The sequence below is a fragment of the Adiantum capillus-veneris genome, chromosome 16 (genome assembly GCF_014529385.1).
Source record: "Adiantum capillus-veneris isolate H3 chromosome 16, ASM1452938v2, whole genome shotgun sequence".
NCBI classification, from domain to species: Eukaryota; Viridiplantae; Streptophyta; class Polypodiopsida; order Polypodiales; family Pteridaceae; genus Adiantum; species Adiantum capillus-veneris.
In genome coordinates this window covers 4570128-4642216 of record NC_140946.1, presented here as the reverse complement: position 1 = coordinate 4642216, position 72089 = coordinate 4570128, and positions in this window count along the sequence as shown.

The following is a 72089-nucleotide window of genomic DNA, read 5'->3' as shown; positions in this document are numbered from 1 at the left end:
AAGGCTCTCTAGAATCTGTCGACATAATGTAGTCCAATGAGAGAGTAAATCTATTAGGAGGCCTTGAAACTCTTGACCTTCTAATAGCTGCAACACCTTGTACTACATGAGGATTTTGTACTTATTGTCTGACATTAGACACTTCAGTCCTATTGTGGACAACTCCATCTTCTTGGAAGATAACTCTCCTAACCTCCTGTGTATGTAAAGGCTTCTTATGCATCTTTTCTTCATTGAAGTATACATCATTGTTGCAAACTATCTTTTTAGCTTCATGATCCCATAACCAAAATCCCATCTCGCCAAGATTGCCATAGCCAAGAAATATGCATTTCTTTGACTTAGGAGCCAACTTGCTTCAAAACTCCTTTGGAACATGGCAATACGCTTCACAGCCAAAGACTCTAAGATGCTTGTAAGAAGTTGGCTTCCCAGAACAAAGCTCTTCAGGTACCTTCTCATCTAAAGCCTTGTTAGGAGATCTATTAATAAGATGGACAGCAGTTGGCTGATGCTTCTGCCCGAAATCCATCAGGCAACTCTACATTAGACAGCATGCTACGTAACTTCTCTTGTATGGTTGGTTCATCCTCTCAGCAACACCATTTTGTGGAGGGTTATATGGAGTAGTCAACTCTCTTTTGATGCCTTTGGAATCACAAATTTTTTGAAAGGCTTGAGTGACATACTCACCACCATTGTCTGACCTTAAGCACTTGACTTTCTTGCCAGACCGATTCTCCACTAATGGCACAAAATTCTAAAATTTTGAATGAACTTCATCCTTCTTCTTGAGAGGATATACCCACACTTTCTGTGCGAAGTCATCTATGAATGTAACAAAGTATAATGAACCTCCCATGGATACGTTAGGCATAGATCCACACATATCACTATGCATTAACTCTAATGGCTCACTTTTCCAAGTGCTTCCCCTTTTGTGTGGTGAATGTGTTTGTTTACCATAAAGACAATGCTCACAAATTGAAAAGTCTGAGAAATTGAAGCCAGGAACATAACCAAAACGAGACAATATTTTCATTCCCTTTTAAGAAATATGTCCTAACCGTCAATGCCATAAAGAAACACTTGGCTTCTCGGTTACACAAATTACATGGTTTTTAACATTGGATACATGTAGCATTTACAAAGTCCCAGACTTTGAACCATGTGCTACCACTAAAGAACCTTTGGAGATCTTCCATGAACTATCACCAAATGTGCAATAATATCCTGCATCATCCATTTGTCATGTACTAATCAAGCTTTTGGTAAGCTTCAACACATGTCTCACATTCTTGAGCATGAATGAAGAACCATTTTGAAATTTCAGCTGCACATCACCGACACCAACTATGTCACAAGCAAAATCATTGCCAAGACGAACACGACCTTTACGTGCTGCATCATATGTACTGAACCACTCTCTGTGAGAGGAGTCACATGAAACGATGCACCTGAGTCAAGAACCCAATCCTGTAAAGCATAGTCATCAATGGAAATCAATAATGTTAAATCCATGGTAGATGTGAGATAAATGTCTCCATCAGAGTCTTCAACAAAAACATTGTTGATCTCTTCAATCTTTATGTTGCTTTCCTTAGTCTTGCCTTCTTCTTGTTTGCACTTTTGACTGTCTTTCTTCATGTGACCCTTTTTGTGACAATGATTGCAGTCAATGTCTTTTTGGCCACGTGATTTGCTACGAGATTTTCCTCTCTGATTCTGCTTGCCCTTTTCTTGTGATTGACCATGAACAACGCGAGCATTGCTCGTACCACGAGAAGCATCAAGATTCTTCCTACTAACCTCTTAAGTAAGCAAACTACCCTCAACATCAGTACATGTTAAACCATCAAGAGGTGCTGAGTTACTTATGGTTGTGCAAAAAGTATCCCAGCTTTCTGGCAACGTACCTAGCAAGAACATTGCTTTGACTGAATCGTTGAAATTGACTCCTTGTGCAAAACACTGATTGGAAATTGTGTTGAACTCATTGAGATGGTTGCACATGGGTGTGTCCTCATCCATCTTTAAATCAACTAACTTTTTCAGCCAATAAACCTGTGATGCTGCACTTTGCTTCATACAGGTCACATAACTTCTTTCACAACTCATAATAGCTAGTCTTTTCCATGTTCACATTGAAGCACACAGTCTTTGACAAAGTCACCATGATGGTGGACCTAGAAAGCTCATTCAACCCCTGCCAGTCATTCTCATCCATATCCTCAGGCTTTATCCCCTTCATCTTTATCGACCGTATCTGATACTTGTCATAATAATCAATATCTAATTCTCCTAAATGATTTTCTCATATTAAACTGATCATTTAATGTGGGGAAGTGCCAGGGGAGAAAAAGCTAGAATATTGGTTAAGCTAGCAGACCAGCCACAATAGGGATCTAAAGGGGGGGCCATTTGCAAAAGAGCCATGTGCAACAATGGGCTAAAAAGACCCTAAGGTTCAGCCCATTAAGACTTCCAAAATGATAAGGTTCCAAAATTCAAAGGTTGTGTCCAAACACACACACACACACAGACTCCCTTTACACAAAGGGAATTAGGGACACATGTCAGCTCCCTAGCCCAGATGCCCACAAGGTGTGCCCAATTCCTACTGGATGGCCTTGGAGGTGGACCAATGAGAATTAAGCTAGAGTAAATCTAGTTTAATTAATTTAAAAACATTTAATAAAAGAAACCAATGAGAATTAAGCCTCCTAGAAGACTATTGGGCAGTCTCACAAGGGGTCCAATGAGCATTCAGGAGCCCAATGGCTTGCCTGATTCCTATTGGCCAGGAGTAAAAGGGGTCCAATGAGAGTTTAGTTTAATTATTTAATACCCTAAAGCTCTCACAAAAGGGGAAAGGGGGACACATGTCAGAAGGCTATCACTTATGCTGCTTAATAATCATTGGCTTGACTTGGGGAGAGCCAATGAGGGCTCATCAAGAGCAAATAGCAAGAGGGCTCGCCCAAGAGAGAGAGGGGGCTGATTTTTTGAAGGCATTATCACACACACACTCACACAATCTCATGTGTGAAGAAAGAGAAGACTATCTCTTCCCAAGCTTTAATGGAGAACTCATCACCTAGTCCAAGCTTGTGAGATAGAAGCCTACATCAACACTCTCTTGGCATGTGGATGCAAATACAACCAAGAGCCAAGCTTCAATGTATGCTCATCTCCTCTACCAAGCTAATTACTAAGCTAAGCTATACTAATATGAGTGATTATGTGAGGAGATGTACATCTTTCTCGTAAGATACTCCTTCTTCCTCTCAATCTACTCTCATACCCTGCTAGCTCTCACCATCTTCGAAGGTGTGTGAGGTCTTGGGTCTGAGAACGGGGATAATTCAAGTTGTGTTTGCTAAGTGTTTGCTTAGTGCATGAAGCTTTCATCTTCATTGTACTAGCTAGTCTTGAAGGAACACAAAGAATTGTATTGTACAATGTCTGTCTTGATGGGAGAAACCATAATACAAAGCCTTTTGGAGGGGGGACCGGCTCCATGCAAATCCGGTCCTCAACTGTTGTCATTAGCTTAATTTCTTTCTCTTTTGAAAGTATTGTTGATGCTATCTAACTAGATGTTATGCTTTTTGTTGCTCTCTCCACCCAAGCACTCTTGTAATTCTCATTAGGAATCTATTCTAATGAAATGCCCACTATGTTCATGCTCATTTCCGCTACACACAAGTTATTAGGCCATTAAATGTTACATTGGTATCAGAGCTCAAGGTTTCTCTTTTCTTACTCAAGAAGGGAGGTCCTCAAGCTAGCTACAAATGGTTGGTATTATTAATTGCCTCTGAGTAAGTAGAATAGGGATTTTTCAGCCTTGCAGTGCGCCTGCCTTCGTGCAGTTAACGGGGCATCACCGTCGAGAGCTATGGTCTTAATAGTGGAGTCCTACGGGGCTTGCCTACGGCTTAACCACTATTGAGCTATTAGAAGCTTGTTGTTTTGGTGTTGAAAGACCCTCTCTTCTATTCCTTGCAATTAATGGTATTCGAGCCGCGGGTACAGTAGCTTGAGTGCTTTTTCTAAAGGGGTAAAGAGGAGTAGCAACTAGGGCTTGAAGTGCCAAAGTACACCTAAAAAGTTTACACCTAAAAGTTGTTAGAATGGATGACAATAGTAAAGAGAGTGAAATTAATGTTGATAACTTTGATTTTGCTCATGAGCAAGCTACTAATGATGCTTCAATGCTTGTTAACTATCTTGTTTCTAGGCTTCAACAAGCCATGGGCAATCCATCTCTCCAAACTGAAGTGCAACGGAAGCTCCGTGCTCACGGGATTCTCCAAGCTCATCACCATGACAAGAGAACACCTAGGAAGCCTCCTTGTGAGACTACCAAAAGAGGTCTCTCTCCGATTCGGGAAGAAGAATCTCGAGAATCCATACGAAGGGCTCAAGAATTTACTTCTTGATGATGCATCTCCTTCCCAAAGGAGAACTCAAGAGCCTCCACCGAAGGAACAAGAAAGAAGTGAGTCTCCTGCCACCTCGGCAGAGATGGCTCCACGAAGACGGCGGGCTAAACCCTCTCCATCACCACCAAAGCGGAGAAGACCATTGCACTCTTCTCCACGCCATAATTCAAAGAGGGATGATAAAAGGCAAGAGAAGAAAAAGGCGAGAAAGAGGACACCCTCTTCTCCATCTTCTTTATCCTCTTCCTCTTATGAAAGTGATGGTGAAGACAACAAAGATCAAGACAAGAAAAAGGCAAGAAAGAGGTCATCCTCTTCTCCACCTTCTTCAAATTATTCACCTTCTGAAGAAAGTGATGGTGCAACCTTTGAACCATCAAAAAGAAGAGGCCATAGGAAATCCTATGCCGCATGGAAGAGGTCATCCAAGCTGAAGAAATAAAGAGGGAGGGAAGAGCATCTCTTTCCTTACCTATGATGGTACCTTTGGTGCTACGGACAAAGTCTTGGCCTTTATCCAGCAATTTGATGCGGCGTTCGGAGATGAGGGCTTCACGGAGTCCTCTAAGCTACGCCATGTAGCTATGCACTTTCAAAAGTCCACCAGACAATGGTGGTCTAGCCTACGAGCCAACGGTGAAGCTCCACGAACATGGAAAGCTTTAAGAGCTTCCATTATGAAGCAATTTTTGGCCACCGATGCCAAAGACAAAGTACTCACCGAATGGAGAAGCTTAAAGCTCTCTCCCAATGAATCCATCCACAAATATGTAGACAAGTTTTGAGACCTACAGCTCAAAGCCACTTTCTTCAAAAAGTTGGATTTTGGAGAGCAAAAGCAACAATTTTGTGCAAGCTTAACCGAAGAAATGGCGGAGTATGTCAACTCCCAAAGGCCACGTACCATATCGGCGGTAATACACCATACTATGGTGGCCTCACAAATCAATTTCCAAACAGGGGCTAAAAGAAATAATAAGCCCCTAGAAAACAAGGGTTCCAATGAGCCTAAGGGGAAGGACGATGTCCAAAAATCTCCTAAGGGAAACTCCAACAAAGCTAAAGAGAAGGGAGTTTACAAAGGTAAGAATAAACTCTCTCCTGAAGAGCTTGAGCGTTATCGTAAGGATAACCAGTGTTTCAAGTGCGGCGAACAAGGGCATGCGTACCACGCTTGTCTCCAAAAGAACAACCGCCAAGATCCTCCTAGAGCTTCCTTGGTTGAAATCCAAGAGGAGGAGACTCACCAAACTCACCACAAAGGATCTCCTCTATGCCATGCTTGGGGAAAGGTAAGAGAACATGATGCTTTTATTCTCTTTGACCCTGGTTCTACTCACAATTTTATATCTATGGAGTTAGCCACCAAGCTAGGCATACAATCCTACAAGATGGGAGATGTCCTACCCGCAGACAGTGCCTTCAAGGGGCAAGAAGCTTCAGTCACTCCCTTAATTGGGAAATTGACGCTTCATGCCCAAGGCTATGTGGACAAAGAGGACTTCTTTATCTCTCTTCTCAAGCATGAGGATGTAATCCTAGGGGCACCATGGTTTGACCACCTGGCTGCCGATGTTAAATTTCCTGAAAGGAGAATCTCCTTTAAGTTCAGGGAAAAAGACATGTATATAGATGCTAAGGAAATGGGTAACACCATCCCCATTGTACATACACCAACTTTCAACAAGTCAATAAAGAGCTCTATTTCTGTGTACATGATTTTTGTTAAATATTCTCAAAATGAACCTAATGCTTTAACAAAAGAAAATAAAAGCAACCAAAAGGAATTAGAGTTATCCAATTTTCTCAAGGGGTCTCAAGATGTTTTTATTGATGACATCCCTTGTGAGCTACCTCCTAAACGAGGTAATGATGACCATGCAATTGAACTTCTTCCAGGAAGTTCACAGTCTAACAAACCTCCTTATAGAGTTTCTCAAGCTCAACAAGAGGAGATTATGTGGCAAGTGCATGAGTTAGTTGAGAAGGGTATGGTTAGGCCAAGCTCATATCCATTTTGCTCACCTGTGCTATTATTGCAAAAGAAAGACGGCACATATCGTATGTGTGTCGACTATAGAGCACTAAATAGGATCACTATCAAGAATAGATTTCCCGTTCCACGGGTAGAAGACCTATTTAATAAGCTACAAGGATCGACCTACTTCAATAGGATTGACCTAAAAAGTGGCTATCATCAAATAAGGATAGTTGATCAAGACATTGTAAAGACCGCATTTCGCACCATATTTGGTCTTTACGAATACATTGTCATGCCTTTTGGCTTGACCAATGCACCAGCTACATTCAACTGGTTGATGGAGAAGCTGTTCAGGCCTCATCGAACCTTCACTGGAGTGTTCTTTGATGATATTATCATCTACTCTAATTCATTAGATGAACACAAGCAACACCTCCAGGTAATATTTCAAGTTTTGAGAGAGAATAAACTTTATGTCAATCGAAAGAAAAGTGAAATTTTCTTGCAAGAGATTCAGTATTTAGGTCACATTATCTCTCAAGATGGCATCCAAATGGATCCATCAAAGTTAGAGGTAATAAAAGGATGGCCTAAACCAAGGAATCTTCATGAACTAGGAAGCTTTATAGGTATGTGTGCATACTATAGACGCTTCATAGAAAAGTTCTCACAAATTGCGGGACCATTACATGACCTAACAAAGAAAAACGTTAGGTATACATGGTTTGCTAAAGAGAACAATGCTTTCGAAAAGCTTAAAGAAAAGCTTATCTCTCAACCTGTGCTTACACTACCGGATCTCTCAAAACCATTTGAGGTCCAATGTGATGCTTGTGGAGATTGCCTTGGAGCTGTTTTACTCCAAGAAGGGCACGCCATAGGCTATGAGAGTCGAAGGCTCGACCCTATTGAGCAAGCTCTAGGCATATATGAAAAGGAACTCCTTGCAGTTCTACATGCCTTAGACTCATGGAAGCACTATTTATTGGGGACTCCTTTCATTCTGCTAACGGATCACCAAAGTCTTAAGTACTTCATGACGCACATCAAGCTCTCCAACAAACAAATGAGGTGGGCAAATTTCCTTTCGCAATTTCATTTTCATATTGCTCACATTGATGGCAAGCATAATCAAGTAGCTGATGCACTCTCAAGACGACCGAGAGTGAATGCGGTTTCCATAGCAACTCACAATGATCTATCTTCAATAATAGATGAGTACGCTATTGATCCCGATTTTAGAGATGTGATTTCAGCCCTTGCATTAGGGAAGAAAGAAGAACCATTTACCTTACAAGATGGTTATCTTCTCTATGGCAATAGACTGTGCATTACTAACTCACTATGTGAGAAAGTAATGTATGAATCTCATGCTCCACCTTATGCGGGGCATAGAGGGATTCAGTCTACCTTAAAGGGAATTGAAACACATTTCTATTGGCCTACCATGAAAGTGAACATACAAGAGTATGTTTCTAAATGTGTGGTATGCCAAAAGACAAAATTTGACAGAGGGAAGCAACTTGGATTGCTTGAACCCTTGCCAATCCCTAATTCACCATGGGAGAGCATGTCCATGGATTTTATCTTTGGATTGCCTAAGTCTATCCATGGGAATATGGGAATATGGACGATAGTAGACAGGTTCAGTAAACAAGCTCATTTTATACCAGTCAAAAATACTATCAAAGCCCATCAAATGGCAACCCTCTTCATTTCAAAAATTTTCAAGTACCATGGCTTGCCAATGTCCATAGTGTCGTATAGAGATCCTAGAATGACCAATAATTTCTGGAAGGGTCTCTTTGAGAATTTAGGGACAAGGCTAAACTTCTCTTCGGCCTATCATCCACAAACGGATGGCCAAAGTGAAATAGCTAACCTAACCATTCTCGATCTACTAAAAGCCTATGTAACGGAAGTAGATCAAAGATCCCAATGGGAGAACTACTTACCCTTAGTGGAGTATGCTTACAATAACACTGTACATACTTCCTCGGGAAAAGCACCTTTCGAGGTAATTGAGGGAAGATCAAAAAGTCCCTTGCTACTTAACGTACATGGGAAGATCTTCGCTGCAGATGAGTATAGCCGAGACCTACAAGAATCTTTTCAAAAGATTAACGATGCTATCTCTATCTCACAGCAAAGGCAAAAGGCTATTGCTGACAAACATAGAAGAGCCCAAGCCTTTAAAGAAAATGATTGGGTCTTGTTAAAGTTTCCCAAGGCTCGATTAAGGCACACGACGGGCAAGAATCCTACAGGCCACCAAAAGTACTATGCTAAACTAGCAAAAAGGTACTATGGTCCCTTCCAGATTCTTAGGCCAATCAATGAGATGGCCTATCAACTCAAGTTGCCCAATCATTGGCTCATACACAATGCTTTCCATGTGAGCCTATTAAAGCCTTACAAAGGAGAGCCACCTCAAGAACCAACTATTGAAGACCCACCGGAGATCGAGGACCAAGAGGAGGTGCTACAGCCCGAGTCCATTCTCCGACATGAAGACAAGGTATTAAGAGGCGGTAAGACTATCTGACGATATCTTATTAAGTTTAAGAATTATCCTTTTGAAGATGCTAGATAGATGCAAGGCATACAATTAAAGGATAACCTAAACCTTGTCAATGCTTACAATGCTTCCCAAGAGTAAGAAAATGTACAAAATGTTAAAAATGAACAAAGTTTTTGTCTTATAAGACTCTCTTTTTCTTTATTGTGCACAAAAATGAAGTAGTATGCATGCTTAGATCAAGTTTGCGGAGACGACGCTTCCCAAACACCAAGTAGAGCTTGTCACTCTATTATGGAAGATTGATAGGACTAATGTGCAGACATGCTTGCGACAGCCTAAGGCTCTCAAGCACCAAATGGACTAGTCATCCATTGTGGAATGATGTCATAGGGTAACATAGGGATCCTCTACCCGCTAAGAAAAGGACTCATGAATATGCTTTATCTTCTCTACACCATAGTCGAGGACGACTATGATTTCAAGACAGAATTAATGTCATAATAATCAATATCTAATTCTCGTAAATGATTTTCTCATATTAAACTGATCATTTAATGTGGGGAAGTGCCAGGGGAGAAAAAGCTAGAATATTGGTTAAGCTAGCAGACCGGCCACAGTAGGGATCCAAAGGAGGGAAAATAGGGATCCAAAGGGGGGGCCATCTGCAAAAGAGCCATGTGCAACAATGGGCTAAAAAGACGTTCTTGGAACGTCGCTCCCGTTCCTTCAACTCCTCCACATCCACATTCTCAACATTCTTTGTTTGAACCATAGCTTGCATGAGTGAGGAATTAGAAACCACATTGCTACCACATACATCAGACCAAGACTTGTTTGTGCATACATTTTTCATGTCGCATACATCCCGGCTCATAGTGTCAAATTTCTCCTCTTTCAATACATGGTCATGCTCTACTTTGCTCATCCGCTCCTTCAAAGCATTCAAGTCCACAAGAGAGCGTTTACATTCCTTCACTTCCTCTTCAAGTTGCATCAAACGTGTTGTTTGCATCTCAAGTGTCCTCTTGAGATTCTCATTCTCAACCACAAGTACCCTTAGTGTGCCATTCTCCATTGCAAGTGCTCGTAAGTCTTCGCCTTGTTTGTTTACGGTCTCTTGCAATGATACCAAGTACGCCATGATCATGGTTTCCGATGTCGTTGGTTGGGTGCTTGTGTTGCTATCTCCACACTTAGGAGATTTTGGATCATTTTCCACAATGGTTGTGGACCTTGTTGAAGAATAAGAACCCTTGCGAGTGCCGAAAGACATTGTATGCAAAATAGGAGATGAGAATCAATTTTTTTGAACCTGTTCACTTCGGAAATGCTGCTACAAAAATGCCTTCCATAACTCTGAAAATTTCTGTCTTTATATCAATGTGTAGAGGCCTTCGTGCTCTTCGATTGAGGCTATAGATCACCCAAATCAGAGTTCGGATGAAGAAGTTATGATCAAAAGAGTGGACTGTTGTCTACTAGGTCAAAAAATGGCTGCGTTTTTAGAGAGAGAGAGAGAGAGAGAGAGAGAGAGAGAGAGAGAGAGAGAGAGAGAGAGAGAGAGAGAGAGAGAGAGAGAGAAGAAGAAGAAGAAGAGAATTTTAACATCGTAGGAAATTATCCCAAGAGGAGAGTTGAACTCAAGACCTGTTATGAGAGAGAGAGAGAGAGAGAGAGAGAGAGAGAGAGAGAGAGAGAGAAGAAGAAGAAGAAGAGAATTTTAACATCGTAGGAAATTATCCCAAGAGGAGAGTTGAACTCAAGACCTGTTATGAGAGAGAGAGAGAGAGAGAGAGAGAGAGAGAGAGAGAGAGAGCTCAATTGAATGTCTCTTCAAGGGACAAAGAGGGTGGGAGAGAGGCGAGGCCTGCAATCGGCAACTCCACGCATGGGCAACAGAGAGAGAGGACGTGCGAAGAGAGAGAGAGATCGAGAGAGAGCCAGACATGCACTCACGTGTGCACACACACACACACACACACACACACAGAGAGAGAGAGAGAGAGAGAGAGAGAGAGAGAGAGAGAGATAGATAGATAGATAGTTCTATTATCGTCCTGGGAGGTCAAATATGACCTATGGGACCAAATGAACATGTCACGTGGTGTGAGTGGAGTTCATAAGTGACTCTCGATGCTCAAAAATGGCTGAAATGAGCGTCGCAATAGAGAGTCCACATCGTGGTTGGGAGAGGAAGGTATGTAGGGAGAGCTCATGGCTGAATATATGGGGAAAAGAGGACCTAATGTGGTCAAAAGCTGAGCACTCAAGTAGTGTGTGGTACTCACTCTCTCGCACTTGACGAGGGCATAAGGTGCAGAGAGAGAGAGAGAGAGAGAGAGAGAGAGAGAGAGAGAGAGAGAGAGAGAGAGAGAGAGAGAGAGAGAGAGAGAGAGAGAGAGCTCCAAGCATCTCGGAGAGATTCTTCTCCTCCCGAGTTTTCCAACATTGAGCACACATATAATAAACAAAATCCTTGGGATATTTCCCCCTTCTTTCCACGTGAGAGAGAGAAAGTGGTTTTCGACTTCCGACGTAGTGCAAAGAGAGATTGCCTGAACACATGCATAGGAGTGATGGCTGCTCTCGATGAAAAAGTGCTTTGATCCCACCACATCCCTACACCTAGCGATCGGGACTCTCACCGACGCCATCGTAACGTTACAATAGTAGCCCAAACGGTCACCTTCGGTGAGCGCCGTTTACTTGGAGGGAAGAAACCTTACTGGCTGCGACATGAGGATAGCACGACACGTAGGAGTTGACTTGCGTTTGCAAAACCATGGTACTGGTTGTCCTGAAGCATATGTGCATCTTGACAGTAGGTGGGTGACGTTCACCACTCAACTGTTGAGCCATCGGCACCATGCATGTGCGCACAATAAGAGAGAGAGAGAGAGAGAGAGAGAGAGAGAGAGAGAGAGAGAGAGAGAGAGAGAGAGAGAGAGAGAGAGAGAGCGATTGATCTTTTGCGCACGTGAAGAGCTGCCGTAGGTCTGCAGGCTTTGGTAGAGCTTACGAACGATTTCTTCATGGGCCTGAGGAATCGTTCGCTTGAAGCAAAAGACGACGCATTAAATGCCCCAAAAACGATGGGCCTTAGCACCTTTTACATTGGAAAATGAACAAACACACTCCATGTGCGCACTGGAAGAGAGAGAGAGAGAGAGAGAGAGAGAGAGAGAGAGAGAGAGAGAGAGAGAGAGAGAGAGAGAGAGAGAGAGCAAGCTGCGTGCACACCTCTGTGCTCTTGCACCTGCCTCCCCCCTCCACCTCCCGAGAGAGAGAGAGAGAGAGAGAGAGAGAGAGAGAGAGAGAGAGAGAGAGAGAGAGAGAGTATGTAGAGTGCTTCTACCTCATCCTCTACCTCCCTCCCACGTACACCTTTGCATGCCTAAAGCCAGAGAGAGAGAGAGAGAGAGAGAGAGAGAGAGAGTATGCAGAGTGCTTCTGCCTCATCCTCTGCCCCCCTCCCACGTACACCTTTGTGTGCCTAAAGCCCGAGAGAGAGAGAGAGAGAGAGAGAGAGAGAGAGAGAGAGAGAGAGAGAGAGAGAGAGAGAGAGAGAGAGAGAGAGAGAGAGAGAGAGAGAATCTGCATTACCTGGCCACATTCACAAAAAGAAAGAGAGAGAAGAGGTTTATCCTACAGGGACCAAAACTGCTTGCAGAGAGAGAGAGAGAGAGAGAGAGAGAGAGAGAGAGAGAGAGAGAGAGAGAGAGAGAGAGAGAGAGAGAGAGAGAGAGAGAGAGAGAGAGAAGCACGCTCGTTTCATCTGCATGCGTTGTTGCTCTGTAGAGAGAGAGGGAGAGAGAAGATAGAGGAAGGAGGTTATGAGGGGAGCAGCATGGCCCCCATATGGCCTCGACTACCCCACAGGGCCACATGGCCCCGCCCGGCCTTGCCACCTGTAGCACGTCCCCGCTACTCCCCCTCCTTTTCCTTCACCAAAACTGTGTCGTCAGATTTTGCCTTTCCACTATTTCCTAAAATGGACCAGACATATCACATACTACTTGGAGATGACAAAAAGGTTATTCTAATTTCTCATACTAGTGCCAAGCGGCATCATAGGTTGCTAACACCCCTCTCATCTTCAAGTCGCAGATTCTCAGAAACAATTGGATCGAGGTAACAATAGACCACACCTTGGTATTGGATGGATCACTACAAGAGGTCACTTGAATTTCAACGCCACATTACTGGCGTCACTGGCGGGCGTCGGTATATGTGTGTGTATTTATGGAGGGAGCTAAGGTTTTTAAAAAAATTTGATTTTCAAATTTCCGACGCCTCTTCCGGCATGTATTCCGACGGCAGTGCGAATGCACATACCGACGCCCCTTCCAATGACTGTACCGACGGCTGTACCGATAGCTATACTGACGGTACCTGCAAAAACCAAAACTGTGGGCTTTCTCTGCGCATTTCTCTTAGTTCTGCACGTTTTCTCAAGCTCTCCTCTTCACCAGCTCTCACTGATCTGTTGCGATACACGCCGTCAGAAGTGCTAATCTTGCTTGTGGGTTAGCGCATAACACTAAGGTAAGATTGTTTTCATGTTTACTTGTAGATTTAGGGTTTAGGGTTGAACTTTGTGTTTGTGTGTGCATTTTTGCAGGTTCCAAGAATTTTACAACAACTTTCATTGCTCAAATAGGACAACGTGAGTGCTCAAACCTTTAAATGCATATTAAGTTTATTTAAATTACTTTGTATATTAAGAAAAGAAAATTTCATGCTTTAAACTTTGAATGCTTTAAAAGAGATTAGGATTTGTTATGTGAAATGTCATTTTAAATTATGAAAAAAAATTGTTTAAGTTTATGAAAAAATCTTGTTCTGAAGAATTTTTTTATTGAATTATGTCGTTTTTCAAATTATGTAGGTGATGGGGTTTATGTTTTAGGTTAAGTTTAGGTTATAAGTTAAGTTAGTTTATGTTAAATTAAGCTACATTGTTATGTTAGGTTATACATTAGATTAGGTTAGGTTATCTTAAAGATAGAATGGTGAGAAAACTACCCTTGTAGCTTACATTCAAAGCTTAAGATCATCTCCATCTTTAAGTTTATCATGCTGGAGGGAATTAACCTCTTTATGGCTTTCAATGTTTAGGCTTCACACCTCATAACATTGGGTGGTGCTATTTTGTTGATGGCTTTGGTGCACCATCTATAGTTTTGTAGCATGTGATTGAGTCTCACAATGTAAGTAAGTTCTGTTATCTATGGAGAGTCATCAAATATTTTTCTTATAATTGATTCTTTGTATATTTGTCATTAGATTATTAGAATGATATCATTTTGTACTTTATAACTTTGTGCTCACATAATCTGTTGTTTACTTATAGATTCAACTTGTTTTGAGAGGACATGAGCAAGCAACCATGTGCAGAGATGGAAATCACCCTATTTTTGTTCCGTGAGGAACCTTTCACTACCGCGTTAAAAGATTTTGATAATAATAGTAGGATTTTTGTAGAATCTTGAACCAATAGGGACTCTCTAGGAGCTCTTACAAAAGCCATCCCTATAGTACTACTATCTTTCCTAGTGTCATAGACACACAAATACTCGTGTATATGAATCTCTAGATGAGAAAGACAAATACTCATAAGAGAAGCCTAATAGCAACAACATTGTCTCCATTTGTAATTATTTTTATGAGGCTGGATTCCTCTATAAATGCAATATAAATATTTCTTTTTGTTAAATGATGTCGCACTGAGTGAGAGTATTTAATTTAGATTACTGGAGTTTCATACAGATTTAAGAAATATTGTTGATTTTTATGGATATTCTGATTTGTTTGTAAGATGTTTGAAGTTTCAAGTCTTAATCATTCCACCATGAAGAAATTCATGCAATATTTTGATTTCACTTTAATCACTAATGGTTATTCTTATTAAGTGGATCATAACCTTTGTCAAGATGTCCTCATTTGGGGATGTTGAATATATATCAATAGCAACATTTCAAAAGTTGAGAAAGCTAAATTCTTGCTTTCCAAAATGTTATTGTTTCCATACTATGTCTATGCCAAGCTTGACTTAGAGAAATGACAACTTGAGATGGAGGTGTAGATATATAGGGGTGACTTATTATTGATTCTTGTTTCATCATATATATTATAAAGCCTTTGAGTTTCCACCTTTTTTAGTAGTGTTGAGAAGTTTTTGGTATCAAACCTTCTTAAATATCCCTATTCATTCGCTATTGGTAGTTATTTATTCGGTATTGCTAAAGATCATACCAATAGCTATCACCTTGTGAACTTAATTATTGAATTTCGGATTTGATTTTTACTATGTAGCTCATGGCTATGCATCAAAAAAAATCTTGTACTTGTCATTTTAGGGCCCCAAGGACTCTCAACATGAGGGGCCAATTTGCGCGCCCTTGTGGCCCCTCATGTTGAGGGTCTCTGGGGCCCTAAAATGACAAGTACAAGATTTTTTTTGATGCATGAACTTTTAGGCTGTTTTCAAGAGCTTCTAGTGTTCAATTGGCTCCGAAGCTGTCTGGGCTTGTCTCACATAAATTTGTTCATCTCGTTGCGCTCTTCGACCATCGTGTGATACAAAAAAATCATATCCTACTCGGATTTTCCAAAATCAACGTGCAATTTGGCAATTTCTTAAAAAATGATGTAAAACAGACATTTCTTACTTTTTCCTTAATCTACGGGCTCGAACGGGCATTAAAACCATGGAATTTGAAAATACTCAGAGAACCAATGTTTTTTATTGTGTTAAGGACTGCATTTCCTACATACAAAACTTTCTCAAAATCTCACTCTAACACCTTCAAAAGTGGCTTCCAAGGAGTGCCCTCGATCAAAAATTGAACTGAAGAAAAACAATCAGAATGAACTCCTAGACTGTGTACAAACTTTAAAATAACCAAAATTTCCTTTTTTAAAAAGTTATTGCTAAAAATTTGAAAATAGACCACCCTTGGACTTCCCACAATGATAGAAATCAAAGGGTTCAAGGAGAGGTCTGGTGTCACAAGTGCATGGTAAGAATCTAATCGAAGCTTATTCCGTCAAGATCTCTTATACTTTATTATGTCTTCTCATGTACAATCTTACCAAACAAAAACAAACTTACACTTTAAATTTTATTTAACTTATCAAACAATCTAAAATATGGTAGACCTAGAGTGCTCTTACACATCAACAAACAAAAAAGTCCAAATTTCTTCTCATTAACTTTGATAAACATACATCTGTGAACAACTTCCAAGGAGTAGTGCGGTCATAGTTCTTACATCCATTCCATGACATGGTATGCTCCTGGGGTGACCTATCGCATAAAAATATCTTTGGTAGGAGTGCCCTCATGTTAGGAAAGGGTGTGTTGCTACTGATGAAAAGTTTTTGCATTGTCCTACTAGGGATCTCTCCATGTTAGCATAATGATTTTTGGTGTAGTGGGAGCCACATTGCCGCTGAGGAGAGCTTTGTGCCACCGTAAAAGCTTCATGTTATGCCAGTTCCTTGAGCCATTCTTGCAAACAACGCCACTCAACTAGCATAGCAAGAGGTCACCTTGTAACAAAAACATGTATGAATTCAACATTTGCAAGCTATATAATGAAGACACTTGTTAAGTATATGTTGTACAAATTTGCAAGTATTTCTATCTAACTGGGAATAAACAATACAAAAATATACATTAGGATGAGATTACCACCCCTAATAAGCATGGATTTGAAGCACCTACCTGCAAGATGTAACAAAGAAGAATGTTTTAGAGGAAAAGTGGTGACACTTGGCCTCTCTAACCTGCAGCCAACCTGCAGCCTTTCACTATTTTGTGCATAAAAGCAACCTTTGTGCCAAGCACTACAAAACAAGTAAAGGCAACACCTTAGACTTCAAATATTATGATAAGAAGAACACAATCAAAAGTAAGAAGTATATTGTTACCTTGCATAAAGGGGTGTTTTATTCAAATATGTGATGGTATTAGCAAGATATTGAAGAATCGTCAACATTCATCTCACCGATGGTACGACGTTCTTGGGATGACCTCTGCTCACCCTCACGTGTGGCCTTTGGTGCAAACGTTGCGAACAAGCAAATATGTATGCATACGATTTGTGATGTCCTTGAGCACCATGGTAGCTGTTGCATGAGGAAGCAAAGGATGAAAAGAGAGAGGGGGTAGGGAGAGAGAGGAACATGGGAGAAGACAAGGGGGTAGTGGGGGAGAGAGAGAGAGAGAGAGAGAGAGAGAGAGAGAGAGAGAGTGGAGAAGGAGGAGAGAAGGGGGCAGGGAGGGAGATGGAGGAACATGGGAGGAGAGAAGGGGACAGTGGGGGAGAGGGAGAGAGGGGAGGAGGAGGAGAGAAGGGGGCACGGAGGGAGAGGAGAGGAAGAAAGGAGGGAGGAGGAAGAGAGAAGAAAGGTTTTTTTTTTTGGGGGGGAGTTTTTTTTTTGAAAAATTGGACTTTTAGTGCTTGTAAGTTTAAAAAAAGGTCAAAAAATACTTTTTTGATATGGATATATATTGGGGGGGAGTTTTAAGTCAAAAATAAGTAAAACTAACTTTTTTTTTTAAAAGTCAAATTTTGGCTCTTAGTGATTCACGTTTTTGATGATGTGGCCACACCTCTTTACTCCCTTCACTTTCAAAAGGCTAGAGAGGGAAGGTGACCTCCTAGGTCCACATCCTACATGTGTCTAAAAAAAAAAGGCTACAAAAGCCTACTCAAAACTAGCTTCTTGAATGCCCTTGTCCCCTTAACCCTACACACCATTAGCCTTAATCCCTAAAAATTAGGATTCCTTACAAGGCCCATGCAAGGTTCATATTTCTCCTAATGGTTAAGTTAGATTAAGTTAAGCTACGTTAGGTTAAGTTATATTAGGTTAGGTTAGGTTAAGCTACGTTAAGTTAAGTTAGGTTATCTTATATGTTAGGTTAGGTTAAATTAATCTACGTTAGGTTTAGTTACGTTAGGTTATGTTAGGTTTGGTTAGGTAAAGCTACATTAGGTTAAGTTACGTTAAGCTATGTTCGACAATACAGCAAGCCATAGAGCTTACCCACAGCGCATATTAAAAACAACACAATGGCAATCCGTTTGTCAATACGGCAATCCATAAAGCTTACTCACAACACATATGCATTGTGGGCAAGCTCTATGGCTTTCCGTATTGCCAACGGCTCACCATTGTGTTGTTTATATGTCCGCGAGCAGTTTTCAAGTCCTAAAATAGCACCAGGGAGAGCCGTTTGGAAATACAGCAAGCCATAGATCTTGCTTACAATGCATATGCATTGTGGGCAAGCTTTATGGCTTGCCGTATTGACAAAAGGCTCGCCATGGTGTTGTCTATATGTTTGCGAGCGATTTTCAAGCGCTAAAATTACCTCGTGCCCTAAAAACAACACAATGGCGATCCGTTTGGCAATATGGCAAGCCATAAAGCTTGCCCACAAGGCTTATGCATTGTGGGCAAGCTCTATGGCTTGCCATATTACCAACGGCTCACCATTGTGTTGTCTATATATCTGCAAGCGGTTTTCAGGCCATAAAATCACTTCGCAACTCTAAAAACAACACAATGGTGAGCCGTTTGCCAAATTGGCAAGTCATAGAGCTTGCCCACATTGCATATGCATTGTGGGCAAGCTGTATGGCTTGTCGTTTTTCTAAACGCTTCATCATTGTGTTGTTTTTATGTTAGGTTAGGTTAGGTTAGGTTTAGGTTATATGTTAGGTTAGAGCTATCGACGGCATAATAGTTGAAAAAATACAAACGGACTTTGAATATAACTCGTGTACTTTAAAAAACGTAAACGGACTTCGGTTAGGTTAGGTTATAGGTTAGGCATAACGATTATAGGTTAGGTTAGAGGTAGCGTCAAATAGTAGTAGAAAAAATGCAATCAAACTTCGAAGATGACTCGTGTACTTCTAAAAACACAAACGAACTTCGGTTAGGTTAGGTAATAAGTTAGGTAGATGCTATAAGTTAGGTTAGATTATAGGTTAGGCATAACGATTATAGGTTAGGTTAGAGCTAGCGTCAAATTAATAGTAGAAAAAATGCAATCGGACTTCAAAGATGACTCGTGTACTTCTAAAAATGCAAACAGACTTCGGTTAGGTTAGGTAGATGTTATAAGTTAAATTAGGTATAGGTTTTACATTAGGTTAGATTATAGGTTACGCATAACGATTATAGGTTAGGTTAGAGCTAGCATCAAATTAATAGTAGTAAAAACGCAATCGGACTTCGAAGTTGACTCGTGTACTTCTAAAAACGCAAACGGACTTCGATTAGGTTAGGTTATAGGTTAGGTTATAGGTTAGGTAGATGCTATAAGTTAGGTTACATTAAGTTAAGTTAGGTATAGGTTTTACATTAAGTTAGATTATAGGTTAGGCATAACGATTATAGGTTAGGTTAGAGCTATCGCAAATTAATAGTAGAAAAAATACAATCGGATTTCGAAGATGACTAATGTACTTCTAAAAACCCAAACGGACTTCGGTTAGGTTAGGTTATAAGTTAGGTTACATTAAGTTAGGTTAGGGTTATGTTTTAGGTTAGGTTAAATTATAGGTTAGGTTAGAGCTAGCATCAAATTAATAGTAGAAAAAACTCAATCGGACTTCAAAAGTACACAGACTTCAAGAAACTTAATATATAGTCATTGACCAATAAAGACGAGATTATTACTCTGTGGTCCTAATCTCCGTGCGCCTCTAGACCGAGGTGTGCGGGGATCGGACCTGGCTAGAGAATGTGAGGTTGTTAGAGCTAGCAGAAAATAGTTGAAAAAATGCAATTGGACTTGAAAAGTTCACACAGACTTCAAGAACTTTAATATATAGTCATTGACCAATAAAGACGAGATTATTACCCTGTGGTCCTAATCTCCGTGCACATCTAGACCAAGGTGTGCGGGGATCGGGCCTAGCTAGAGAATGTGAGGTTGTTAAAGCTTATCATGTACTTAGTAGTGTGTAGTTATAACAACTAGAGTGTTTTAATTATTTGTTGCATCATTGGTAGACATAGTATGGACGATAGGATGGTGTATCCTTATGCGCATTTCAAGCATCAGATCTTTCGAAAACGAAAAATCTACGACCAACACATATGCAATCACGGTCTCTTTTTGATAGAGCAAGTACAAGACCTGCGTTATTGATCTCATGGTCTAGAGATTGAAGGTCAAAGTCCGCAAGTAGATAGTGCTCCAACTTCATCCCAGAGAAGACGATTTTCAAACAATCAGCCATCGATTGAGTCCTCCCAACTAATACCTGAAGCAGCATTTCAAGAAGTAGAGATGGAGCAGATGTTGGACGCATTCTTTGACATGGATTCCAACATAGAAGGTGACAACATTGAACGCAGTACTGTGGACCAGCCTCAGCCATCCCGTTCATATCGACGGCACGATAGCAACGATGAGGAGGGCGAGATGATGCAAAGTCTTGCACGCATGCCGCTCTACACTGGTGCAAAAATCTCAGTTCTTTGTACCGCATTGGCAATGCTTAATTTGCAATCTGTCTATGGTTGGTTTGACGCCTCAGTCATAGAGCTTTTCAAGTAAACATATTTATCCTAAGCATGGTAAAGTGCAAATTAAAGTTCATATAAAGTTATCAAAGGATTGACTTGTTCATGTAACGTCAGGGTGTTGAATGAGCAAATCTTGCCAGAACGGAATCACATGCCCCCTACCCGTCCAGCTGCTAAAAGGCTTCTTACTAATTTGGGCTTGGATTATCAGAAGATACATGCATGTCCTAATGATTGTATACTTTTTCTCAATGAGTATGCAAACCTGGAACAGTGTCCCAATTGTGGATCAAACAGGTACAGGGAGGACACACAAGGAAATTTTTTCCCTGCAAAGGTCCTTCGACACTTTCCTATCATTCCAAGAATAAAGAGCATGTTCGATGACATGACACTCAAATACTAGATTGATAGATGATGTTATGTGGGTACTCGCTGACTCTCGTGCATGGAAGCACATAGAGGAAAGTTGGCCTACATTTAAGAACGAGCCTTGATGTATCCGCTTTGGTCTGGCAATGGATGAAGTAAGCCCATTCGCATTACGGAGTTCGTCATGGAGCACGTGGCCTATTTGTCTGGTTAATTATAATCTTCCACCATGGCTTGCTATCAAGAAGGGCCATCTGTGGTTGTCATTGATCGTCCCAAGAAAGTACAAATCAAAGAACATGATCGTGGTTAATTATAATCTTCCACCATGGCTTGCTATCAAGAAGGGCCATCTGTGGTTGTCATTGATCGTCCCAAGAAAGTACAAATCAAAGAACATGGACGTCTATCTGGCACCACTTATAGAAGAGCTCCAAATCTTGTGGACAGGAATTGATGTGGTTAATATGTCCCAACCAATCGAACGACGGAATGTACATGTGCAAGGCATTTGCATGTGGACCATGCACGATTGGCCAGGCTTCGGTGAGTGCTTAGGTAAGTGCCTTTAAAACCCTCACACGCATGTGATTCATGGCTTTGTCAACGCTTTTAAATATTAATATGTGATGTTTCAAGCTTGAGTTACTTGGGAAATCATGCATGTCCAAAATGTGGTCCTCGACTTGGCTTCCACCGCTGTGAGCATTTGAGCAAGACAGTTTACGAGGAGCATGGTAAATTTTTGCATGAAGCACATGAGCTACGTGGACCAAACATATGCAAAAATGACATGCATCCACTGAAAGCGAGCGATTGGAAAAACATGTGGCTGGAGAGGGGAGATTGGATGCCACCTGGAATGAAAAGACTTTCTATTTTCCATGATCTCTCGTACTGGAGTGACCTACTGATTAATCATTTGTTCAACCCAATGCACATCTTCAAGAATGTGGGGGAGATCATCTGGAAGATCATCACCGGAAAAAGGGAGAGCAAGGCCCAAAGAGATGACCTACAAGCTGTGGGTCAAATGCCAGAGATGTGACCTCGACTTAAACCCAATGGAAAGTGGTCTATACCAAAAGTTCTATGGGTTCTGAGTTGCGCAGAAGAGCAACAAGTGAAGAAGACTATATCTTCATTCAAGACTCCCACAAGGTGCATGCGATGTTTAAAAATGGCTTTCACGAGAGATGACAATCTCAGTGGTCTTAAGTCCCACGATTGGTACAAATTTTTACAGTTCATCTTACCAATTGCCATAAAGGGTTGTTTGACAGATGACATTAGAAGAAATATCTACAAAATTAGTGAGTTGGTACGCTAGATCAGTTCAAAAGAGATAAGAGAAGACACCATCGATGCAGCACACTTAAATTCTATTGAAGCAGTGTGCTTGGGGGAGAAGTACTTTCCAACAAACATTCTTACCATCCAAATGTATGTATTTGTGCATGTGGTCAATGAAGTTGCAGTTGTTGGGGTGGTCCATAGCAGGTGGATGTTCTTCTTGGAGAGATTTATGAAGACTTTAAAGGGGTTTGTTTGTCAAAGGGCTCGCCCCGAGGGTAGCATGGCCGAAGGATGGCTTGTACAAGAGTCTCTTGTCCTCATCAGTGAATTTTTTGTCTCAATTGATCCAAAGATGCCCCAAATGTGGACTACTGAGGTCAACATCAAGGTGACAGGGGACGAGCTGCAGGGACAAGGCATCATTAGGAAGATGGACATCACAATGCGAGAAAAGGTTATGAGATTTTGCCTTCTCAACTCATACATCGTGCAAAAGTGGCTAGAGAGGTACGAAGGGGAAAAGCAACAACGTTTGACAAATCGCCTTCAATTCAGAAGCAACCGTGCAACTAGAAACCTTCCTTTTCTAGACCATCTTCAAAAATTGCCTAACTTTCCAACTGGGTGGTGGTTAGATACGACACTCTCAGAGGCAAAGAGGAGTGGAGTGTTGATTACTGAAGAGGAAGAGGAGATGTCAAGGGGTTGCGATTGGCATGTACATTTCACAAATTCCTTTTCGAGCTCCACATGAAAATTAGTTTGCTTTAATAACTTTTAGTCTGTTTCAATTTTGTGGCTGCAGTATCACAAATATGGAGCTTTGTGGTCGCATGGGAAGCACTTCAGAGTGCAATGGATCGACGAACAAAGGGTCACTTTCGCCAGTGGTGTTAGGGCAAGCTTTGTCCAAGAAAGTAGGAGTAGTGCCAAGGATGAGAATACAGAGATTGGCAAGCTTGAATACTTTGGCTACATACAAGACATCTTGAAAATTAGCTTTAGAAAGTTTGATATGTTTATCTTTGATGTCAAGTGGTTCAAAGTTATTACCAGCGGCCCTAATGCAACTGTGCGCAAAGACAAGAGTGGATTGATTCAAGTGAACTCTAGACAGGTGTGGACAGATGCATTCGTACTTCCGCAGCATTGTGAATAAGTTGTGTTCATACACGATCCACTATGGACAAAAAATGATGAGAATGATTTGTCCAAACCCTGCTGGCTCTATGTCGTTCAAGTTGCTCCATGTAGCAAGCAAGTGTGTGAAGGATTGGATGTTGAGCTCGAAGAGGTGATTCATGAACAAAGTGCAGGACCAACTCCAACTTTAAGTTTAGATTTTGAGGTGGATGTCAGTATTGAGCAATTGTCTGAACCTAGAGATGATGTGTCAAATAGTGAAGCTGATGCAGAGAGTGACGAAGAAGTAGAGTTCGATGACGAAGATGCAGAAGTACAGATTGAGATAGACATCTTTGTTGCATCAGATCTCATAGAGGATGAGAGATTAACTAATGACTTTTGCTAGGAAACCTTTTGTAAAGATCTTTTTATTAGTCTACAATAAACTTTAGATTTTGGTCAATTATGTAGCAGTTTTGTTATTTGTATTCATTAAGCATTTCTTACATAAACTAACATATTTTGTGGGTGTTGTTTGTGTATGATTAGCCGTGGCCGATGACGACGAGCCATACTCTCCTAGTTTTAGTTTTCCAGTCACTTCGGCCAGCATGTAACCCGAGCAGATGGGCTCATTTTTGTCTCAGTTCACACCAGAGCAGATCCCGATGGCACAACACCTTTGGGGTGCAGGTACCTCTAGACCTACTACGGTCGACCCTGTGTTCGGGACTAGTGTGATCCTTACACCGAGCGGCCCCACACCTTAGTCTAGTGTGCCCCCTACGCCTAGGACTCGTGTGCCCTCTACATCGACGGGTGGTTCATCCTCGAGACGACATAGCCTTCGTTCTGGAGGTGGTGGTTGTTGTGGTAGCGGTTCTATCGATGTGTCCATACCACCAAGAGAGCGTCCACCACTCTCTTCAATAGATAGTTCACCGATGGGCACACCATGTACACCTAGGGGATCACACGAGCATGATTTTAGCAAGGTGTACAGGAGCAGGGATGGGGCTGTTGTGCTAGATAGGGTCGGAAAGGAAATGCGATAGAGGATTCGACAGCTATGTACGATTCAGTTTGGTCACTCTGTGATGGAGATTTGGGAAAACCTCGATCTTGAGAGAAAGACTTACATCATCGACGCCATTCAGAGAGAGTACAGGCCGATAGAGGGGTACGATCAGGTCTCCAACGCGTGGATTTTGAGCATGGCAAGGTCCACAATGTCACACCGTCGGTAAGAGGCCAGAGACAGGTACAATGACGGCAGTACCAAGCCGGCATGGTTGGACGCAGAGGAGTGGACATGGACGGGGATTGCACGAGAGACACAAGACAATCCCAATAGATTTCAGTAGCAGAGAGATGCAGCCAGAGCATGTTTGGAGCCTGCTGGAGCATCACATCTTGGGAGTGTAGGCTACGATATGCTTCGACATGAGTTTGTAAGTATTATACGTATGCTTTAAATTATTGATAATATATACATTATTTGAAGATTTATCTAATGATTAAACCATAATTTTGCAGGAAGTTGCCGTGAAGCGCCTTCTGACACGCCAAGAGGAGAAGTATGGGTACACGCATGAACTTGTGGCCCTTTTCACCCAGCTGCAGGAGGAGGGAGAGGACGTTGATTGGGAGGCATTACCATGAGGGTCTTCTCACTCAGTGATTGTTTGCATATGTACAGTTTTGTAGTGCTTATGTTTATGGTTTACGGTTATGTTTATGGTATGGCACAGATGTTATGGTTAAGGTTTGACAGTCAACTTAAGATTATGGTTTTGGTATGATGGTATGACAATCATCTGATGGTTATGGTTATGGTTTTGGTTTTGGTTTTGGTTCACGTGATGGTTATGGTTTTGCTATGATGGTATAGCAATCGTGTGATGGTTATGGTTATGGTTATGGTTATGGTTATGGTATGACAAGCAAGTTATGGTAATGGTTATGGTATGGCAAATAGGTTATGTTTATGGTTTTACAGTTTTCGACTCATGTTTTAATTATGTTAACAACTTATGTTATTCTTACAATTTTGCTAATTGCCATACACTTGCTCTTTAGCGTCAGCTTGTAAGTGGAGTGCGGTTGCTTGTGCACTCTTCCTTTGGGCAAAGAGGGCTGTTTTCTTTTGCTGCAGTAGCACCGTCGGTAGGGCCAACGGAATGAGCCTCGGAATTTAATATATTAATATCAGTGCTTATTACGTTGAGTATTCCGACGCCTATTCTAAGGCCTATTTTGATGCCCGCTATACAGATGGTCATACCAATGCTACAATATCGGTGTCTCTTACGAGGCTTATTTCAGCGCTTTTTAGTTTAAAAATTAGTGCTATTTCGTCGGTACCCACGCCGACTTTTGCGCAACGTGTTGTGGTGGATCTTAATGCTTGGACTTGGGTCGAGCATTCAACTGCGTTGAGGATAGCCCAAATCAAACACCACCACCACATACACATAGTCACCAAACAAGCAGCCCCCGTAGAGGATAGCTGGCACAAGGTGGACTAAATCTGCTCAATCAACTACCAATGATAATCAAATCATGCACAAAGAGAATCAGAATGCATATATGAGCCCCCTCTCTATAATAGTAGATAGTAGAGCTTTTAATCTGCAAGGGAACGCCTGAACTTCACTTCTTTCAGGAACTGATATATCTTCTTGTTCCAAGCTCGAGATGCCTTTTAAGACCATACCAAAAGGTGATGGAACACCAGGGACTGGGGATGTTGCACGAGGGAGAGAATCCGCACAGGTTGGGGATGTTGGTTGAGGAGGAGGAGGAGGTATACGTTGCAAAATCAATAGGGAAGGGCCATTCATATATCAACAAAGGTATCAAGAACAAGATGTATATGAGTAGAGGCCCCCTTTGAAGTGGTACAGGGGTGCCCTCTAAACTAGAGGACTCATAAAAAATAACACCAAGACTCTACTTAAGCTTACAAGTCAGTGGATCATACAACCTTAAGAAGTGCATGTAGAATGATACAACTTGCAAGACTTTGCATCGAACTTGGACCGATCCTTCTTCATCAAAATGTGAGCATACGCATCACATCCAAAGATGCGTAGTGAGATATATTGGGTTTCTTGTCATAGCAGGCCTCAAATGGAGTCCGATGGGAGACAAAAGTAGGGATATGGACTGCATGAGCCACATCCTCTACCTAGAGAAATTGGGGCATGCTAGTATAGTGCTTTTGCACCATGTGCGCTATTTCCACAACCATCCATTTCTTTCCCTCAATACCCCATTCTTTGAAGGAGTCCCACATTGGCTAACTCCCAGCGAAAATCACATGTTGCAGAGTAACAAATTCAATCATCTGAGGTATACTTTGAGCCGTGATTAGAGGGAAAAACTCTGAGCTTATCACTTGATTCTTTCTCCATATGTGCTCTACAGCACACAAATATAGAGAGTGCCTCATACTTGTGGGCAAGAAAATAAACCCACATAAACTTGTAATCATCCACAAATAGCATTAGAGCCATCAAGAGAATCATCATTCAATATTGGACTGCACAGATCAGTACAAACCAACTCTACCTGATGAGTGGCTTGTCTAAAAGCCTTTTTGGGGAAGGCCTCCCTAAGTTGCTTCCCTCTGATACAAGGAGTACACTTTCCTCGTGGGGCTTGACATCAGACAAACCAACAACCATCTCCTATGTGAAGACTTGCCGAAAGGTATCAACATGCAAGAGTCCATAGCGATAAATCAATAGAGAACTCACATCACCTGCAAAAGGAGCAAGAGCATGGAGCTTATACAATCCACTGGAGGAATAGAGCCTCTCACTTCTTCATCTGTCTCCTTATCATGTAGTGCTCATCAAGTACTACACGGTTTCAAGGCTTGCATGTTTCAGAAACAAGAGGAGATGAAAATAAATCCTAGGGCAATACAATACTTGGGAGGAGTGCACACCTCCATTATCATCCGGGGTAAGGCTCATGATCCCTCACCGTGTATAGGTATCTTTCACTTGTCTCCAATGCACATGACCTTGTTGAGGAGACATGTAGCCGATGTCATCCAAGGAAGGTCTCATGTGTTGGCCAAAGCCATTATCAATTATTTACTACTGTTGTGAGGAAATGAGTCACCCATTGTATCTACGGTACCTCTCCAACAAAACTAGAGAGTATGTCGGTGGGTTTGTTGTAGCAGCAACAATCGATGACGAAGCTTTGGAAGTGCGTCGTAGAAGAGGGCACTTCCTCAAGTAGTGACCTTGCACAATTGTTACAATGTCTCCGGGCACACAAAGAATCCAATACACGAGGTCACTTAAATTCCGGCGCCAAATTAACGGCGACAATGGCGGGCGTCGGTATATCTGTAGATAAGTATGGAGAGAAATGAAAATTTTGAAAAATTTCATTTCATTTTTAAATTTCCTACGCTTGTACTGATGTATTTTTCAATGCCTATATAGATATATATTCCAACGTCTCTTCTGATGTTTTTTTTAATGCTTGCATCAGCACCTGTACCAACAGACTCTGCAAAAACCGAACCCACAAGTCTTTCCCTGCGCATTTCTCTTGTTTGAACACCTCTTCTCTTGCTCTCCTCCTCCTCATCTATTGCAGATCTGGTGCTCAACAACTTGCTCGAGGTGAGAATCTTGCTTGTGGACTACTCCTTAGCATCAAGGTGAGATTCTTTTCATGTTTTCTTGTAGGTTTAGCGTTTAGGATTTAACATAATGTGTGTGTTTGCGTTTTTGTAGGTTTGAAGACGTTTACAAGATCCTTTCTTGCCCAAATAGACAGCATGTGAGTGCTCAAAAGTTTTATGCATATTACATTAATTTAAAATTATATTGTATATTGACACGATATAATTTCATTCATTAGGATTTCAATGCTTTAAATTTTTATGCAATTTTGTTTAGAAATTATGCTTTGGAAAAAATTTGTTTTGAAATTATAGTTTGGGATAATTTTGATTTGAAAGTATGCTACGGAGAAAATATGCTTTGAAGAAAATTTGTTTTGAAATTATGCTATGGAAAAATTATGTTTTGAAATTACGCTACCATCTCATTATCATCATGCAATTGATGAAGTTTAGGTTATAGGTTAGGTTAAGGTATATATTATATGCTAAGTTATAGGTTATGTTAGATTAGGTTTAGGTTATAGGTTAGGTTAGGTTATAGGTTAATTACGTTAGGTTAGCTTATAGATTAGGTTAGATTAGCTTATACGTTAGGTTTAGGTTATAGGTTATATAGACTAGGTTAGGTTATAGGTCAGATTTAAGCAACATGTTAGGTTATATGTTAGGTTAATTAGGTTAGGTTATAGGTTGTACATAAAAGGTTAGATTAGGCTATAAGTTAAGCTAACTAGTATTTAAGTTATAGGTTTGGTTTGAAAAAAATCTGATGCTCGTAACTGAAACATTGGTGGCCCATAACCATGGTGTCAGTAGTTTACAAAATTATTGCCAAGCCAATTGTCCTAATACTCTATCCCACTCTGGATAAGGGTATCACTCCTCGCCAACAAGGTTTCATCAAAGGAAGATCTATTTAACATAACACTTTGACAGCAATGGTTGGATTAGAATACACACCATTCACCATGCAAGATTGTGTCGATTATAGGTTAGGTTATAATTAGCGACAAATAGTAGGAAAAACGCAAATGAAGTTCGAAAATGACTCTTGTACTTCAAAAACGCAAAGGGACTTTGATTATGTTAAGTTATAAGTTATAGGTTAGGTTATGTTAGATTAAGCTTAAGTTATAAGTTAGGTTAGATTATAGGTTTGTACTTCAAAAAACACAAACGAACTTCGATTAGGTTAGGTTATAGGTTATGATTAAATTATAGGTTAGGTTAAGTTATAGGTTATGTTAAATTGGGTTTATGTTATAGGTTAGGTTATATTATAGGTTAAGTTAGAGCTAGCGATAAATTAATAGTAGAAAAAACGCAAATAGACTTCAAAGATGACTCGTGTACTTCAAAAATGCAAACGGTAGGTTAAGTTATAGGTTATGTTAGGTTAGGTTAGGTTTAGGTTATAGGTTAGGTTAGAGCTAGCGGCAAATTAGTAAAAAAATGCAAACGGACTTCGAGGATGACTCATGTACTTCAAAAAACACAAACGGAGTTCGGCTAGGTTAGGTTATAGGTTATGTTAGGTTAGGTTAGGTTTAGATTATAGGTTTGATTAGAGCTAATGGCAAATAGTAAAAAAAACGCAAACAGATTTCAAAAATGACCCGTGTACTTCAAAAAATGCAAACTTCGGTTAAGTTATGTTATAGGTTAGGTTTAATTTGGTTAACACTAGAATGATAACAGGACACTTTTATGTCCTTGGACACTTTTGTGTCCTGTTAAGTGACCATTTTGCTTGAATTATTTGAAGAGTATGAAACTGAATTTTTAGGTGCTATATATCCACAAAGTTGCCTTATGAGCTGAAAAAAAACTTAGCATTTTTTTTTGAGTATCGATCTCACCATTAACCTTACTCTTGCACAACATTTTTGAACCTAAACTGTGTGAAAAAACGGGTCCTGTTTTTGGCTTTTTTTCAATTTTTGGCAACTATACCACTCTAAACTTCATGTTTGTGAGGTTTAGATGGCTAGAGGTTAGGCCTTCATAGTTCTGAACATGTTTTGATGCTTGTAGGGAGAGCTAAGTGTTAAAATTGAAAGTTATGACCAATTTACAAGAATTGCATAATCCTCTTTTTTGGCCAAAATTAGCACTTTTATGATTTTTTTGGTGGCTTTCTTGATATCCAAATTCAATTTTGATTGTGTAAGTGTAATGTATAACATAAAGATAATCTTCCTTGAGTTTTGGGGGACCTAATATGCTATATAGCATAGTATATGATGATGGTTGAGTTTTTTGATCGCTGAAGAATACAATACATTTTAGAGTAGCAAGTATAACTTTCTCAATATTGCTAGTTTCTTAGGCCAATTGTGTGTATTTTGTAGGTAGTAACCATATCTAATCATAGACTACAAACTTGGCTAGATATTGAGTAGTTTCTATGGGTTTCTAGAGGTCATAATGCTAAACCCAGTTTTTTCGTGTTTGCTGTATTTAGCACTTTATCATTGCCCCCAAGGTTCCAATTGTAAGAGACCCATTATCATTTTGACATGCTCCATGGCTCCTTTTGAATCGAGAGGCCCAAAGGAAACTAAGAAAACATGTATATACAATTTGTATTGAGCGTGACTATAGAAACTTTGATGATAGGTCAGCAGAATGGCAAAAATGCAACTTTTTTGTACCTTTTGTTTTTGCCCAAAAAAAAAATTAGTGAGGTAAAAGCAACCATATGTTTTGGTCACCAACCCATTGAAGTTAACGGGGCATTTTATCTCATGTCCTACAAAAATCTCCACTCTTATTTATATGCAATCAACCGTAAGAAATTGCTGGTTTGGGCAAAATGCACTGGTCCATCAACATTGGAGGCTTGTAGTGACCAAGGGATGAGAAAAATTACAAGTTTCTCATTTTTTCCATATGTAGTAGTTATTGAACTATAAGCTCATGAAAGGATTTTTCAAAATGAGTGGATCCACTATGGTTTTAATATTTTTTCCCAAAACCTTGAAAGGACACTTTTATGTCCTGTTAGGTTACCATTCTAGTGTTAAAGGTTAGGTTATATTAAGTTATAGGTTATAGGTTAAGTTAAGTTAGGTTATAGGTTATAGGTTAGGTTTAGGTTATAGGTTTCAAAAGCGCAATTGAACTTCAAAAACGCACACAAACTTCAAAAACACTAATATATAGTCATTGATAATGTGGTCCTAATCTTCGTGCACCTCTAGACTGAGGTGTGCGAGAATTGGGCATGGCTAGAGAATGTGAGGTTGTTAGAGCTAGTGGAAAATAGTTGAAAAAACACAAACGGACTTTAGAAATGTCTTGTGTACTTCAAAACACAAACATAAATTCATAAACGACGTAAAATAACACAATCCGACTTCAAAAGCGCACACAGACTTAAAAAACCTCAATATATAGTCATTGACCATAAAAGACGAGATTATTACCGTGTGGTTCTAATCTCCGTGCACCTCTAGACCGAGGTGTACGAGGATCGGGCCTGGCTAGAGAACGTGAGGTTGTCATGTATAGTAGTTGTGTGTAGTTATAACAACTAGAGTGTTTTAATTATTTGTTTGCATCATTGATAAATAAAGTATGGATGCTAGGATGGCGTGTCCTTGTGCGCATTGCAAGCATCAGGTCTTTCGAAAATGAAAAATTTATTACCAGCATATACGTAATCACGGTGATCTCTTTTCGATAGAGCAACTATAAGACCTGCGTTATCAATCTCATGGTCCGAAGACAATAGATCAAACTCCGCAAGTAGATGTTGCTCCAACTTCATCCCATAGAAGAAACTTTTTAAACAAATAGCCATCGAGTGAGTCCTCTCAACCAATACCTGATGTGGCATTTTAAGAAGTAGAGATGGAGCAGACGTTAGACGCGTTCTTTGACATGGATCCCATCATTGAAAACATAGAAAACAACATCATTTAAGGCAATACTACCAACCAATCTCAGCCATCCCGTCCATATCGACGGCATGATAGCAACGGTAGAGGAGGAGATGATGCAAACTCTTGCACACATGCCGCTTTACAATGGTGCAAAAATCTCAGTTCTCCATACCGCTTTGGCAATGCTTAATTTGCAGTCTGTCTACTGGTGGTCTGACACCTCTGTCATAGAGCTTTTCAGGCAAATACATTGTATCCTAAGCATGATCAACTGCAAGCTACAGTTCAATAATTTGATCAAGGGACTGACGTGTTCATGTAACAACAGGTTGCTCAACGAGAAAATCTTACCAGAAGGGAATCACATGCTCCCTACCTGTCCAGCCGCTAAAAAGCTTCTTACTAATTTGGGCTTGGATTATCACAAAATACATGCATGTCCTAATGATTGTATACTTTTTTGCAATGAGTATGCAAATTTGGAACAGTGTCCCAATTGTGGATCAAACAGGTATACAGAGGACACACAAGGAAAATTTATCCCTGCAAAGGTCCTTTAACACTTTTCTATCATTCCAAGAATAAAGAGCATGTTCAGGTGCAAGTCTATAGCCACTTTGATGACATGGCACTCAAATACTAAATCGACAGATGATGTGATGCGGGTACCTAGTGACTCTCGTGCATGGAAGCACATAGAGAAAAGTTGGCCTACATTTAAGAATGAGCCTCGATGTATCCGCTTTGATATGTCCCAACCAATCTGACGACGGAATGTACATGTGTCAGGCATTCTCATTGGACCATGCACAATTGGCCAGGCTTCGGTGAATGTTCAGGTAAGTGCCTTTGAAACCCTTACACACGTCATGTTATTCCTAGCTATGCCAACGGTTTTATATTTTAAATTTGTGCTTTTTTAGGCTTGAATTACTCGAGCAATCATGCATGTCCAAAATGTGGTCCTCGACTTGGCTTCCGCTGCTCTGAGCATTTGAGCAAGACTGTTTACGAGAAGCATGGTAGATTTTTGTCTGAAGGACATGAGCTACGTGGACCAAACATATGCAAACATGACATGCATTCACTGAAAGCAAGCAATTGGAAAAACTGTGGCTAGAGAGGGGAGATTTCATGCCACTTGGAATGAAAAGACTCTTTTGCTAGGAACTCTTTTGAAAACTCTTTTTATTAGTCTACAATACACTTTAGATTCATTCATTTCTGTTGGCGATTCGTTTATTTGTTATTTGTATTGATTAAGTGTTTCTTCAGTAAACTAACATATTTTGTGGGTGTTATTTGTGTATCTGTAGCCATGGCCTATGACGATGAGCCATACTCTCCTAGTTTTAGTTTTCCTGTTACTCCGGCCGGCATGTCATCCGAGCAGATGGGTCTCTTTTTGACACAGTTCACACAAGAGCAGTTCGCAATGGCACAAAACCTTTGGGCAACAGGTTCCTCTAGACCTACTACGACCGACCCTACGCCTAAGACTAGTGTGGTCCCTACATCGATCGACCCCACACCTCAGTCAAGTGTACCCCCTATGCCTAGGACTAGTGTGCCCCCTACACCGATGGATGGTTCATCCTCGAGACGAGGTAGGCATCGTTCTGGAGGCGGTGGTTGTTGTGGTAGCGGTTCTACCGATGCGTCCACACCACCAAGAGAGCGTCCCCCACTCTCTTTAGTAAATAGTTCATCGATTGGCACACCACGTACACCTTGGGGATCACACGAGCATGATCCTAGTGGCGGATAGGGTTGAAAAGGCCATGCGATAGAGGATTAAACAACTCTATATAGTTCAGTTTGGTCACTCTGTGATGGAGGTTTGGGATAATCTTGACGATGAAAGAAAGAGTTACATCGTTGAGGCCATTCATAGAGAGTACAGGCCGGTAGAGGGGTACGATCGAGTCTTGAATGGCTAGATTTTGGGCGTGGTGAAGGTCACAATGTCACACCGTCAGTCAAAGATGAGGGTCAGGTACAATGACGGCACTCCAAAGCCGGCATGGTTGGACGCAGAGGAGTGGACGGGGATTGCACGAAAGACACAAGACAATCTATACATATTTCAGCAACAGCAGAGAGATGCAACCAGAGCACGTTTGGAGTCTGTTGGAGCATCATATCTTGGGAGTGGAGGCTACGACACACTTTAACATGATTTTGTAAGTATTATACTATGCTTTGCTTTGTTATCTCATGATTAAACCATAATTTTGTAGGAAGTTTCCATGAAGCACCCTTTCGATACGCCGAGAGGAGAAGTATGGGTACAAGCATGGACTTGTGGCCCTTTTAACCCAGCTGCAGGAGGAGGGAGAGGATGTTCATTGGGAGGCATTACCATGACGGTATTCTTAGTACGTCTTACTCAGTCATCTTCATACAGTCTTTTTTGTAGCTGGTGTCTTCTTGATACAGTCTTACTCAGTGATTGTTTGCATGTACGGTTTTGTAGTGTTTATGTTTATGATTTTGCATTCCGTTTGTGATTATGATTTGTTTTACAATTATGGTATGGCACATAGGTTATGGTTATGGTACGGCACAGAGGTTTTGGTCATGGTTTGGCAATCAAGTTATGGTTATGGTTTTACAATGATGGTATGGCAATCATGGTATGGTTAGGATTTGACAATCAAGTTATGGTTATGGTTTTCAGTGATGGTATGGAAATCTTCTGATGGTTATGGTTTGGCAATCAGATTATGGTTATGGTTGTGGTTATGGTTGTGGTTATGGTTTTGCAATGATGGTTGTTATGGATATGGTATGACAAACAAGTTATGGTAATGGTTATGGTATGGAAAGTGGGTTATGTTTATGGTTTTGTAGTTTTCGAATCATGTTTTAATTATGGCTATAAAATCTTTATGATGTTGTGCCTATGGTTTGGGAGTCGACGTTATGGTTATACTTTTGAGAACTTGTCATGATTAACCTTTTGATTTTGTGGTTTTGTTCTTTTTACAGTTTTGCTAATCTGTATATACCCGCTCTTTAGCGTCAACTTGTAGGTGGAGTGCGGTTGCTTGCGCACTCTTCCTTTGGGTAGAGGGGGTTGTTTTCTATTGCTGCAGTACATGCAGCATCAGTTCGTAGCCCTCTCCATCGAAAAAAAAATTATAGGTCTAGTCGTCATAATAGAATTCGGTATAAGCATCGGTATAGTGCTCGGAAGAAGCGTCGGTATGACAGAAAATTTTTGACGCGTAAAATGGCCTATATACAGGCATAGATAACTGCATGTATTCCGACGGTAATAGCTGCGTGTATTTCGACAATCGCTATCGGTACATAGATTGACGCTACGATACTGGCATTTATTACGATGCTTATTCCAACGTATTTTACTTTTAAAAGAAATGTTGTCTCGTCGTATCTGCGTCGATTTTTGCACGACGTGTTATAGTGATCAAGCTTTCCGTGAGAATGTAGCCTGCTAATGATGTGGTCCTACTGCTATTGGAGTGGTGTGGCTCATGGGGCTCGAGGGTCATGTGTCGTAGGAGTAGGGGGTTCAAGGACTGTGAGGTCCACCATCTCGAGGGCGATTCCTATTTGGTGTGAGAGGCACCACTAGGACATCGGTCGTCAGGTTGATCCTCTTGATCAAGCACTTGGGGAACAATTGATGATGGTCAACCTCCTTGAAGTGATAAGAGAAGTATATAATGAGGAGAAATTGGTGGGAAGCTTAGAAAGAATGGTGATGGTGATGTCTTCTTTGAAAAATTTGCAATTTGCCTCTAGCTTGGTTGATTCGATCTCGGAGTACCCTGCATGTTGGATGACTTGGAAGGGTCCAAAGTTGCACCTCCCAGGACACCCTACTCATGTACGTAACATGATCATGGTTTATTGCTAACTTGTCTTGCACATGCATTCTTAATGGACAACACACCAGAAAGAACAACAATGAAAGACCTTACTTTTCTCTTGGCGCATGACCATATATGATGCTAATCACAATCCCATAGTTATGACTTCATCATTATGTTATTCCTAATAGCATTAAAGGTAATCTAATTCATTCAAACAACTTCAAATGATGCTAGTCTTATGGGAACTCATCATGCAACAATTGAAAAGGTATATTCCATAGAGAGAGAGATACAAGAGAGTTATTGAATCTCTCAACAAGAAGAAAAATGATGTGCTAGGTCTAGCAGGACACTGAGAGCACGTAGATTTGCAACATATTGCAAGGAAATGAGATAAACGGATGAAAGAGAACAGATCATTGAGAATGAGAGAGAGAGAGAGAGAGAGAGAGAGAGAGAGAGAGAGAGAGAGAGAGAGAGAGAGAGAGAGAGAGAGAGAGAGAGAGAGAGAGAGCGAGCAAGGACACTTTAAAGAGAAGAAAACACTAAAGGGAAATAAAAGAGAAGAGAAACACCTCTTTATATGGACACAAAAGGTCTTTTGACTCTCCACCTCCACATGTCTTTTGACTTTCCACCTTCATCTTTCTTTTCATTTCCTAAACTCCACTTAATATGTTTTGAGAGAATTTGTATTTCTCTGAGATTGGAAAGACCTAATGGGACTTCATCAAAAACAAACTTTTGCAAATCATTAGACCCTAGAATTGTCACCATGCACTTTGGTAAGCTCGCAGTCATGGGGAATGGCCACAAGATTAGGTTTCTTCTCATTCCTCTCACTCCATGGACCAAGGGGTGACGGTCTTCTATGGGAGGTGAAGGGAGCATGTGGATTTTGGGGGTCTTCAACTTTGATCTCTTGATCTTCAGTTGCTCAAGGATCTTGGCAGGAACATGGATCGATCGACGCGTGATGAAGATAAGTATGCCTGAAAATGCTCTTCAAAGGTCCAGGCACCATGTTGAAAGGTTGATCTCATGTTGCGCGAATGCACCAAATGCTTCCGATTTACGAACCCAACCAAGGTTGTCCTTCACCGAATTTCTAATACCATGTTAGATGTGGCAGCAAAAAATGGAAAAAATGGCAATAAAGCGGACTAATCTGAGATTTCATACTTGCCAAGTGTAGACAGACACACATGCAAGAGAATACCAACTAAAACCCTCAAGACGGAGAACAATGGATGGGCAATGCACTGGGAGCAAACCCAGGTAAATTAGACAGAGAGAGCTGGAGAGGGCAATGGCACAGTGAGAGAACATAAGCACTATGCTACAAACAGAGCCCAGCTGGTCATATATGGCCAAAGCTCATAAAGAGCACTTGAATAATCAAATATACATAAATTGTAATATCCTTTTTCATAATCCATTAGCTACTAACTCTTTTTCCACCAGTCAGCTGCAATAAATAGATGATTATCAATTACCATTACATACCACTCCATTGGAAAGAAACTGTACTCAGTTGCAAATATAAGAATTTGCAAACCATACTTGTCAAAAACAGTGATTAAAATTCTGCGTCAAAAATAGCACATAATATTAAAAGAAAAAATGAATGAAACTAAACAACATTGCTTATGCCTGTCGTCATCCATATACTACAGATTCTAGTATCCCATACCACTAGAATAAGCAGTTTATGCCATATCCTAATGAATCGGGATATCATTGGTCACACTCATCATTCCTTAATTAATTCTCATCAATTTCAAGTTCAATACCATAAATACTGTCTTGACAAAAAATCATCATACACCCATTCCAAATCCAAAATATAAATCCAAATCCAAATAGCTGCCAACATATCTACCCGGGTAACAAAATCATACTTAGGACAGTGGTGGGTAGCCACTGCAGCATGATTTTATAATCGGTGTTGCCTAAATCGGCGAATCTACACCCGACGTGCTGCCTAAATTGACAAATCAACACTTGTGCTGCTGAAATCGATGGATCTGCACTTAATATTGTTGGAAATAGTAAATGTCTTATTTAGCAGTGTGCTACCTAAACCGGCGAATCTGCATTGACAAGTGGTGTTGCCTATATCGGCAAATCTACACCAGGATGAGAATTGACACAATACCTAAATCAGCGAATCTGTGTGCATGTGACCAATGGACTAGACAAAACATAAAGAGAAAAATGTTAATTATCTTTGACACCATTTTGGAGTATAGCAAAGTACTTACAAATTGTTGTGCATAAATCCAAAATACTATAGCTAATATGAGTAGCTAGATTGCTTAGTGTCAAAGGATTTTGAGAACAACTTCATTTAGTGCAAAGCTCAAGCCACAATATGAGATATAGATGCGTTCATAACTCATAAAATAACATGAAAAAAAAACAGAGAGGTATTGGATGTACGTACCTGGATGATATATTGCATCTAAAAAGATATGCCATCAGTGTGTCCATGGAGAGAGATACAAGAAGGAGAGGGCTGCCACTATCAAACTTGCATGAAAGTATAGTTAACAATTGTAAAATGTGTTAATTTTGTGTTAATAATTGACCATGAAATAAAACAAGGTGCCATATTGGTCAAGATAAATTAATCTATGTTAATTAAAATACTTAAAAGGAATAGCAATGTGACTCAACGCCTAGTGTGGTACAACTGTATATAGAAAAAACTCGAAGCTATCACTCATGGGAGACTTTTATGACTGTTATATCAAAATTAGAAAGTTAAAATATCATAGACACCTGCAAACATATTTTATTTTTTAAAGTAGGGATGACTTTCAAATCACTTGAATAAAAATATGAATCTTGTATAATACAAAAGGAAGCTGATAATGAGAGGTTTCAAAGTTAGGTAAATGTTCATAATCCAATATAGAGAATAAATTTCCTTAGTATGAGAAATTTATATAGAGTTGTTGGCATATGTTGCTAAAAATTTTGCATCTAAATGCACAAGAAAATTGATGATCAGCCTGCCAAGCTCTACATTTAGACAACTTTGGCAAGCATCCAACAAAGTTGAAAGTTAACCATAATAGAAGATAGTCTTTATGGGTAGCTCTCTCAATCACATTCAATACACTACCGAAGAGCCTTGAATGACTGAAAATGTCAATCAAGCAAGCAAGGTGTTCTATAGAGGACCTTATGGAGTAGAGAGCTCATGGTATCAATGTGGATCTAATCCTCTTCAACCAAAATTTAATGATTACATGTTGTAAGCAAGATTATGAAGACAAGAAGGTATGGCTTAATATTTTTTTTATTTTTTTTAAAACAACCCTGCTAGCTTTGCCAACTCGAGCATACAACAAGATTATGAACACAAGACGGTATGGCTTAATATCTTATCTTATTTGGAAAAAACAACCGTGCTAGCTTTGCCAACTCGAGCATATCCACCCATATGTACAATCCATGTGGCTACACTTTGAATTAAAATACCTTTTGTGCTTTTGGAGCTTCCCAAACTTTGCAAACATAGACTCCAAGCAGTGACCAACAAATTGTCTTTCTCTAACAGACTACATTGGTCAACCTTCATGTGCAGCTCTTCTCCCCTAATGATTATGCCTATGCTTCCACAACTAAATAAAGGTTATCGAATGGGTAAGATATTTATAGGTTTCATATGCATGCAGCAAGTTAGGGCTTTATCCCCAAGCTCATGTTGGATGACATAACCGTGGATAAGTGCATTCCATACAAGAACCTCCCGAAGTGGAAACTTGTCAAGTACCTCTTGTACTTTTAGAAGCATTCATGTGCGCCACAAGATTGCCAAGCCAAATTATCTTCTTCCAACAAGCCCTGTTTGGTAGTCCCCGTATGTATCTTTGACTTTTTCTGTTGTTGTTCTGCGGCAAGGGAAACTCACGATACAATTGAGTGGTGCATTCAAAAAGGAGCCCTCCTCTTTCATTCATTTCAAGAGATATAGAGCTTCAATATTGAGCCCCTGTTGAGCATGCCCTAACGGTGGCTATATTTTTGATGGCAATAATAGCGACGCCATCAACATGGGATATGTCATTGTGGTCACTGATCGCTCCCTTCGTGGATCGCTCGAGCTTGTCATGTTGGTTTTTGCTATCCTCAACTTGAACATGTATCACCTTTTTGCTCATGGTGTGGTCACTTCAACTGTTCAGCAGCCTACTCTGCGTTGGTGTGTATGGAAGCCAGGTTACCTTAGCCCTCCCTCAGCCTGCGTGCGTGATGTGAGGCAGGAAACAGGGTGCTGTAGTTTGGAGTGTGGGAGGAATCAGTTGCGGAGCAACGAGGAGGGACTCCCCAGTAGGTTATGAACTTCGTGTGCGTGGTCACCAGCTGTGTGAGTCCAAGAAAGTGCATGCACCACAGGCAACGCCACCCCTTGTTTTCTTTTATTAAAGCTGCCAAAAATAACAAAGTAGATTGTGGGCGGCAGGCGCTACCGATGTCAGTACTACTCTCGAGTGTGTGACGTGTGACGTGAGACAAGCAGCATGGGCTGCGCATGGTTAGGGTTGTGAGTGCATGTGGCTTGTAGGCCATAAGTTGGTTGGCGAGCGAGAGTGAAAGGGGTGGTGGGGATGAGGTGGCCACTCCAAAGTAGAGGGGGGGAAGGGGATAAAGTAGATTTCGTGCCTATGTCCATGCAACACTACTATCGAGGTGTGTATGTCGACAATGGTTGGCCTCTGGTTGTCATGCATGGCCATGTTGGATATCATGTGATTTATCCCAATCCCAGCCCTCATGTGGCATGCGAGGATGCGACCTGAGAGAGGTAGTGGGTGATTGAGGAGAGAGAAAGAGAGTGTTCAACTCTAGTTGAGGTAGTTCGGTTGTTGCAGGTGATCAGGGAGAGAGAGAAAGAGAGAAAGTGCCGCCACTTCTGCATGAGGGTGGTTGTTGAGGAAGGCACCTAACAGTTGGATGACTGACCAAATGAGAAAGAGGGAGACAAAGGCAGTTTAACAAGCAGTTGGCAAAAGAGGGAAAGAGGGAGATAAAGAGAGCCTCTTGCCATATGCGTTTGTGTGCATGTGTTTTGGAGGTGTTGATAGACATCAAGTTTGTTGGGCCGCATGACCTTAGAGGTTATTGTGAAGCAAATAGGAACTGATGCTAATAACAACTAATCTAACAAAGTAAATAATGAGAGAGAGAGAGAGACACTGCAGTGTAGCAAGGAAGTAAAGCTAACTTGTATTGATAGAATGAAATAAGAACTTGCACGCTCTTCAACATAACAAAGGTGCCTTTATATACATTAGGCAAGGGGAGCCTTATTGGGTAAGTGCTAGGATGAAGGGACGTTGCCTACATTAGGGGGAGATGATTTAGGGGGTGGGTGAGATGATTGAGGCACTCAGTGAGCACCGTTAATAGTGGTAAGATATTTCACATCCCCCTGTAACGGTGAACACCTCATTACATGGGAGAATCCCCCCCTTAAGGAGGTGTGCAAGCAGAGGCACAAGTGACAAATTTCGACATGCTGTAGTTTGGGTCGTAGCAGGTACTGATTTGGTGTGGAAATCTGCCCAATTGTGAGCAGTGGGCACATATTGCAACTTTAAAAAACCATTGGCGACCAATTCCTTGATGAAGTGATAACTGATTTTGATGTGCTTTAGTTTGTTGGAGAAACTTGGGGAAGCAATCCGAGCAATTGCAGATTGGTTGTCGCAGTAGAGGGTTATGGCTTCTTCCGAGATAGGATATGGAAGTTGAAATTCGTGAATGAGCTCAGAAATCCAAAGAGCTTCCCTGGAAGCAAGAGCAGCAGCTACATATTCGGCTTCAGTCAATGAAGAGGCAATTGAAGATTGTCGTTTCGTTTGCCAGGATATTGGTGCACCTGAAAGAGAGAATATATAGCCACCTGGGTGAGTTTGATCCACTTGCCATAGGGGTTGCGAAGCACTTGAATGTCGAGAAAATACGTCATTGGTCCCTTGTCACTGACAGGGAATTCTTGTTGTAGACAGTCGATGGCGCGCAATACCATGATTTCGGTGGTGCCGATGAGTGGGATATCATCCACAAATAATCCCAGAATGGCGAGGCCATCATTTGTACGCCAGATGAAGATATTGAAGTCGACACTAAGTCGCTCCCAACCACATGCAATGAGATAATTGTGTATGCGTGTATACCATTCACGTGCAGACTGTTTGAGGCCGTATATAGGCTTATTTAGCTTGCAAACATAGTCAGGATAATACGGATTTGCAAAGTGAGGGGGTTGGGTCATGTAAACAAGCTCGTAGAGCAAGCCGTGCAAAAAGGCTATTTTAATGTCAAGGTGATGTAGGGGCAAATTATACTTTGCAGCTATAGTGACTAAAAGTCTAAATGAAGTTAGGCCTAGAACAGGGGAATATGTATCAAAATAGTCTACACCATACCTCTGTGTATAGCCGCGAGCGACAAGTTTGGCTTTGTAACGCTCAATTCTGCCATCCGGGAAGTACTTTTTCTTCAATAGCCATTTGCATGTGACTATATTGTGATGCTCTGGCGGTGGAACAAGATCCCAAGTATGGGCTTCTTCGAGTGCCTGAAGCTCAACTTGAATTGCTTCGTGCCATAAATCTCCCTCACTGGATGAGAGGGCATCGACGACCAAGATTGGCAGAATATCTTCGACGGGAGCGGATGGGGTGGTCGATTGAAGTTCTTCTTGGAGAACAACCGAGAAGCTTGTAGCAGCGTAAATATCTGCTAATGATCTTGTGCGGACACGACTGCTAGAAGCTGCTTGATCAAGGTTTTGTGCTGATGGTGATGAATCCGACGAGGTGCAGGTGGTGGGAGATGTCGCTGAGGTTGATGCAAGTGGCTCGACCTCGTCGATCCCCGATGGAATAGGTTGATTTGAGGGTGTGGCACGAGAATCCTCCACTGGCGAGGGAACCGATGTCGAGGTGGTAGGTGTGTGATAGGATGACGCAGAGCGAGATGGCTCTCGGGTAGGGGCTGCCAGCAAAGAGGGAGTAGGTAGAGGCATTGAACTCTTGCGGGCGGTTTGGTAGGTCCGAACCATAATGGGCGAGAATGGGTTTGCAAGGCGGGTGGCCGATGGTGGGAAACACTGCCAAGAGGGAAATTATTTACTATGTTGCGAGCTGGAAAATGAATGGAGGATGGTGCAACAGGGATAGTATGCCGTGTGAAGCTGGGAGGGGATAAGGGAGGGTTATAGGCGCCCAAGGGACGAGAATGGTGGAGGAGACCAAGCTGTGGCGAGCTGCTACGGATTGGGGTGGCAAGGAGGCCTTGCGAGGCTGTAGCAGGATGGGGCGCAGGTGGGGAAAGTTGCGCAGGTGGAGAACCAAATTGAGGTTGGGTGTTATGTGGGGTGGTGGTTGGAGGGTGTGCAGCGGCAATGGGAGGACACCTAGAGGATGGGCAATGGCGTGAAGGGCTGAGTTGCGCAGGGTGTTGTGTGTGGGGAAAGCGAGCAGGGAGAGGTGTAGTTGAAGAAGGCTCGGGATGCATGGGGTATGCAGTGCGCATGGGAGAGATATGGGCTAATATGGGCGCCTCAGAATCCACATGGCGGCATGCAGCCGTGTTGCTAATTGGAGAGGGTGGTGAGGTGGTAGGAGTGGTTTCATGCGGGGTTTTACTCGGTGAAGGGAAGCGAGCCAAGAAATGAGCGGGATAGCGAGCCGGTTGGTGGATTTCATGCGGAGGAGAGTAAGTATTGGAGGGAGAAGGGCCTTGGAGGATGAAATCCTCATCAAAAATGATGGTTCTGGCATGAATGAATTTGTGGACCTCGGGTTGATGGAGGCGATAAGCTTTGACTCCAAGGTGATCTCCGTAGCCGACGAAGATGGTGCGGGTGGCTCTTGGTGATAACTTGGAGACGGGATTGGTTTCGAGAGGATATGCTATGCTACCAAAAATGCGAAGATGGCCAAGGCTCGGCGGGTTTCCATACCATAGAGCGTATGGAGTGGTATTTGGATTTTGAGATGACGGGATTCGATTCTGTACATAGCATGCGGTGGCCGTAGCTTCTTCCCAATAATTGTCTGCTAGACTGGCTTGAATGAGCATGGCTCGAGTAGCATCAAAAATGGTGCGATTCTTGCGCTCGGCCCGACCGTTTTGCTGAGGGTGAGCAGGGATGGTATATTCATGATGAATACCCGCCGTGTGGCAGATATCCTGAAACTGATGGGATGTGTATTCCCCGCCATTGTCGGTGCGGAGTACCTTGATTTTCCGATCATGCTGGTTTTCAGCCAGTGCTTTGAAGCGGCTAAAATATGTGATTGTTGAAGCTTTATCAGGCATGTAATAGACAACTGTGAACTTGGAGTAGTCATCAATAAAAGTGAGCATATAAAGGTTGCTAGTGAGTGATTTGACAGGCAAGGGGCCACAGACATTAGAATGAATGAGATCAAGCGGTGCGGAAGCGCGTGATGATGATGTAGGAAAAGGTGCATGATGTGATTTGGAAAAAATGCATCCTTCACAGAGGGTGATGGGAGTGAGATGCTTGGGTAAACCGAGGGCAAGCTGGCGGTGTGTGAGCTAATGTAAAACATGTTGAGAAATGTGACCTAGTCTATAGTGCCATTTGAGGGTGGTGTCGTGTGGGGAAGATTGTGCAGAAGATGCAAGAGCATGTGCAGGAGATGAATCACCTAGAGGGTAGAGTCGCCCAACCTGGGGTACCTGAAGATTGATATGCCGGCCATTGACATCTCGGGCTTGTACGTTGCAACCATTTTTTGTGAATTTAATGGTAATACCTGAAGAGGTTAGCTCGCTAACAGAAATAAGATTTTTCTTTAAGCCAGGTACATAATAAACTTTAGATATAGTAGTGCGTAGGCCATTGGGAAGATTGATGGTGGCATCGCCATAGGTTGTAGCAAGTTGGAGGCTATTATCTCCGAGACAGAATTCTAGGGGAGTGTGGAGATAGGTTAAATTTGAAAGCCAATGAAATTGATAGGTCATATGGTGGGTGGCACCAGTGTCAAGTAGCTAGAGATCAGGGGATGAACTATGGAGAGTAGCGGCATATAATTGCATAGGATAAGAAGGGTTATTCTCATATGTAGATATATCAGCATAATGAGCTTGGCCATGAGAAGAGGGTGAAGACAGAAGGGGTCTGGCCCCCCCTTGAGGGTATGACGAATAAAATTGAGAATATGCAACAGGAGGCCGAAAATTACCTTGATTACGGGGTTGCCAACAATCCTTTGCAATATGACCAAACCGATGGCAATTGGTGCATTGCTTCGGGCTTGAATGATGTTTCTTTCCATGGTTGTGGTGCTGACGAGGAGGGCCAAAGTGGTTGAACGTATTCTTGCCAGGGTGAGGTTTGTGAGGTTTAGTCATAGTGATTAATGCCGTTGACTTTTGCGAGCCGTTGGTGTGGTCGCGAAGGGTTTCTTCTTGTTGAATCTTTGCTACTAGATTTTGTAGCTGTAGATTTTCCATCGTGGCTTGGGTGGTGATGAAGGCCCTCCATGATGCGGGAAGGGAGGCCAACAAGAGCATGGACTGCAGCTCTTCAGGGATTGCTAGCCCTGATATGAGTACTTCGTCTAGAAGTATCTGCCAAGTTTCTAAGAACTTGGATGAAGACTGACCTTCATGCATAGTGGTGTTTACCAGTTTCTTGATCAGGGAAACTTGGTAAACGAGGTCGGTATGCTCGTAGTTCTTCTCAAAGAACTTCCAAATAGCATTGGCGGTGGTGAGCTTCTTCACCATTTGGACTTGCCGGTCTTGGCAGTGGAGAATAAGCTCCATCTTGGCACTATTATTTTTACTTTGCCAAGCATTGTAGACATCGGAGATGCCAATAGGATCCTTATCTTTGGGTTTGTCGGGTTGAGCTTCAACGCCCGACGTAATTTCCCAGAGTTGAAGCTGTGTAAGGTAAAGCTCCATTCGTATCTTCCATACTTGGTAATTCGTGCCGTTGAGTTTGTCGATGACGTAGCGAGGCTTGTATGCGGCAAAGGACATAGAGGATGATTCCGCCATCGTGCAAGGCTCCGGATTCCTTGACGTGAACGAGCAAACCTTTGAGTGCTTGGAAGATAATAGAGAGGGGCTCTATGTGCTAGCTATGACAGAGATGCAAGGGGCTAAGGCGAGTTCCTAAGCTCTACGAAGCTCTGATACCATGTGAAGCAAATAGGAACTGATGCTAATAACAACTAATCTAACAAAGTAAATAATTAGAGAGAGAGAGAGAGACACTGCAGTGTAGCAAGGAAGTAAAGCTAACTTGTATTGATATAATGAAATAAGAACTTGCACGCTCTTCAACATAACAAAGGTTCCTTTATATACATTAGGCAAGGGGAGCCTTATTGGGTAAGTGCTAGGATGAAGGGACGTTGCCTACATTAGGGGGAGATGATTTAGGGGGTGGGTGAGATGATTGAGGCACTCAGTGAGCACCGTTAATAGTGGTAAGATATTTCACAGTTATGGGTGGCAGAGAATCTACACGGTGGGTGAGAAAAGGAGTGTGGTTGTAAGACTGTGGTGTATACAAGAAGGTCGGCACGCCATGGATTTTTGCTTTCACATATAATTACTGATAATTAGAGGTGGTTATCCTTCTGTGAGTTAGTGCATGGCCCCTAACAATGTAGATAAAGGTCACCATTGGCCAGCTGACGATGACGGTACAAGTGGTGTTGAAATTGCTTGTGCCTTTATGCCATTGTGTGTGCTAGCAACGCACGTGCCTTCACGCAATTGCATGTGCTAATGGTGGCCAAGCACGGCGATTTCCCACCCTCTTATTCAACTCCATCCCGCTTACAAATGCTTACCACATAATTAAAGGGTAGTTTTATAAAATAAAATCAAACCCTACCTTTGGGTTTGCTTCCCTTTGAGGAGTCTTGTAGCCATGTCAAAGACTTGTCAGAGAGATCTTTTGGGATTATTCCGACAATATTAAAACTTCTAGAATGCTTCTTCTCTTGACGTTTTCTTCCCCTTTCAATTGGAGATAGAGGTTGTCGAGATTTACTATAAAACTTTTGAACCTCATTCAACCATCCTATTAGTTCTCACTCTATGTACTCTACAACTATTGTATTATATGAGATTAAATATTTTGAAATCATCAGACGAAGCTAGCTCACCAAAAATCAGTCTATAAGCGCCCATTCGACTTGTAATTCAAGATTCGCATTCCAAGCATCTTTTCCCAGAAAATATACACATACATCCCTATTAATTGAAAGAAAGGGTTCAAATAACTTAGTTGTATACATTGTAGCTCTTTTTCTCTCGGTATCCATGCTTCCTTAGCAGTAATTGCAATTCCAAGATAGTTTCCAGAGCTCTAATACCACTACTACAAATGAAGCGCAGAGGGACCTGCAAAATACCCAAATAACATGCTGCAAGCCATAAACGAACAAATTTCCATACCTGACAACTCACACCATAATCCATGACAGACACGAACAGAGAGACACAGAGAGCGAGAGAAAGTAGAAGATGCGTACATGCACCTCCTAAAGCGAAGTGCTACACCAACACGATGAGAGGGAAGAGAGGAGAGGAGAGAAGAAAAGACACAGACACTAGGTGCAATCTCCCCAGTGCAAGAGTGACCATTTCCCTCTTGCACGTATTTACTATATAGATGAATGGTCAAAGTGAGTACAAACTAGCCGGCCGATCATAAATGGCCAAAGCTCATAGGAGCACTTGAATAATCAAATATACATAAATTGTAATATCCTTTTGCATAATCCATTAGCTGCTAACTCTTTTCCACCTGTCAACTGCAATAAACAGATGATTATCAATTACCATTACACACTATCACACTCACACAAAGAGAAAACACTGAGGTGTAGGAAACCAAGCTATAGGCCTCCATTGTCATGCTAAGTAGAATGTGAGAAAAATGCAATTATAGCTAGGGTGCACCATGGATTGGTAGGGTGAGTGTTTACTAAATAGATGCATGTCCATGTTTTCCTCCACAAATATAGAAGACTTTAAGAAACCCTACTAGCACTTTGAAAAGGAGGGGAATAAGCTATCGTTTAGGTATTGAAAGCCTCTCCTTAAAAGAGGCTTGCCACCTCCAATCAAATATCTCCCATGATCTCATTGAAAATAGAAATTCCAACCGTTTTCATCTACTATTGTGGGTAAGACCCTATGCAATGCTTTGCCCCTAGTAACCCTTGGTGCAACCTAGCCTTATTGCACTAAATTGTAAAATGTAATTACTGTGTTGAAATGTACAACTCTCTCAAATATAGCGTAAAAGCAATTGGCCCTCAAAAATTTCCAAAAGCACCAATGCAAATTGAGAAAATTACATGCTGCTACGTCATCAGTGAGCGCAAAAAGCAAGATTTTGTACAATTAGCCACGTCAGCCTGCTAGCGTGTTTTGTGGGGGTCCGTACTACTGTCACATGGAATTTCTACTGCAAGGTCATTGTGTGTGTGTGTGTGTGTGTGTGTGTGTGTGTGTGTGTGTGTGTGTGTGTGTGTGTGTCCAGTGAGGGTTGCCACGTTATCATTTTTTGACATATCCCCGTCTTGAAAGAATTGTAATCGCCCTCGATTACGCCTACAAAATCAAACATAAGCCATAAACCTGTTCCGTAGAAACTGACTCTAAGTACCAATGCACTAGACGACACAAATCCAGCACTTGTACAAACATGACAATCATGTCACATGTCATCACTTGACAGATCAAATTAATTACATAAAAATTCATTCCAAATCCCAGACCATGACTGTGAGCAACGTAATAGCATCTAGATCCATCCGGACCTCACTGATATCAAATTATTTAATCCTTATTACGATCATGTCTATAGAGATTTTCCAGTCAAGCAGTATCGTATGCAAGTAATCATTTCCAGGGATCCCAATCCATTACTAAGTTCATACTAAACAGAGTGGTCCAATCATTTAGTTCCAGCTGTGTGGCCATCTCATCTCGCGAGAACCCTTGATGTGCGCATGTCAGTTCCATTGAATCGATCGTGATTCAATTATCAGCTTCATTCGAGAGCTATCACCGCTCCAAAATCATCATCATCTCATTCTTAATCTTTTTATTTGCTCACAAATAGTAGGTTCTTTCATAAAACATTAGTTTTATTCAAAATTCAAAATCATCTTCCAAAAAATATCATTTCACAAATTCATACAGCAAAATAATGTTGGTTCATCCATAATAATCTATCTGAAATCTAACCTGGAACGAGTATCGCCTCGTCCTGTTGTCCTTTCAATTTGTCAGTCGTCCTGCTTCTTGTGCCTTTTTGGGACACTGTGTAGCGATATGTCCTTGGTCTCTACATTCAAAACACTTTCCTGCTTTGAAATATTCATCTCTCTGTTCTTCTGTTAGTGGAGGTCATCTATCTTTCTGTCCTTTGTTTTTGTTATGACTTGTTGAAGGTTCATATGATGGGTAAGTCAAGTTACCCGAATGTATAGCAAATCCCTGCTTCACATGTCCATCAATTGTTGTATGGACTTGAACTTCCTTTCAAGGAATTAGTTTCAAATTTCTTTGGTAAGTCCACAACAAAACCGCTCAATCTACTCCTTAAAATTGATCTTCTTAAAGAATGCAACCGGTAGAAAAGTATCCCAAATTCTCTTACATTAAGAATCCAAAGGTTTTGTCTTGACCATCCGAATATGGTTCCAGTCAATAATCACATCTCGTTCGTATTCTTGTGTGAGCCATGAAGAAATAAAGAGTTTCTTAAATTTCAACCACTTTGTCGGCGCTTGTTTCCTTAACAAAAGAGAGGACCACCATGTCCGCGCATTGCCTTTCAGAAAGGATGTTGCTCGTCTGATCTTGGAGTGCTCTGTATAGCAGCCTCCAAAAAATGGTATATCAAACCGTTGGATAAAGGCTAAAGCCTTGGGAGCATCTTGAAACCCTGAAAAGTACTCAAACTTTACTGCATGTCCTCCCTCTTTGAATTCTTTGGCCTTTTGCCCTTCTTGTCTAGGAAATCATATTGATTAGCTCTGTAAGAGTGCTTCCTTTTTTAATAAAACATATGATCTTTCCGTCATTTCTTTCCCTTTCTGTCCTTATCACTTGAGTCAAAAGAAGATGAGATGTCCGATCTGTCAGAGGAAGATGAGGACGAACTAGACAATCCTTTGAAGCGCACACGCTTCTTCTATTTTTTGGCATTTTCAAAAGTGGATTTTTGGCCCACGTAGCCGGGGAAATCAATTCCCTTGTTACGTTACTTTGAAGCGCACGCACTTCTTCTATTTTTTGGGGTTTTTAAAAGTGGATTTTTGGCCCACGTAACCAGGGAAATCAATTCCCTTGTTACATTTCTTCAATTGCTTTTCTTTTGACCCCAATAGTTGGTTGACTCGTTTTTCAACAATGTCCTTGAATTCATCTTCTGTAAACACCCACGGAACAGGAGGTTGCTTGAGGGCTGACAATTGGGGAATCAATGGCTTTCTGCCAATGAGTGTGCACCTCGTCAATTGGGTGTTGCGTCAAAAATTTGACATACTGAGGATCCTCTACAAATTTGAGCATCTTCTTTTCATCAACCTACTTTGATGTTGCATCTTCATTAGCTGATGATGTGCAGGTCGAGGCGGCCCGTATTCACAATCTACTAATCCATTCAATTTTTTAGTACCACCTCCCATTACAAAAGTATCAAGAGGATTCTTCTAATTCTTGCAGGATTCGTCATTTTGAATCCATGCTTCTTGCGGTAAGAGGATTGAATTTCCCGGTAGAAGAGAAATTGTATGTGCTCTAATAACACCGACACAATTTTGGTCACCTCCAAGATAAGAATCCAACACGACACATGAGAGATCACTTAAAATACTTCACAACTTTAAAATTACAGTTCAATCTGGTCGACACAGCCCGGTGTACTTCTGTGCCTAGAGAAATTGGCCTCAAAGACTTGCGCTCCTTTCGATATTTCTTTTATATTAATGATTGATCAAAATAAAACTCACGTGGGTCCTCAGCTCTCAGACTCTGTGCAAAGTCTACATGCCCTAAAAAGTGAGGCCTTGGGCCCTTTTTATTCTTACAAAGAATGTGGAAAGAAGAGCGCCAAAAAGCCATAAACTCAAAAGAAAATTGTCCCATAAGCAACTGGCCCTCAAAAATTGCCAAAAATCACCAGTGCAAATTGAGGAAATCCGTACAAACTTCCACATCATTGGTTAGTGCAAAAAGCGAGATTCCATACAGTTTACCACGTCAGCCTACCAGCATGTTTTGCAGGGGTCCATACTGCTGTCATGTAGCATTTTTGTCGTAGGCTCATTGTGTGTGTGTGTGTGTGTGTGTGTGTGTGTGTGTGTGTGTGTCCAGGCAAGGTTTCCACGTCATCATTTTGTGACATCTAACATCTCCTGCATCAACTATGTCATGCATTGAACCATCAGCTAGACACACATGTCCAAGCATACCACTAGCATATGTGCTAAACCACTCATGACTCGACGTGACGTGAAATCTAGCACTCACATTTAGTATCCAATGCGAAGGTAATGTGTTGTCAAAAATAAACATAAGAAGCAAAGTCAACATCTCCCTCATGCGTAGCCACATATGCTACATCTGCCCCCACATCATCCAAAATGATAGTATCTCTCTGAAGGAGTACGAGCGGAAGTGCGACGCGAGAGAGAGTGCGAGAAGAAGAGCACGACGATATGGTGAACTCGCTCTACTGTAATGTGTAGAGCATAGTGAGTTCTTATTAGGTTTTTACAAAAGAATATGTGTACATGCCTGGCGGCCCGCCCACTTACCTGGGCGACCACATTGGGCTTTATACCCCAACAACCTCCCACTGAAAGTCCAATGTGGTACTTTAAGTGTGAGAGAAGCTACTATACAAGCTAATATACAAGAGATGTAGAGAAGTGATGTACTACCCTACACCTAACTGCTTGCGAAAATGCGCAAAGCTCTCTGAGGGAAGTCCTTTTGTAAGTAGATCAGCAGGATTTTCTGTGGTGTGAACTTTGACAAGCTGAAGTTGCTTATCCTCGAGCATTTCCCTGATGAAATGATACTTCACATCCACATGCTTTGTCTTTGAGTGATAAACTGGATTGCGAGCCAATTGTATAGCACTTTGACTATCACAATATAACACAGGCATCTCTTCTTTGATTCCCAAATCTGTTACTAGTCGATTAAGCCAAATTGATTCTTTGCATGCCTCTGATGCTGCAACATATTCAGCCTCTGTAGTAGACTGAGTAACACAATCTTGTAATCTAGAACGCCATGATACTGCTCCACCAGCCAATGTAAAGACATACCCTGACGTAGACCTTCGGTTGTCTAAGTCACCTGCATAATCTGAGTCTGTAAAACCCTTTACACTTAGCTCCTGACTCCCATAGCATATACGCATACTCTTTGTAGCTTTCAGGTATCTCAATATTCCTTTCACTGCCTCCCAATGTTTCTTGCCTGGGTTTGACATGTATCGACTTACTACTCCCACTGCAAATGCAATGTCTGGGCGAGTAGCAATCATTGCATACATCAAACTACCCACTGCAGACGCATATGGAATCTTATCCATTTCAGCCTGTTCTTCCTCAGACACAGGACAATCTTGTTTGCTAAGTTTCACATATGGTGGCAATGGAACACTCAGTGCCTTTCCCTTCTCCATATTGAAACGTTGCAAAACCTTGTCAATATACTCTGTTTGAGATAACCAAATCAACTTCTTTGATCTGTCTCTCTCAATGCGCATACCAAGTATATGACTTGCCTCACCCATGTCTTTCATGTCAAATGATTTTGCCATGTTTGACTTCAAAGCTGAAATTTCTTCCAAGTGCTTGCCAACAATCAACATGTCATCCACATACAAAATAAGGATCAGCCAACTACCATCCTTAGCCTTCTTTGTATATAGACAGTGATCGAACTCACTACGTTTGTAGCCTTGAGAAAGCATAAACTTGTGGAATTTATGGTACCATGCCCTCAGTGATTGTTTTAAGCCATAAAGGCTCTTTAACAACTGGCATACCCAATCTTCCTTGCCTTTCTCAACAAACCCTTTTGGCTGCTGCATGTAAATTTCCACATCTAAATCACCATGCAAGAACGTTGTCTTGACATCCATTTGGTGCAACACCAAATCTAATATGGCAACCAATGCAAGAAAGCATCTCAATGTAGTCATCTTGACCACCGGAGAGAATACTTCATCAAAGTCAATGCCTTGTTCTTGCTTAAAGCCCTTGGCAACAAGCCTTGCTTTGTACTTTGGCTGACTATCATGAGTGGTGATCTTATACCTGTAAACCCATTTACAAGGTAGAGCCTTTTTGCCCTATGGTAATTTAACTAGCTTCCATGTCTTGTTTTTATGCAGAGCTGTCATCTCTGACTGCATGGCCAATTGCCAATTCTCGGAGTCCTTCATTTGCACTGCCTCCTTGTAACATGAAGGCTCATTGCAATCAGTCAACATGACATAGTTCATAGATGGAACAAACCTATCAGGAGGTCACGTGACACTTCCAGATCTACGCACAATAGGTGGCTCAGCATTAGGCTCAGCCACAACCTGTGGTTCCAATCTATCATGTCCTTGCTCCTCTTGAGCCCTGACATTTTGTCTTGCACATGCAGGTCCATCTTCTTGGAAGACAACTCTTCTAATCTCCTCAACCCTCTCTGGTTTAGAATGATATTTGGATTCATTAAAGTGAACATCATTGCTGCGGATAACCTTTCTGGATTCGGGATCCCAAAGTCTGTACCCCATCTCACCAGAATTACCATAGCCTAGAAAGATGCACTTTCTACTCTTTGGCTCAAGTTTGTTCCTAAATTCCTTTGGAACGTGAGTATATGCCTCACAGCCAAAGACTCTGAGATGCTTGTATGAGGGCACCTTGCCTGACCATACCATCTCTGGCACTGAATCCTTCTACAAAACCTTGCTAGGAGATCTATTTACAAGATGAACAGCTGTTGATACAACTTCAACCCAAAACCCATTTGGCAGTTGTGCATTAGACAACATACTTCTGACCTTCTCTTGTATGGTTTTATTCATCCTCTCAGCAACACCATTTTGAGGAGGATTGTAAGGAGCAGTAAGTTCACGTTTTATACCTTTTGACTCACAAAAGTCCTGAAAGGCCTTTGAAACATACTCTCCACCATTGTCAGTGCGTAAGCATTTAAGCTTCTTGCCACTCTGATTCTCCACAAGTGTCACAAACGTTTTGAAAACACTAAACGCTTCATCCTTGTGCTTGAGAAAGTAAACCCATACTTTCCTCGAGTAATCATCTATAAATGTCATAAAGTAAGAAGCTCCCCCTAGAGATAGGTTAGGCATAGGTCCACACAAATCACTATGAACAAGTGCCAAATGTGTATCTCTTCTACTGCTTCTATGCTTATGTGGCTGCTGTGTTTGCTTACCATACAGACAATGTTCACAGAATTCAAAATCATTAAATGAAAAGCCAGGCAAATAACCAAAACGAGACAAGATTTCCATTCCCTTCTTGGACATATGTCCTAACCGGCTATGGCACAAAGAAACGTTCGGCTGCTCGGTTACATTGATAACATTTTTAGAGACATTTGATACATAAATCATGTAAAGTCCTCCAGACTTTACTCCATGTGCTACTGTCATAGAACCCTTGGATATCTTCCACATGTTCTGTCCAAAAGTGGTGACGTAGCCACTATCATCAAGTAAACATGTGCTGATCAAGCTCTTTGTAATTGTGGGAACATGTCTCACATTCTTCAGCATGTTAGAAGAGCCATTCTGAAACTTCAATTGAACATCTCCAACACCTAAGATCTCACATGTCTGCCCATTGCCTAGCCGAACATGATCTTTAGTGGTCACATAAGAAGTAAACCACTCCTTGTTTGGAGACACATGAAGTGATGCCCCTGAGTCTATAATCCAGTCACTCAGTGCATTTCCATCAGATGCTGTAAGAAGAGCTGAGTCCATTGTATTCTTCAAGAAGTAGATGTCTCCTGACACTAGACTGTCATCCTCTGCAATAGTGTTTGTCACATTTATTTCTTGAATCTTCACTGAGGACTTGTTCTTCTCACCATGGTCTTCAGCTTTCTCTTTGCCTTTTTCTGCTTTCCATTCTCTGCAGTCCCTTTTCATGTGACCCTTCTTGCCACAATGGTAGCATTCTATGTCACTCTTGCCTTTAGCACTGCGGGACTTGCTACGAGACTGATTCCTCTTTCCACCTTTGTACTTTTCTTTGGTCCTTCCCCTGACAACTAAGGCTGTTCCTTTGCCTTTGTCCATTGTCTTTCTATTGGTTTCTTCAGTAAGCAGACTTCCTTCTACACCTGCTATGTTCAAACCATCTGGAGGTGCAGAATTACTCAAAGCTGTGCGAAAAGTGTCCCAACTTTCCGGCAATGTGATCAACAGGAACATAGCTCTAACAGGTTCATCAAACTTGACACCTTGAGCTGACAACTGACTATAGATTGTGTTGAATTCATTCAGATGATTGGACATAGGTGTCCCTTCTTTCATCTTCAAGTCAACAAGCTTCTTAAGCCAGTATACCTGTGAAGCTGCACTCTGCTTCTCATAAAGATCACTCAGCTTTAACCATGCTTGATAAGCCGACATCTCGTCTGCTACATTGAAGTAAACGCTTTCTGCCAAAGTCAGCATAATGGTAGAAAGTGCCAATTCATCCATTTCGCTCCATTCATCTTCGTCCATATCTTCTGGTTTTATCCCCTTGAGCTTTATAGGTTTTATCTGCTTCTTTTGTACCAACACGTGCCAAATTTGCTTCTTCCACAATGGGAAATTGGTTCCATCCAGCTTCTTGATATTGTAAAGAGCAGTGTCCTGTGATCCAGCCATAGCTGCGCTTCACAGTAGTTTACTTTCCTGGGAAAATTTCGGCAGAGTTTCCCCTGTAAACTGACCTTTGAACCAATATCAACCTTTCAAATGAACCAAGAAAGCTTCAGATTCTGCATAAATTTCGGCAGAGTCTCCTTTGTAAAATGGCTCTGGTGTACTCAAAAACAGACCAAAAAACAACTCAAAAACACTGTCTCTCTGACACTGTAAGCTGTAGGTATAAGCTGCACGTAAACCTGTCCTACACCTGTACTGTCTCTCACTGTCCTATAAGAATAGACTGCGACAATGCCTCAACGGCAGTAAAGCAACGATGCAATCCCAACAGTCTAACTCACAGTCAATACATCCTAGCTGTCTATCTAAGGGTGCTCGAGGGATCGCTCCAAGACCTGTATCACCGAAAGGATCTCAACATTCGAGAATCCCCCAGCTCAATAAAACCTCACTCGACCCTCAACAAAGGCTGTAGTAAATCTGACACTACATAGACTTCCCACAAAGTCATACATCCACAAATTTCCCACTGTATGATGTAACCGCTGCGGCGGTTGTTTACTACGTGACTCACAGCCAGCAAACCCTCAACAGACATACATCATCTCTGACAATACATCCCATGTGGAAGTACCTGCAATGTCAAGATGAAATCTGGAATATCAAGCAGCAAACACAAGCGACCTGATGAACTAGTGGATGTCGCCTACAGTCTATGTGTAGATGCGCCCGTGTCGTATGTGACACGCCTCCAAGAACTGTGAGTCGTCCTTCGATGTGTAGACAGCCACAAATCAACACTCTGGGAGTGTCGATATCCTCAGCACCTGCAGTCGTAGGCCGAAAAACCCCAAATTTGCAGAGTCGGATCTGCACCCGTCGAGACCACGTAGTCGAAAATGGCCTGCGCAGACCTTTGTCGAAGCCGAACGGTGGCCGAGATGACCTCAGAATGAAATTCTGAGAACACCGAGCCCTTCGGGTAGACCCACAGGATTTGGGGCCGTGTCTTCGTCTGTCGAATTTCACTCCAATCTGAGTTGGTGACTCTAGCCTCCTGCAGTGCTGCCCCGAGCCTCGATCTGAGCTCTGATACCAGTTCAAGGAGTACAAGCGGAAGTGCGACGCGAGAGAGAGTGCCAGAAGAAGAGCACGACAATATGGTGAACTCGCTCTACTGTAATGTGTAGAGCATAGTGAGTTCTTATTAGGTTTTTACAAAAGAATATGTGTACATACCTGGCGGCCCGCCCACTTACCTGGGCGACCACATTGGGCTTTATACCCCAACACTCTCCTGTGTTGTCTCATCCACCAAAAACAACACCTCTGTACATGCCCGTATGACCACAATGCCAACACACAACATCTCTATGTCTGCAAGATCATCCCTTGGCTATAGGCACATCTCTAGACTCATTTGTGCCAAAAGCATTGCACAATCTTTGCCATAAATCTCTAGTTGTACATGCATCCAAACCAAGGCAATAGACATACTCACCAAGGTGTAACATGATCCTCATATGTGCAAGCTCGTCCAAGTCCTCCCACTCATCATCAATCATAGACTCTGGCCCAGCATCCATGCCCTGTAGTGGCAACACTTGGCCCAACTGAGTCAATGCATCATGCATACCTGCTTTCTAATTCTCAAAGTTTGAACCATCAAACTTCGTATGAAAAAGCATAAACCCTGACAATAATATACATGCCAAATCCATGGCGATCACCTGTGACAAGATCACTCACAAATTGATCAACTCAATAGCCAAAGCCTAACTCACACACTAAGTACTGTCAGAATACATCATAAGGTAGCATAAGTTGTCCAAGAGAGCTGTCAGTAAATATGGCAATCAATATAACGAGACAAGTGAGTAAAACCATGACAATAATATACATGCCAAATCCATGGCAATAACCTGTGATAAGATCAAGCACAAATCGATCGACTGAATAGCCAAAGGCCGGCTGATTCACACACTAAGTATTGTCAAAATACACCATAAGATAGCATAAGCTGTCCAAGAGAACTGTCAAAAAATGTGGCAATCAATATAACAAAACAAGTGAGAAAAACCACTCAAATGATGCCAAAAACCCTGCTCTAATCCAAGAGCACTATGCAATAACTCACACACCAAGTATTGTCAAAATACAACATAAGGTGGCATAAGTTGTCTAAGAGAACTATCAAAAAATATGGTGATCAATGCAGCGAGACAAGTGAGCCGCTCAAATGATGCCAAAAAACACGCTCTAATCCAAGAGCACTATGCGATAACCGATGAATCTATCATCAAGAGTCTCCTTCCTGAAGAGATTACTGCATACATGTCAAATGACATAATCCGGTGAGCAAACACTCTCACAATGTGATGCCAAAACACTAAGGTAAAGCTACCATTGAGTGCCAAAATGCAATTAAAGCACGACTCAAAACCATGCACATAAACAAATAAACTTGCAAGAAAATTTTGGCAGAGTTTCAGCAGTATCTTGGCTATCTAACCATAACAATACATGCTATAAACATACTCAAAACCATAAGCAAATCGTGCACAAAATCCGCACTCAAGCATACATGAGTTTCCCCAAAGTCTCAAGTTCAGGAAACAATCCTATACTCCGAAACACAAAGTGCATCAACCACATATACTAACATAAACGTGGATACAAACCAATCAAAATATGGCACAAATTGATGCTCAAAATAGCTGAAAATCATCACACATATACCATTGAAAAGCATCCCTTGAAAAGCACACATCATGTGCATCCACATGGCAATATAATGAGCATCAAGCATGCACCAAATGTGTATCAAATGAGCATCCAAATCAGCTGAAAATTCATCTCACAATCATGCTAGAAATGCTTGAAAATTTGAAATGGGAGCTGATCTCTTCAGACAGCTGATTCCAATAATAGAATTTAAAGCTACTAGTTATGTCGTCAGTTCAGTTAGTGTCGGTATTGTTAGCTTTATACCATACTTCATGCTTGCTGAGTGCTTAACACCCCTATAATTGTAATTCCAAGGGTGCCTAGCCAAAGAAATTCTAGTGCTTCACTGGGAAAATCCACTGTCTAATTCTGAGATGGAACTACCCAGTATCCTTCCATTGAACCCTCTTCCTCTTGCCCTTCTTCGGTGATGGTGCCTCAGAAGTCCCAGTGCCAGCATTGTCCTTCTGGATAAGTTTGTAAATGGCCTCCTGCTCAAGCTGATCCCACCTTTCATTGGACATCTCAAATCCATAAGGCGTGAGAGGATTGTAGGTTTTGATGTCGGGATCATACAGAGTGCGGTTTTTCTTTGTCAGACGGGTTCTGGCCAATTTATGACAATGCTGTGTGGATCCATCCCTACGAAGGAGGCTATGTGGATCCATCCCTACGAAAGAGGCTGATTTTTTTTAATTCTTGCTTCAAAGAGAATCTCTACCATCTCTTTGTATTGTGGCCCCTGTCCTGGTTTAGCAGTGATATCCTTTTCAGGGATCTTGGAAGACTCCATAGTCAGTTGAAGCAACTGATTTGAGATCTTCGTTAGACCACGGAGTTGGATCTTCCACTATCCCATACAAAGTTTGGACCTTTGCATTTCTCCTTGCAATTCCATGACATCATTCAGTTTGAGAGCATCATTGATCAATGTTTTCCAGGTTTTCCATTCTACATTGGCTCGCTCATACCAGTACTGAAGTTCATGAGTGATATTAAAGTAGGTGAGCCGATCCACTGGTTCTGGATGTTGAGGATACAAAGCTAAGAAAAATTTGGGTAGTTCAGCTTCTTTAGCAGGCAATGCATACAGGAGAACTAGTGAATCGGGCACAAATTCTAGAAAAATGAATATAGCCTGGTTCTCCTGCTACATCATCTTCCTAGTAACTCGGACTACCTGAAAGAGTCTTCAGAGAGTAGTTGCCTATTTTCCTACTATCATTTGAGTGCAAGGTCCTTTACTGCTAGAAGTCTAATCTTCAATAATAACCAACACCTTCTGGTCCAAAACTCCTCTGGCAATTTGCATCTGAAGTAAAACTTCTTTTAGTTGATTTCTCACTTCCTTCATGCATTTGTATGTAGGCCTATTTCCAAGCAGTAGATCTAGTTCAAGGGCTAGAGAATGTCGATCTGTAGTGGACTATCACTGCCAGTGTGGATTGACTATCCTATTATCAGAAGTCAGCACCCACTCAGGTACCCTTTCGAGCAGATGGATTATGTTGGGATGCTCAGGCAGTTGACACAATTCTTGATCATGGAAGGTAGCTGATTTCCAATGCTGAATCATTTCTATGGCTCCGACATATAGCCTTTGAAAGCGTTCAAGATTAGAGATAAGAACATCATCCTTCAAATACATCCTAGTAATAGGAGCTTTTTGATGTCTCAATCTCTTGTTCAGTGTGATAAGCTGTAATGGATGTTGCTCATCACCCTTTAAGGTCTCAGTCACAGCTTTGGCTTTTCCTTTTCCATCTGGACTGTGCTGTGACTAGTGTACTAGAGAGCCTCCTGTGTAGTGCGTCTACCCATTTCCTGGTTGCTGATCATTAGTCTGTTGGTCCCCAGACTGCTGGTCTGGCTGGTCCGTGTTGGACTGACTGTCCCCAGTGGCCCCTGATCCCCCAGCATTAGAGCCCACAGGTGGAGAAGGAGGAGTATGATCATCATCATCAGGTTTATCTGTTGGTTCATCCTCTCCTTCCTTATCGTGCTCTTCTACCTTCTCAGAATCCTCATCAAGATCATTCTACTTATCAATATAATCCAGGATAGCTTGATTTACTAAAGCACTGTTATATTCAAAAATCTTATCTTGCAAACCACTCTGCATGGTCTCCATAAGTGCCTTCAAATTATCCATATTCAGAGTGACATTGCCTTCTGGACTCAAAATATCAGCCAGGTTATTATATATATATACCTCTCTATTAGAAAAGCCTTCAATGCAATGTGGTTAGTCAGCAGCACGTTGTAATCTACCCTCTTCATTCTCAGCATAGTCTAAAATCTGTCAGCATTTCTCACAGCTTTGCCTTGTCCTCAATTAACTTCCTATTCTTAGTTTCAAGCTTGGATAGCTTCGCTTCTAGTTCTTGAATTGTTCTAACTGACTGGTTTTCAGCTAAACTATGTCTCAGAGATTGGGCCCATATATCCTACTTCAATTTTTGAACTTGTTGGTGGTTGTTTCCCAGTTCTTCTTTTAATTTAGACACGTCATCGATGGAAGCTGATGTATCCATCATTTGTCCCAAAGCATTGACAATTGTGTTCCATGATGATTGGATAAGCACTGAGGAGCCATCTACCATTGTTGCCGGGTCAGAGTGGATTGGGTCATAAACCATAACAGCAGCCATGTATGGTAATGTTGTGAAGTCGGGTTTCTGAAGAATTAGTCGTCCTTTGAGAGGGTGATTCTATAACCACTGCAGTCTGTCCTTTTTGGCTAAGGATAAAGCGAATTCACATAAAGGAATTTTGATGGCTGGATTGGCAGGTTCTGGACCTTCCCTTATCAGTATGAACTGCCAGTTGTTCAGCATTGGACATGTCTTGCTGGTCTTTTCCAGCACTGGTGTCTGCTAAAGTCTGTTCTTCTTGATGGCATGTCCCAGTACTAGTCCGTGCTAGAGTCTGTTCTTCAGGTGTGGCTGAAGTCTGGCTTGCTAAAAGTTTACTAGGAGGCAGAGACTTAACGTGACTCTCGAGTTGCTTTAATAAAGTAGTGCTTTTGGCCAACATAATCCTTGGTTTCTTTGAACCACTGGCTTCCACCTGTGTGGCCTTCCTCTTTGGTCCCGTTAGAGCCAACTAATTGTCTAAAGCCTCTTCTAAAGCCTCTTCATATGAAGAGAGCTCAACATTGTTAGTCTCTGGAATGGGTTCTGACTCCAAGCCATCCATACCTGATAATGAGCATCTAGAGTAGTTGTCCAGTATAGAAATTTCCAGACATACCAAGCTTTGAATACATTCTGAGATTTCAGCTTGGCAGTCTGTTGGAGCACATTATGAGATAAAATCTGACATAAGTTGATTTTAGTTGTAGCGTCTAATTTTTTTGCAAGTAGCGTAGCAAAGAGCTTTTTTGACACATAGGTAGGGTTGTTCTTCACGCTAATGGACTTAGGAAAAAATCCTAGGCTGAGGGGACGTCCAGTCCTACTACTGGAACCCCTTGAGCATAAGCCTTTTGTTTCTTCTTGGCTGCTTCATCCTCTTTTAGAGCCGAACTTATCTGTTCTGCAGACATGGTCGGATTTGGCTCATTGGGCATTTTGAAAGCATAAGCAATATCGTCAGGAGTTACTGTGACTTTCATAGCATTGACAATAGCACTACCATCCTTGGTATTGAAGGAATCAAGAACCTGCTTGATTATAGCTGTGTCAAAATCTATTCTTGTAGCTTGCACCACCACATGCAAATCCCACAGTCGCAGCAACACTTTGGCCTGCTCAGTGAACACATACCGTTGTATCTTGCTATGGGGAATAAGGAATAAGTGGTAGAGAATCTTTAAGAGAGGTGATGATTGACGAAGTTTCGTCTATGGTATCCTGTATCTTCTTCGACATTTTTCTTCTATCATTAAAACTGATACTGGCTCAGATACATTACTGTATCTACCACTGGCATTGTTTTGTTGTACTGAGACTTTTCTGACACCTTGACTGGCTCTGGTACTGGTTGTACATGAAAAAGGTTTAGAATGGCTGATTCTAAATGTTCCTGGCCATCTGTTCCCAAAATGCCAGTATCTTCTTCTTTGGAAGTCTATTTCTCATTAGAGCACTATAGCTTGATCTTGGCCCCATTATAAACACCTGGCAGCAGTAATCCAGATAAATCCTTTCAACCTAACTGTGCCATTGGAAAACACCCAATCGACTTCATACGGGCCAGCCCAAGCTAACTTTAAATTTGGTTTCTTAGGACCCCGTTTGGATTGAGAGAGCAAAACCAAGTCTCCCTTCTGGAACTCCCTAACTTTGATTCATCTATCATGCCAGTGTTTTCTTCTTTGTTGAACAATTTCCTATTCCAGCATAGCAAGTTGTCTTAACTCATCCAACTGTGCTAATTTCTCTAGTCTATTTTTAAGATTGTGATTGAAATCCAATCCATACTCTATCGCCATCTTGAGAGTGGGAATCACGAATTCCATAGGCACTACAGCTTCAGTACCATACACCATTTTGAACGGTGTTAGTTCAGTAGTGACTTTATAAGCTATCATGTAGGCCCATAGAGCAGTCTGGAGCTTAAGAGCCCACTGGTGTGGCTCCTTCTGTACAATCTTGGTGAGAATGGTCTTGATGGTTTTATTACTACTCTGTGCTTGCCCATTGCACTTGGGATAATATGGCGTTGACTCCGGTGCTTTACTAACAACATTTCCATCAAAATATCCATAGTATCATTAATAAAGTGTGTCCCTTGATCAGACACAATCTCCACAGGGCATCCATAACGGTAGATAATATTCTCGAATAAGAATACAGTAGTGGACTTTTCTATGTTATCTGGAAGAGCCTTGGCCTCGACCCATTTGGTGATATAACAAGTGGCCATCAATATATATCAGTTCTTCCTTGCATAGTGGTTGAACTGGAGTAAGAGGAGTCATATCATCTGCTATTGGTCTGCCCATCCTCTGGCATATATCACATGTTTTGCAAAAGCTTCTAACATCAAATATTCAAGTTTGCCACCACAATCAGCCTGCAAAATCTTCTTGTAAGTAATATCAGTGGAGAAATGTCCTCTAGCATCCCCATCATGTGCCTCAGAACTAGCTTGCATTCTCCCTTCCATTGGCACACACCTTCGAAGAACCCCATCTACTCCCAATCCATAGAGCAATCCTCCTATGATGGCGAACTTCAAACTCTTAATAATCATAGCCTTCTTCTGATTCTCAGTCCAGTTTTCTTAGAATCCTCCTTTAGAAAGGAATTGATATACATCATACCATTCTAGATCAGTGTTTTCCTCAGTTGTTATCTGAAACAGCTCTGCGTCCACTGGCTCATCTCTCAAGGATACTTTGGAGTAGCCATTAGTACTCCTAGATAGGAAATCACCACCAAAATGAGATTTACCGGGCTTGTGAAATATGTGGAATTCAAACTCCATCAGGAACATCATCCATCTGATCAATCTTCCTTGAATAATGACTTTGTTAATAAAAAATAATAATGCCTGATGATCCACATAAAAATGAAATAGCTTGCCCGGCAAATAGTGTTAAAACTTAGTAGCACTGAAAACAATTCCTAAGGCTTCTCTCTCCGTAGTGGTATATCCTTGTTTCGCCAAACTGAATTTTCGACTAGCAAAATACACTGGATAATCAGTCCTCCCTTCTGGTTCAGCTAGTATTTCTCCCATTGCCAATCCTGAAGCATCGACATGCACATGAAAATAACATCCCAATTTGGTTGTCGAAGTACTGGCTTACTGATAATGGCATTCTTCAAACATTGAAAACTCTCCTCACATTTAGCAGTCCAAATGAACCTGCTATTCTTCTTTGTGAGCTGATATAAGGCTAATGGCTTGGAAGCAAACATATGAACAAATCTTCTATAAAAATTGATATATCCCAAGAATGAACTTAACTCTGATGTTGTACGGGGTGCCTTAGCCTGCTGGACACATTGGATCTTATCGTTGGCCATCTCTATGCCATTCCTGGACACTATATGTCCCAGTAGTTGTACTTTCAAGACCAAGAAAACATATTTAAATGGGTTCAGACAGATCCTCTTTTCCTTGCAGCGCTGAAAAACCATTTCCAGAAAAAGTAAATGCTTCTCTTCACTTGAAAATATAGTGAAGTAATCCATAAATATGGCGAGAAATCGGTGGAGAAATTTACGGAATATTTCCACCATACATCGTTGGAAGGTCGTTGGAGCATTGCAAAGACCAAATGGCATAACCGGATACATGAATGCAGTAGTCTTACTCCGGTCTTCAGGAGCAATCTGTAGTTGATTATAACCATTATAGCCATCCATAAAGCTATACATCTCATGGCCTGCAATCTCATCGAGAAGCATGTCCATAAACGGTAATGGAAAAGGATCCTTGATGGTTTGAGCATTCAGCTTTCGATAATCCACACAAACTCTGAGCTTTCCATTCTTCTTGGGTACTACTACAATAGGAAATAACCAGTTTCACTACTAGCGACTTCAGTGATAAATCCAAGCTTCAGAAGGTTATTAATTTCTTCTTTGACCTTCTTAGCATAATTTGGATTCATTCTGGGTGAAAGCATGAAAAGGTGGTCAGGTTTTGGGGCAAAATTAGTGGATCACACTTTGGTACTTTCATATTGTGTGAGGGTCTAGTCTAAGTCAATTAGAAGGTACCAAGATTTGAAAACATCACTTCAAGATTTCATCATTTTTTGAAATGCAAGCATGTAGCAAAAGGTAATGTGCTCAGTGCTGGCACGCGCCAAGGTCGCGTTGCATGGACTGCTCCTACTTGCAAATCTTTCGGAGCTCACTTTCTGATGTGCTCTACCACTAGTGTCACGAGACTGCTGACAACCATTACTTCCTCAAGGTAGTGAGCTCTCTCTCTCTCTCTCTCTCTCTCTCTCTCTCTCTCTCTCTCTCTCTCTCTCTCTCTCTCTCTCTCTCTCGTTGATGCTTGCTCATCTCTCTTGGGTCAGATTTCCTTGTAGTTCTAGATTGTTGAAATGCTGGATTTTCTTCTTCTTCTTCTTCTTCTTCTTCTTCTTCTTCTTCTTCTTCTCTCTCTCTCTCTCTCTCTCTCTCTCTCTCTCTCTCTCTCTCTCTCTCTCTCTCTCTCTCTCTCTCTCTCTCTCTCTCTCTCTCTCTCTCTCTACGCTGAGGGTGTTGCATTCATTGTTGGATGAGATTTGATAGTTTTTTGACTGGGACACCAGAAATGAAGACACCACCGTGAACGTGAAGCTTACCAAACAAATCACTGATTGAGGTGTCATCCACCTACTTGCATTCTAGCAGTAGCAAACGGCCCAAGAGTGATGCAAGTTTATCATTAAAGAACACCTTACTTGCCTCTGATAAGAGCAATGGTAATCACCCATTTCCTTCTCTGAATGTGTTAAATTGGTACTTTTTGGTTAAAAAATTAGATGTTAAAGGTTTGCCACTATTTTTCCCATGTCCACATTTCATTAGTTTTATTACATTGAATGCATAATTTTACATGAAGGTGGAATTGTTTTGACTAATCCCCTTCCCTTCGAATTTTTTTGCTCAATAGTAGCATCTCGGAAGGCTCAATATCCTAAGCAGACCAGATTCTGATTTACCCGACATGAGCTACACGAGGAGTACGGTCTAAGTTTGGAAGGCAAGCTATACCAACATTTGTCTGACGAGGATGTGACAGATGAGGATTGGCTGACAGTCTTCACAAAGAAAAGGGAGAAGGGTGTCGAGGTCTTTTTGCATATGGTGCGGCCTGAATATGCAGAAGAATGTAGATTATTGTTTCACAAAGTATGTCAAGCCATACCACCAACAAAGAAATCACACATAAGTTTTCAACCTTGTTTGCATATAGAGATGCCCAACTGTCATGCAAAGTTCAACGGGTCAGCAGAAGGTTGCATGGGCTATTTTTGGTAAACAGGTCCTAGATCACTGTAAGAACTCCCGGGCGGGATGGATAAAAAGCTCAAGAACTGGACTGAGTGCAATGAGAATGGTTAGCATGTGACTTGGACCACACAATCCACTCCAAAGGCTCTCATGGACCATGGAAGGATAACTTCTATTTCCTACAGTTTGGGCCCTCACTAATTTTTGAATTGGAGCTCTGTTAATCTCCAAATTGTGGTGGAAGTGGAGAAGGTGTTGGTTGAAAGAAAGAGTACACTGGAGAGTGTGAAAAGCACACTAAATGCAGCCCAAGTGCAACTACAAGAGAAAAGTCAGAGCATGTGGAAGATAGAGGGAACATCTTTAGCTGTGCAACAGTGCTTCAAGGGCAATTGATTGAGCTTCAAACACTAAAAGACAGCATGGAGGGAGGAGCATGTGGTGCATCTGATTTTGAGCTGATGGTAATTGATGCAAAGATCATTGCTCTCTCAAGTGACTAAAAGACAGCATGGAGGGAGGAGCATGTGGTGTATCTGATTTTGAGTTGATGGTAATTGATGCAAAGATCATTGCTCTCTCAAGTGCATTGATAGCTCTAGGGACTGATGCAAGCAACTCAAAGATTAGAGACGATGTTGACCATATAGAAGTATGCAATGTAGAACTAAACCTTGCATTTAGGTTTTTAAGTGCAATTTAAGTACCATGTGCACTTTCTAAGTGGTTCATAGAGTTTTGGGATATTACTTGACAAGTACAACTCTCAAGATTCAACACCTGACTCTGATTATGTTTTGCATGGTACTTTCCACAAGTCCCAATGGAGTTTTTTTGGTACTTAACAAGGCACAAGTAGATAGAACTACACAAACTCCACCATTTAACAAGGATTAAATATGGTATGGTACTTTATATAAGTACCAATGAATCTGTATGGGTGCTTCACAAAGCCTAAGGATGGTAAAAATGAGGCAGAACTTTCAGATTCCACCATGTGATTTTGATTTTGTACACCATGGTACTTTTTGTAGTTACCAATGAGGCATTATTGGTACTACATAGAGCTTATAAATGGTAGCAAATAGGTAGAACTCTCAAAATCCAACATTTAAGGTGGATTGAGTAGATCATGGTACTTTTTGTAAGTACCAATGCAATTTTATTGACTAGTGGTTCACAAATCTTAGTGATGGTGGTGGAAATCACAAAGTGCTCCATTAGACTAGGATTAAAGGTACTTTTTGAGGCTAAGTAATATGGTAGATTTTTATATGGTAGTTCAAGGTACAACCAAGAGTACCCACATAGGCACTTTGTACATATTGTTGTATTACTTGGTAGGGTTTATAGTACCTATCATAGGTACATTGACAAAATATATGCCTTTATCTTTCAAAGTACCTTTCATAGGTTGATACTTTGAAAGTACCTATGCCATGTTTTCGAAGTACCATGCATGTGTTTGTACATTGTGAAAGTACATGTCTTTTTTTTTCTAAGTACCATGCATGTGTTTGTACCATGGGAACATACATATGCCTTTATTGCCTCATTTCTGGAGTTTTTTCGGTACTTAACAAGGCACAAGTAGATAGAACTACACAAACTCCACCATTTAACAAGGATTAAATATGGTATGGTACTTTATATAAGTACCAATGAATATGTATGGGTGCTTCACAAAGCCTAAGGATGGTAAAAATGAGGCAGAACCAAAGGAAACTGAACCAATGGAAGATGCTAATGTTAAGATGACAGATTATGTAGCGCAAGAGGGGGTGGAAGCGGTGCAACGCATGGTTCATGGTGATGCATATCCAGATTCCCCTGTCTTCCTTATTGATATGGTGAAGAAGTCAAGGAAGCAAAAGAAACATGCTGATGGTAAGTTGTTTTGGATATCTAGGACTTGGCTCCCTACAGGCATTGGATGAGTTTTATTCATGTGTCTCTTTATGGTGCAGTTGGACGGTTCAAAAATACGTGAGCATCAAAGATGAACCGCTCAAAGCAGCAAAGTAACAAGGTTGAGGAAGAGAATCATGGGGAGACCTCTTTTACTCATGGCTTGTTTAGGAAAAGCATCTCAGCACCACCACGTAGAGGAAGTTTGTAGGGTCAACCTCATTGATAGTTTTATCTCTATAGCTCATGTTCGTGGTCATCAGCGTGTAAGTCGCTTGGGTTTTGGTTTTAGAAGGAGATAGAAAATCGATGAGCGAGGAAGTTCAAAAGTCACCGCCTCCTGCAAAGAAGTCCCCCAAAAAAAGTACTCCCCTCCAGCATCCCATTATTATTTCCCACCCCCCAAAGCCTCATGTTTGCAAAAAACTGTGACATTGTAGAAACTTTGTGTCTGCACTCTCTCGTAATGATAGAATCTTTGATTCTTGATTTCTGAATAGAAATGAGAACTTTATGTTGGCCTCCATTTCTCTATCTCTCAATTTATTGCAATTGTCACTCTTGTTTTGGTTAAAAAGTGCTTAGTCTACTCCTTGAAGTATGTAAAACCCATGTCTTTTACAGAGATACCAAAAGAAAAGGGGACTCTTCGATTGCCTGTCGAAGAAATAATAATTATCAGAGATCCACCCCCTATATTCCAAAAACCATCACATTGATGCCATTTGATATCCCCTCACGACCAGAATTAGTGTTTGATCTTAACAGTGTCGTCTATACTTCATGGATTTAAGATCTTGATAACCAGGATGCTCAGCCACCTGATCTTGAAACTGATGGGTTCTACCTCATCAACAAAAAGGATGACAGGTTTGACTGAGGCTTTGAAGTATTTTTGTTGTACATATGATTTGTGCATGCCCACAGAGTGGGAATTGTTGTTCTTCAAGTAACTCTTTGTTCCCAAGGATGCAAAACAATTCTTAGCTTAGGCCGTGGGTTGGGCAAATATTTACATCTGGAGTTCAGCAATGCTGAACAGAGTGGACAGAATAATCAAGGCAGCTTTTGGGGGGCTTTGTGACTACTTCAGTTGATGGGTTGGACAACAGTTATGTGATGTAGCCACATTCAAAATGATAGGTGGAAAACCAGTGTTTTTCAAGAATCTGCAAAATTTTCTACATATGGTTCTGTGATACGGTACAAGAAATGTGCTATTGATCGACAACAATCTTTATAAATGCCATTATAATTTTCATGGTTCCAACATCATTGTACCTGGCCTAGAGGATCGAAGTATTGAATTCTTGTTCAAGGATTTGCAAGAGGTTCTTGCCAATTGGTGTGATGCTACAGATCGGTCAGTTGAAGCTTTCACCTTCAATGTGAAGCCTCCATCGGAGGACAACTATGTTAAAGCTCCACTCAAGCGAGGTGGAAAGACGACCAGTTATAGAGAATACTTGACGGGGCCACATTTGATGACAATGAAATTTTAGCCCTAGTATCTCATCCTTAAAAAGCTCATGTAATTTTAGGAAGCCAAGCTTTGTAAAAAAACCCTTGTATTGCCATGTTTTGTCATTACAGCTTAACACTCTCTTCTAACCCATGTATATGCCTACTTCCCATGAGGGCTGGTTTTTTGGATAAAATTTTGAATGCCTCTATACTCAGTGATTAACATGTAGCTTATCGGCAACACAAAAGTTGAATTTATAGTTATTCCATTATGTCAGTTTAACATGCTTTGGGTTCTAGTTTTTGTGCTTTGGACTCAATTTATGTTGTGGGTAGTGTGTGTGTTTGGATGTGATTGTGGATGGTGCTAGACACGTAAGTTAATTGTTTTTGAGGCCATGTTGTGTAGTCATTAGAGGCCTCTTGTCATTACAATCATGTGTTGTAGCATTCTAGCACTAGAAAGTAACAATACAGCTACCAACCAAGGTACTTTGTGTACCTGATGTGCAAGCAGGTATTTTAAAAGGGAACTTTCAAAACACCCACAATTGTAGTTTAGGGTGCCCTATCTGCAGATAGATACATGTGAAGAATGCTGGGAGACTAGCAACAATGGTACTTAAAGTAACTAATTTAGAGATATGTTCCATGCATGTTACTTTAAGCACTTAATTTGCACACTTCTACATTGTAGAACATGCACTAAAAACCTGTCATTGGTACTCTGAGATTACCTGGATACCCCCTTAAAGTACCTGGACAAGCAGTTAGATGCTTGAAACTTGAAATTTAGTAAGTTCTAAATTACTTTGAAGTACACATGTTGGTACAGTAAATGGGAGATAGACAGATTGTTGTCAACACTCTAATATCATGTGAGAAGTGGTGGTGGGAGAGAGAAACACACCACACATGGACTGTAGAAAGAGGAAAGAAAACCAGGAGGCTAGATTTGTGATTAGGTGTTTTGGGAGGATTCAGGTACAACAAACAAAAATTGCAGCAAAACAACTATTTATTAGGCTCAAAGATACAAAGACCTACAAAATCATTGGCATGCTATTGTACAAATTTTTGTAAAGCTCTGGAGATAAAATGAACTTATGTGGCTCTCCATGCAAGGGTTCCGAACGATCTTGATGGATCGAGCCAAGTGCAATGCCAATAACACTTTTGGCTGGTCAGGAGGTATGTAATAAACATCCTTGGTACCATTGACTAGCTCATAGTAGTAGACCTCAACCAAATAGGAATTTGGAAAAATGCAGTTGTCCCAAGATTCTCTTAGAGCTCGTGTTGTTTTGTTTTTTCCTTTGAGCACCTCAAGAGGTAGAAGTTTGCTCCGTCTTCGTTCGTATTTGTGGCAAAGTTGTCACCTACACGAAGAGCATCACTAATGGCATCATGATGTCCACCATACATAGGTGAATCTAATCCTTCATCGTCACTTGACTGATCACTTTCTTCGTCACTGCTATCCAAGGGTTCAATGGCAATATATTGCCAGTTTTTGACATGTGTGTTGTTAACACTAGTGTTGGGGTATAAAGCCCAATGTGGTCGCCCAGGTAAGTGGGCGGGCCGCTAGGTATGTACACATATTCTTTTGTAAAAACCTAATAAGAACTCACTATGCTCTACACATTACAGTAGAGCGAGTTCACCATATCTTTGTTCGCTTCTTCTTGCACTCTCTCTCGCGTCGCACTTCCACTCGTACTCCTTCAATTGGTATCAGAGCTCAGATCGAGGCTCGGGGCAGCACTGCAGGAGGCTAGAGTCACCAACTCAGATTGGAGTCAAATTCGACTGGCGAAGACACGGCCCCAAATCTTGTGGGCAAGCCCGTAGGCCTCGGTGTGCTCAGAATTTCATTCTAAGGTCATCTCGGTCACCGTTCGACTTCGACAAAGTTCTACGCAGGCCATTTTCGACTACGTGGTCTCAGCGGGTGCAGATCTGACTCTGCAAATTTGGGGTTTTCGGCCTACGACTACAGGTGTTGAGGATATCGACACTCCCAGAGTGTTGATTTGTGGTTGTCTACACATCGAAGGACGGCTCACAGTTCTTGGAGGCGTGTCACATATGACACGGGCGCATCTACACACAAACTGTAGGCGACATCCACTAGTTCATCAGGTAGCTTGTGTTTGCTGCTTGATATTCCAGATTTCATCCTGACATTGCAAGGTACTTCCACATGGGATGTATTGTCAGAGATGATGTATGTCTGTTGAGGGTTTGCTGGCTGTGAGTCACGTAGCAAACAACTACCGCAGCGGTTACAGCATACAGTGGGAAATTTGTGGATGTATGACTTTGTGGGAAGTCTATGTAGTGTCAGATTTACTGCAGCCTTTGTTAAGGGTCGAGTGAGGTTTTATTGAGTTGGGGGATTCTCGAATGTTGAGATCCTTTCAGTGATATAG